At 35.4% G+C, this 60948-nt stretch overlaps 2 protein-coding genes across 2 annotated transcripts in view; both read right to left on the reverse strand.

The window, feature by feature from the left end:
- The window catches only part of LOC129255665 (uncharacterized), an 11682-nt gene extending 5398 nt beyond the window's left edge, over window positions 1-6284 (reverse strand). Inside the window, exons 1-3 of the mRNA XM_054894005.2 lie at window positions 5907-6284; window positions 4122-4314; window positions 666-898 (exon numbers count right to left, since the gene is read on the reverse strand). Coding sequence (XP_054749980.1) covers window positions 666-898; window positions 4122-4218 — 330 coding nt within the window. The 5' untranslated portion in view covers window positions 4219-4314; window positions 5907-6284. The remainder of the gene's footprint in view (window positions 1-665; window positions 899-4121; window positions 4315-5906) is intronic.
- A 4330-nt stretch (window positions 6285-10614) lies between these two features.
- LOC129257366 (neurogenic locus notch homolog protein 1-like) lies at window positions 10615-60581 on the reverse strand. The gene is made up of 33 exons (XM_054895671.2): window positions 56614-60581; window positions 54586-54918; window positions 53255-53371; window positions 48027-48146; window positions 47163-47279; window positions 44724-44837; window positions 43345-43464; window positions 42163-42282; window positions 40521-40661; window positions 38065-38208; window positions 37210-37323; window positions 36545-36670; window positions 36194-36310; window positions 34646-34768; window positions 33369-33494; window positions 27936-28049; window positions 27313-27429; window positions 26101-26220; window positions 24929-25048; window positions 24569-24685; window positions 23455-23577; window positions 22560-22679; window positions 22244-22357; window positions 21569-21682; window positions 21046-21162; window positions 20557-20670; window positions 19410-19532; window positions 18251-18367; window positions 17393-17515; window positions 16584-16706; window positions 15178-15285; window positions 13544-13669; window positions 10615-12739 (listed from the first exon to the last, which is right to left on the reverse strand). The coding sequence occupies exons 4-33, from the start codon at window positions 48133-48135 to the stop codon at window positions 12648-12650; spliced, it is 3573 nt and encodes a 1190-aa protein (XP_054751646.2). The 5' UTR covers window positions 48136-48146; window positions 53255-53371; window positions 54586-54918; window positions 56614-60581; the 3' UTR covers window positions 10615-12647.
- Between the last annotated feature and the right edge of the window lie 367 nt (window positions 60582-60948).

Consider the following 60948-nt stretch of genomic DNA (forward strand, 5'->3'; position numbering starts at 1 on the left):
CGCCACTGGTCCTATAGTGTTAAACCCACGGTTGAAGTTGGTCATTCGATTAGTGTGTGGAATTTAGAGTGGAGCAATTGTCGCCGGAGTAAATGTCATGGAACCTAGCTATCTAACAACATGTACATCTTTATAAGTACTGAAGTGAGAATTTACAGGTATATTCTGTACCGAATCTGAAGTTCTAAAGGCGACCGCACACCTTACGACTGGTCTGCGACCCGATTTAGGAACAAATCGCATTTTGCTCATTTTCTGAAGATGTGAATGGAACATATCATTTTATTTGAGGTTGAAATTAATTGAAATAATAATATTATAACAATTTTGAAAGATTGCAAGCCCTTATTTTGGAGTAAAGTCCAAATTAGGTTCAAATCGTAGCCAATCGTAAGACTGCTATGACGTCATTACGACTAGATATTAAATTCGCTTTTATTCTAAGAAGGATGATAGCATAGTCACAAATTTGATCATAGGTATTCGTACGATGATTTCGAACATTACACAGTAAGATATTCCAAGTCTCAATATTAGCATCAAATTCTATTACATTTTATTCTGAAATTGGGTCGCAGACCAGTCGTAAGGTGTGCGGTGGCCTCAACTCATTTTAAACTCTCTTCATGCCATCACCCTGTACAGAACATCATTAATCATCTTACCTTTACATAATCACCAAGCATTGATCCACACTGCACAGAATTATCCAAAGTCATGAGGAAGAAATCAGTAAAGTTCAGTTTAACATGTCCATGTCTGCTTCGATGGACCAGGTGATACTCATATGTGGTGGGTAAGGAGAAATGGGTGTTGGGAAAACCAGGTGAGCTGAAGGTTCCATCTCGTGTCTCTCTTGCATTGTGGCTCCCATTAATCCAAATATGAAAACGATCATCTGAAATTAACAAGTAGTTGAAATTTCATCATGCAGTGCACACATGAGGAATATGGTCAACTTCCTACAAAATACTGTAATGTATATTGTACGAATTTCAAAGAAAAACAAAAAATCATCTCAACTTCTGGTAATTATCCAAATTGAGTTCTGATTCTATAATATCAATTGAATACAAATAAAATTTAATAAAAGAAAATTAGTCTTGTTTGATTGTACCTGTATTCATTGTAATCTTTTTAACCAAGATCTGAAGAAATCATAGCAAAATTTAAGAGTTGCAATTATGGTCAATGCTTTACGTGTTATGAGAACAAATATGTAATATCTTCTCTTTTTTTGGGGGGGGGTGGTTCAATACATTCACTTCTTGGCAAGTTTACAATGTGCTATTGATTTAGGGATGATTGTCTTTTTTATTGAATGTGTTTTCATATACTAAATATAAAGGAAAATTAAATATCACATTGATTAAATTTAATTGTGAATAAACACTGAATACATAATTGTCACTTTATTCTTTGGGATCAACAAAGTTGAGTGCATTAAAGAGAATGCAATAAAACCCTGTACAAAATGCATACAAAATGCAGTCATCTATTAGCGTAAGAATACAAACTAACATACAATATACTACATGTACTTGCCCTAATGCTCAAGGATTCTTATCAGATATTCTGATAAAAGGGTAAAGCAATTTTAACATTCCCACATTAATAATAAACAATATCTTTCTGCGGAGTTTACTCTGTGATCCAGTACACATGCAGGTATTCAGGACGTGTATACTTCACGTTAAATTTTATAAGGAAAGGATTTTTAATAGTTATATCTTAACCTTCATTTAAAGACCTAATTTAATTTGATTTGTTTCCTTGATCCTTGCAGTGGTTGCTGATCAAACTCGAGCAAGACAACTATAAGAATGATGTTTGTTGTTACACTTACAAGAGCAGAATTATATGTTGCAATTAAACATAAATGATGCCAGCTATGGTAATGACCTTAAGTTGAATTCAAACAGAATCCAATAAAATGTTCAAATAGACAATATTTTGGATTCTGGTACAAAATGCACAATTACATGATTTTGGTATGAAATCTGCTTGCTTTTCAGCTTAGATTTTATGAATTCACATTGGAATGATTATGTACATGTAAGCTTTATAATGATATAATAACAACTGACCTTGATATTAAAGACCTTTTCAGGGGCTGCGGAACCAAGAGGGGTGGGGGACTGAAGATCCCCCTTCTCTAATTAGTACAAAATTGATTTGCAACAGAATGTGTTTTCCGTATATTCAGCCCCCCCCCCCCACCTTTCAAAACTGTTCTGGGTCCACTTTCTCAAGAAAGCATTTTTGATGTGACTAATTGTGTTTAGCTTTAAATGCATGGTGATCCCAATTATTTGCGGGACTTGCAGAATTAACTTTAGGGCTGTTTTTTATTGGGTACTCAAATATTGATTCAAAAGGTAAAAAATACAGGTCTATACAAGACAGATAACAAAAAAAATTGAAAGTGCTACGTTATCATATCATGTTTATCCACAGTAAGCAATGGGTTAATGATCTGCCCCTGAAAAATGAGCTGTCTAATGTAGATGTGAACTTATCATTTAAGAACAATGGAAGTACATAGGGAGGGTGATTTTGTTGCAGCCCCTCCTATGATATTTGATTATCATTGGCATGTCCCATGGTCCATTTTCATGTAGTGATCTGTTGTTCAACAAACCATTCAATAATGATGATAACGAGGGTGATGATAAAAATGATGATAATAATGATTATATTTATGATTACCGTATGAAAATGACAATGTTAATAAACACAACATTAACAATAATGAAAAGGATAGCTTTAATAATAATGATAATTTTCATAATAATGATTACTCATATTTATGATAATGGTATCAACAATAACAATTATTTACAGTAATAGTGATACTTGCTAAGTTTTTTTTCTTCTCACAAAAATTAGTAAGGCATTACATGCATGTCAAAATAATGCAATTCTGATCCAATAATTGTATTGGATGAAAACTGTATAATTTTGACTGCATGATATGATAGTATGTTAACTTCAGAATTCAATTAATTACCCTTTCCAAACTGCTTATTTATATTAATAGGTTCTTCATGCAAGAGTGAGAATGAAGTGACATTGGATGTTTATTAAAATTATTACATAAACCTGTTCATTGAACAAAGTCAAGTTTATAATCTAATATCCTTGAACAGTGAAAATATACTCCAAATTGCCTTCAGACCTGTCAATGTAAATCCTCACTGTATTAATGTTATGATATTATGGCTTGATGTTTAATCATTGCTGCATGCACTCAAAGCACCATGAACAACTTTAAAACGGAGTACTATTTAAAAATTAAGCCCCCTTCATACTTTGCAATTGACACAACTGGATGTTTGATAAAAATTGTGATAAGTCCAGATAATGGTGCTTCAAATTGTAAATTGTTTCTGACCCAGATCCAGAATGGTCATCTGAATGTAAATATTATTGAAATTGCTTTTGATCTTTAGTATTCAAGCTAGCAAGTCAAAGGCCAGCTGCTATCAGTTTGACATCTCTGTTTCTCAGCATTTGTCAATTGTCTACAGCTACACTGTCTAGCACCAGACAGGCAATAGCAATCTCAAATCATAACATTCCTATACAGCACTTCAGGATATAAATTTGAAAGAATTTTCCACATAAATGTTAAATTTAAAACATCCAGTCTTAGCCAATCCCAGGGTGTGAGGCAAGCTTTTATAAATGATGTACAGCTGTTGAAAGATAAATTAAGTTTCCACCCAGATGTCCAATATGTTAGAATAAAAGCAGAAAAACAATTACACACCATGAATATTTATCAAGGTTGAAAGAGTAGGTTTTTAAGTTTTGTAATTGTACTTTAAAAAATATTCCATCAATGTTTTGTATAAATTCCATCAACTGCCATATTTGATAGAACATGATGGATGATTTTATTTTTAATCAAAAATTGTTAATTATGTCTGAAACTATTTGAAACATTTGCAAGAAATTTTGCAGTTTCCGGGATAAATGGCAGTTTATGGAATAAATTAAATATAGAAGTTCATTTTTTGAAGAATATTCAAATTTCAAGACACTGATGTGTTTCATTCATTTTCTGCTTTCAGTTAAAAAACTAGGCTGATATCTGGATGGAGTTCTCCATTAGTTACCTGTTGGTTGAGGTTGCTGGCTAGCCCACACCAGAATAGTGAGACTCCAAGACAAGACTTCTGTCATAAAGAGGGTATGGTGGACTGGTCGCAGCATTTTCTATGTTTGGTTTGGCCTCTTGGAAAACGTTCATCAGTCTAAACTGACCATTGTGTTTGATGAGAATCCTTTCACAACAAAAGCTTATGCAATCTAGGAAAACAAAGTGATTATTGATTGAATTTTGGGAGAGAAAACAAAATAGCTGCAGTGTCTAATTCTAATCAAACTTCAAATAATTCTAATAGATTTGTTCTTAATCTAAATATATGTAAACGTGTATTGGGAGTTTAATGCTATGTCATATTTCATTTATTCCCATTTTAACTGAACCAAGTTCTATAGATTTGTATGAAAAAAAAATGTCATCAATCATGAATCATATATTTTTTTGCCTTGAAAATAAATGAACATTTATCTGGTTTCTTGTCTAATGGCAATTTGAATTAATTAGTCATGATTAATTTTCACTATATGACAAGAGTTCAATATTACTCAAAGAAATGGAGTGAAGTGGCCTAGTTTTTACAGCACAATTAAATCTACTGAAGCATCCATCAGGGGCCGCGGAACGGTTTTCAAAGTGGGGGGGCTGAGCCAAAAGTGGGGGGGGGGGCTGACCATGCTAAAAATCACAATCATATGGTCATTTTTACGTTTTTGTACACGGTTTTGGAAAAAAGTGGGGGGCTGAAGCCCCCCCAGCCCCCCCGGTTCCGCGGCCCCTGTCCATGGCTATGCAAACACTGACCTGGGTGTGAAAAGGGGTGGGGAGGGGGATCTTTCCAGAAACTGTGGAATTCATACTGTAACCAAAACAAAGGGGGAAGGTTACTTTGTCCCCCACCACCAGAAGCTAGGACGGCTCTGTGTGGATGACAGGTGGGGCCATTAGAGCTGTACCCAATGGTAGTAGTGGAAGGGTGCAGTTGCTCTCCCCCAAAATGTATTGGGGAAAACATACACCTTTATGCTGAAAATATCAAATTCAATAAAACTGGACACCAGGTTCTCTCTTTTTGCTTATGTAGCCTATGATATATGAAATACAAAAGTGCCCTTGTGGAAAGCTCAGTTGCTTTGCCTCTTGCTTTATAACTAGTCTCCCCCTGGCCAACCTTGGCTGGTATGATATGGTAGATTGTGTACCTTTTCATTTGTCGGACTATTTCTTATTCATCTGCATCCATTCCTGGTTCCAGGCACATGATATGTTACGCATGCATTTAGTTCAACCTTACCCTACCCCAACGAGAAGAGAGCAGGCCAAAAATTAACTTTTTCATTTTCAGGGCTCCTTTACACAACCTACTGCATAAATTTGCAAAACTGGAAAAGCTTTTACCCATCCAGCGAATGGGGACTTCCAGGGCATCTTTTAGCATTTCACCTTTTCAGGGAAAATTTGCCCTAGATCTAGTCCCTCATGGATTTTTTTAAGTGGAGGACATAAATCAACACTTTTTCATCAATACCAATCTTACCAGGCCTAATAACAAAATGGTTAACAAAGAAAAGAAATTTATTAGGTCTAGAACTTTTGTAACAAGTTACTTACAAAGGATAATAATAAAACAGGATGTTTCAGTCGTACGTAGTGACACAACAATATTTTGTTTATTATCTTTGAAAAAGACTGAATCAACTCTAACTTTACTGACAGATTTAAGAAATTACTAATAAGCACCAATCAGTGAATCACTTAAACTAAGCCAGCGGATAACCACCAACTTGACCCGGCTTACCGTAGGGAAAAAAAACTTGAGCCGTCCCTTGGTCTTTACCGGCAATGCATCCAATGTTCGTTGATAAGAGGCAAGAAATTCTTGTCTGGCTGATGATGAGCTTCCTATTCAAATATGATGAGAAGAAATGGGATGCACAGCTACACACGCCACTGAATTCCACTTATTGGCAGCGAAGCATCGACTTGAAAAGCAAACTGATAATAATCCGACGACAGCAAGAAGGAATCGACATCGATAAGCAGCACAGCGAGTCGCTCGCTCAATGTCCGTGTACAGCGTATACTTGGTAGACGTTCGAATTTGTCGCTCTTCAAATTTAGCGCGATGTACCAGCAGGTGGATCGCATAAAAATGCGCCATTCTCTGGGCACTCTCTCCCTTCAATCAGGGATATGCAACATATCCCTGCTTCAATATTTCGCTTCATGCGCGATCCGAGGGGGTCGAAATACCCCTTTCTTTAAACCTTTCTCCCCAAAATCATATGACCTTTACTGGTGTACAGATGGAGGGAGGGGGGCTTAAAGGTGATGGGGACCAAAAGTTTTACGACCGAGAAAAAGAAGAAGAAAATAAATTAGAGGAGAAAATGGAAATGAAAATGAAAATGAAAAGCTAAGACATGAAATGGTTTCTAACTAGCCTAAAATTGGGAGGGGGCAGAGATAGGTATCGGGCAAATTTTGTAAAAAGCTGTAAGTGAGCAAAACTTGTAACCATTTGAATACAAGAATCTAATTCTATGATGTATTTTGACATAATATTTAGAAAATAATATGATATTTCACACTCTATCATTCCTTTTTCCTGTTTCCCTTGTTCGTTAAAACTATGGGGTCCATAGCCCCCGAGCCTCCCATCTGTAAGCCAGTGAATTTTATATATAGGTTTCTATTTAACAATAACAGGCCTCTTCGCTCTTTGGCCACTATTTAGAAATCTTCTCCACTTATGTGCCTTCTTCATTTTTACCCATTATGCTGACCTTACGATTTACATTTATCATGGAAAACGATAATAAGCCTACCACCAGAAGGAAATACCATTTCAACATTCAACAATGTGTTTGTCATATTTTTCAAGGGGATGTGCGTTGAACTAATGTGACCCCAAAGGAAGGCCCTAAGCATTAACAAATTGTCATATTTACTCTCCACACAATATTACTTTGACAAGAACAAGAAATAAATAATAGAAATAGGTTATCATTCCGTAAATGGTCATATAATGTCATTTTTAATCTGTCAGAAAAGAAACAACAACTATAAGGGCTCCGGTTTAATGGGATTGTTGTCATCGCTTTAATTTTGCTTAGACGCCAGACGCCAGAGTAAAAGAGACCGGGATTATAGTGGAATTGTATTCCTGCTGAGTAAATGAACTCAGGAGAATAATGAGCTTTTATCATGTTAGCTTTTCTCTCTGTCGGTATACCCCTGCTAATGAAAGAACATTACTACAGCTCTTTGTCAAAATTATAATTATTATCATAAACCATTTGATCACTGATTCCTAATAATTCGAGGTGGCACTACAAGTAGTTGAGTGCTCCTTTTCTCATCTTTCTCAAGTAGCGGGTGGGGGATGAGAAAAGGCCTATATGCCTAAATAGAATAAGAGGAGTGGTAGAAGTGATACTAAAAGAAGAGACTCCGGTTATAGTGTGCAACTCTTATAGCCCTGTAATTCAATGATACAGAATATGACGTCCTTCGTGTTTCCTTGCCATCCCTAACAAAAATATCCTGGCCCCGCCTAATTTTTGATATTATAAGGCGAAGACCTATTACAGGGGCCGCGGAACCGGGGGGCTAGGGGGGCTTCAGCTTCAGCCCCCCCCCACTTTTTTCCAAAACCGTGTACAAAAACGTAAAAATGACCATATGATTGTGATTTTTAGCATGGTCAGTCCCCCCACTTTTGGCTCAGCCCCCCCCCCCCACTTTGAAAACCGTTCCGCGGCCCCTGTATTATGCTGTCACATACATCGGGCGCATACATGTGCATTTCTGTTTAAAAGCACATCACAGTGCAAACATCAATACCAATATACATGATATGCGCAATGTAATAGATATAAAAAAATTACTACCTAATTACAAAACAAAACTTACATTATCTTGAAATTTTCGGCAATCAAAATGATGCAAGCGCGAAGCACGAGCTGAACTTTTTGATATTCCGACCTGAAAACTTGACATTTATAGCACTTTTTGCAACCATGAAGATGACAGTTTAAGCGCATTTTTTAGAACAGGATTTATCTCAATACAAATTTTTGAGATTTTTACCTAGAAAACGGGACGTTCTATTTACTTTTGAAACCATGAAAAGGACGAGTATATTCCTGAATATGTGATGCGAGCGAAGAAGCGCGAGCTGGTGCTGTTTGATAAGCCCATGTAAAACTTGACATAACACGTTCAATTACTATAGTAAACCCACTTGCTTGTCTACAAGAAAGCGGAGCTCTACAGCGAGAAATTTGTTATTTTTAATTTATTCACTTCGCATTGTAAAGCAGTTCTAAACCAACATGTACAACGCACACTTATTTATAGTCAGATAAATCAAGTCATTAGCCATAAGAAATGAGCTAACAGTGACCAGATGAGAAAATTTCAAATTTTGAAGAGTGTAAAATGTTGTTTTGGACAGTGGTGTAACAAGCGGGGGGGGGGGGGGGAGGGGCAGGGGGCAAGCTGCCTCCATGGCGGATTTCATCGGATTTCACGGGAAAAAGAGAAAAGGGAGAAAGAAAGGGAAAGTAAAGTAGTGGAAGGAAAAAGAGGAAAGGGAAAAGAAAAAACTAAGAAAAACATATAAAGGGAAAACGGAATAAAAACGAGAAAAGGAAGGAAAGAAGCAGGGACAGCGGAAGGGGGGTGCTGTTGGGGCTTTAGCGCCCCGCAATTTAAAAAAAAAATCTGGCACAGAAACCGTAAAACATTTTATTATGATTTTTGCATGGTCAGCCCCCCCCCCTCACTTTCAAAACCGTTCCGCAGCCCCCGAGAAGAACATGTGAGAAAGAAAAAAAAATCACCTCGAAATATACATTAGCATGAATAGTATATATAAGATGACAAAAAATGCAAACAAAAGCGGGAAATAAATGTAGAATGGAATGAGCCAAAAGCTAAATTAGAATTTAATTTCTAAAGCCCATTTTTCTTTCTGGCGGCTTTTTAATTTTTTTCCACATTTGTTATGGTGTACCCCCTAAAATTATTTGTATTACGCAATAGCGTTGAATTAATGTGGTGTGTGAAAGCTATTTGATTAAAAATAGCGGTAATCTGTAGGGATTAAAATTGCTATAACATCAAGAGGATCCAGGGGCTCCGCCCCCGGACCTCACCCGCATAGCACTGTTGTATGGAAGGACTTGGACCATGGCCCCCACAATTCTACAACCAAACAAAAAAGAAAAAAGGGAGGAAAGAAAGAAAAGCAAAGGAAAAGTAAAATAATTTTTTTAAATATCACGTCAAAATCTATCTCAAAGTTAGATTCTCATGAAAAGGTGATTTTTTTTTCGTCGCTTCGCTGGCTTGGGACTTATATTAAGCAACTTTTTTTCCACACGCGTCATGCTGCGCCCCCTTTCTTTTTCAGGGTAAAGCATAGAGCTTTACCCTAATACTCGTGCACAATAAAAAAAAATCGTGTTTACAGTAGCGTACAGACAAAAAAAAAGGAATATTTTCTTTTGAATATATCACAAAATTTGATTTTTGAAATAAAAATGTAGAAATTTTTGCTCGCTTGCAATTTAAAAGAAAATAATACAGCCCGAGTAGGATGATTATATTGCAACAGTTGTCAAAACTTCGGGGCGGGGGGGGGGGTGAAATGCCACCCCCTTAGCACCACCACTGCACCTACTGGCTATCCATCCCTACCTTAATAAGATTCACGAATATAATATGGTTAGATAAGGAATAGAGTGACGAACGCGCCAGGGTATTTTAATGTGGGGTCGGCAAGAACGGCCCAAGGCGACGTCATTTATTGTTCCTCTAATGAATATAAGGACTCACGATAAAGTGTCACACCACCCGGACCTCAGTTTTTGATACTCTTTTTTGTATCACTACTTGAAAAATCATTTGTAGCTCATCTGTATTGTCAACATCGTTATAATTATCAAGAGCACCTTTCTTGGCAGCCCTATCAACAAAGTGAAGACACATCCATTGTAAAGAAATTTATCGTTCAACATAAGAGCGCGAATTTTAAATTAAATGTTATTTACAGTAGCAAAGTTTGACCTTGTTATCTGAAGTGCCGACAAGGATTCGCTGAAATAACAATTCCAGTAACAAAACGTGAAAATATCTAGCTAATCAAACCACTGAATAAGTGATGGCGCTGTTCGGTGAGTAGCAGTAGTAGCAGTAGAGCACATACCGTCACACCAGCCTGTGAATCTCTCCCCGTGGATACGTACGTGTGTTAGATAACAGTAAACACAAATTCAAATGAAATGAAATGACGATTACATCAGGGAGTCCCATGTTTACTTCCTGTAGGACAGGAAGTTTAGTTAATATGTATTTGATAAATGGCCCTTCCTAGATCCTCGTCCCATGACAAACAATTTATGAAGCTATATAGTATGGATCATTTCTTAATTCCAGGTTAGGTAGAGAAACTAGAGTAAAGTTAGAAATATAAACAAATGACACTAAATTCTGTGATATCTGATTTATAAATCATTCTGCATTTATTTCAGAATACGTGAGTATTTTTTCTTGGTTTACATGGTTGACATTGTGTGCCTTATATTATTTATATGTTCTGTAGTACTGACATGAGAGACCCTGCTTTTTTAACAATAAATAAGCAACAACTTTTGATGTAACTGTATAATTTCACAAATGCGAAACAAATAAACCAGCAAATTTCAGATCAAGATTGAATCTTATGAAAAATGACTTACATGTAAGTAAACTGATAAGTTATGCTGCGAAATAAACATTCTCTCTTAACCTTAGCTATGTAGGATATACAATTTACAGTACTGTTTGTTACATTGAAAAAAAAACATCGAAAGGCACTTCACTCTGTTTACTGATAAATTAGATACTAAAATGTATTAGCAAAGCAGTAGAATATACAGGGCTTTAATAGAAGTCTATAATAAAGAAAAGCCTATAGTTGCTGCATTACACAAGTGGACACAATCATTCTAATAGGGTTCCATTCAAATAATTATTTAGTGTATTTGAAACATCTGAGTAGATCCCTTTCATTTTTGTTAGACTTCATCAAATTCAAAACAGAATAAGGTAATTAGATATATAGTATAACATTTTTAAGAACTTGAATGAAAAGTTGCATTTCAGACTGACAGGATAAACTTTGCGCGACAATCATTACAAAAAATTAAAAACATGTATGTATACTCAACAAATTGTAATATAGTGCAATTTTGCGCAAAAGATGTATTTGATTCATCACAATCTTCTATTTATAATTTCATTATAAATAGAAGAATCCGCCACCACAAAGATTAGTAATACAACTTAAGAACATCATAAATAGTATAATAATTATGTTTTCCTTAAAATCACATACAACTGATAGTAAAATATTTTCAGAGATTTAATAGTGAAATAATTTCCATGTATGATGACAGCAATCATTCATTAGACACGAACTGCAGTGCTCCCAATAATCAATTGATTTCACATTACATGTTAAGAGGTTGTCTATCGTCACTTTTTATGGGGAATTGACAACTTTGAGGTCCAGTGTACGTTCTCCATCAACTTGAGTGGAATGGAGTTGTAATTGGGCTTCTTTTCTTCCTCTTAGTAGCAGAGTAAATATTATCTATCCACTCCCTGCCCTGATCTTTACCGGATCAAACGAAAGAAGGTTTGTCCTCAATTTCAATGGTTTATTGGATCAAGGATCTACTACAGATGGAAATATTTTGCCTAAAACTAGGAATAATGGCACTGAGTATATTTTATTAAGTACGCCATCTTGTACAAATTATTATTCCTTTTATAGATTATGCCGCAGAATAGGAATAAAAAAAAAACACTTAGGTAACATAGTTGAAGTGAAGGAGGAAAAAAGAAAAAATGTTACAAAAGGAAGAGAAATATAGAGCATAGAAGGTAGATAAATTGATAATTTAAGAGAGAGATGGAGAGAAAAAATGGGGTGAATAATACTGAGGTAGAAAATATCAAATATATCTATCTAATTCTACATGGTATAAATATTATAAAGCGGAAAAGAATATAACAGTGCCTGAGAAAATGAAGGATAGACACATACGTCTCAACAAATTGCATCATCATTGTTGACAAGAATGAAGTAAAGAAGTGGAAGATGTACATGAAATAAATATCAAATTTTTTCATACTGAAAGACATAAGTATATGCTTCTAAACTGATAATATAAAGAGTAAAATGAAGATGACAAAATATGAGGCACTGACCTGTTCATCCAGTGGCTACTTAACAGTAATATCATTAAGACTTGCAGAATTAAAACAACTTTTATTTTATTATATTTCATATATTTCAACTGGTCTTACATTGAAATAAATTTAATTTACAATTTAAAATTTAAAAAGCAAATTGATCTATATCCTATATTCCAAATGTGCATTTGCAAGTTTTTGTTTTGTCAGAAGAGTCCTTTTAAATTAACGATTGATCCCAAATGGGGTTATGGGGGTAATGTGTTATGGGGGCTATATTTGTGTTGATGTATCACTGGTATAAACCCATCAGCAGTGAGATGATACAAAACAGGAAAACCAAACTTGATGATTTTATATTGGTCGCATGTCCACCTGCTGGAACTATACAAAAGAAAGAAAGGAAAAAAAGGGTGAACTTACTAAAATTAAGAAAGGTGAAGATAGGATTAAATATAGTCCAAGGACTGTGGATGTTAATTGTCATCTATCTTTGGCCTACAGTGAACGTAAGACAGCAAGCTTTGGAAATTAGCTTGAGAGAGTCCACTTGAGTGAACGAAAGCTTGCCCCCTAAAACTACAGGTTGAAATAGTCAATAACATTTTTATTTGATAGTCTCCAAACGATGCCAGTTTTCTGCATCATTCGCTGAGTTGTAAAGACAAAAAGCACTTTATGTAGACTTGTGGAATAAAGTTGTAAAGACCAAATACTTGATTTAGATAATACAAATGAATAACAACTATGAATGTGCATAGTGCCTTAATATGGATGCAACCATCACACAGTATTTATGACTTTTGAATATACATTTTTATAATGAAATTAAATTTCAACATATATTCATGTATACTGAAATGAATTTTGATTTTCATATTTGTGTATTATATACCTCATTAAGTAAAGTAAATGGAATTCAATTTTTGTTTCCAACCACTGCATGTAATCCATTCATTTGCAATGTGTCAATATGGTGAGTCACAAATGTCCTTTTTTAAGCGCTGTGTTGCTTTTTTATTAAATCAATTTAAAAAGAGGGAGAGTTGAAGGACATATCTGTCCAGGGAACAAGGATATGGATAGCAACATGAGAGCATACAATACAATCAATGTTGATAAATGGGGAAGTTATGGAAAAAAATTACTCTGATTTAAGAGTACTACCTCAATATTTTGATCACTTACCGAATTCACAAACATCCCCAGTGTATCCGAAAGGACAGGTGCATGTTGGTGTAAGTTGATTGGAAGAGATTGAACATCTTCCGCCATTTTTACATGGGTTCGGTGAGCAACTGGTAGAAGTCGGTACTAATCAGGAAAAAGAAACATATAAAATCTGATAGGAATGTTGTGGATGTGAATGTTGGAGCGTTGTGGCCCAGTGGATTAGTCTTCTGACTTTGAAACGGAAGGTTGTGGGTTCGAATCCCAGCCATGGCGTAATTTCCTTCAGCAAGAAATGTATCCACACTGTGCTGCACTCAACCCAGGTGAGGTGAATGGGTACCCGGCAGGATGAATTCCTTGAATGCACTGAGCGTTGAAATGCAGCTCAAGCTAAAGCCGGGGTAATAATAATAATAAACAATGCGCCTCGGAATATATTTTTTCTAGATAGATGGCGCTATATAAATGCCTATTATTATTATCATTAATAATGTCATGCATTGAATGACTATAATCACCATCAACCTGATGAGTGTGTGCCTCGTTTTTAATGATGGACATTGGCCACTGACAAGATCTTCACACATCGGAACAAGTAGTTGAAACAGAATGTTATATATATATATTTTAAAATATAGGCTCAATGTTTTCATTTTAAACAAACTATTTATGATATTGCTTTCATTAACCATAATATTGTTGATGTTTGTATTTGCATTATACTGAGCAATAACTACTTTTAACCCGAACAAGGCTGGACTATTTTATTCTTCGTCATTCAAAAAACAAAGTTTGAAGTCTATCCGTCAACGCGAGGACGAAAGAGGGATGGATGGACGACCCGAAAACAAATTCATCTGGCAACCAAAGGGGGGGGGGGGCCGGAATAAAATTGTCAGATATCTATCAATTACAATTGGATTTATCATATGAAAATATGGAGCAGTGTGTTTTAAGCGGCATGGGATGATGAGTTTTGAAATAGGGACTGAGATTTGTTGGGGAGTGAGAAGACCTTCTTCCATTGGTTGCTGCATGAAATAAAAGATTCCAGAAAGGGGGAGGGGTATGGATTTTATTTTTTCTACTGCACTTTCACAATAAATCGGTACACTCTGGACTGTTCTTTTGTTAGTCAGCAATAATAATGTTTACAAGCCCAAACGTTTTCTGTTCTATTCACGATTCAATCAGTGCAATTCTCATGTCTGTTTTTGATCACAATCAGAGAGACATTTTACAAAAAAATTGTAATTTATCCAATCAATTTTAACAATGGAAAATCCGTGGAAATATAATTTAGAAAATATTCTGATTATCATTATTGTTGTGTGGGGTCCCCTGTGCCTGGGAGGCGAAGAGCAAACTGAATCAATATGACCCGCATGTCTCTCTTCCAATTAGATAACTGATTGGGGGAGTGCAGGTGGACCACGTCTACACCGGGGTTTCCCCTACTCTTACACGAATAGATAACACATGTATGCGTCACTGTTGTAACAATTCACAATCTTCTTTTACTTTTAGTATACAAATAAATTGTGCCTTCTTGCTGGAGAGTTATGGCATCTATGGCTTTCCATAGTTGGGTTTGATCAGATCAATGACATTTCTTTGCAAAGACCAACTCCTAATTGGTTCTCACTTACCGTCACAATTTGTTCCTGTGAAGCCATTGAAACAGTTACATCTGTATCCATTTATTGTCGCTGAGCATAAACCACTTCGGCAAGGGTTTGGAATGCATTGACGTGTATCTGTAAATGAAAGTCAAGATGGCTATCATTTCTTAATTCACTCCACAATAAAATGCAAACAAAACTGACTCAATTAAAAAAGAAAGCGCAAATTCTTTTACAAAGAATAGTTACAGAATAGATAAAACAGTGGATATGCAATAAGTGGACAATGAAACAGAGCGTATAAAGACAATATTATAACAAAATAGATGTAACAGTGACAGGACATATGTTTCATTTACAACTGAATTTACGAATCATTTGAAGACTGCTGAATTCGTATTAACCACAGTCCCATAACAACCAATAGGTTAAACACGGGACTAAGAATGCAGATCATGTGTTTTTTCTGTAACCAAATGACTTCGACAAATATATTGACATTTCACATATTTTCATTTCAGTTCTTAAAAAATTACAAGTGTTGATAGTTTCTTTACTTTTAAATGGGTTAGTCTCATTCTTTTGCCTCTCGTACTCTCATTGTCAACCAAGGAAAGTTATCAGATCTAATAACTTGTCAGGTGACAAATTTTGATGAAACACTCTCCAAGTAATCATCTCACCTACTTAGACCAAGTTTGGTGTCTGGTGTATCTTCATTTTACACTTATCTTGTCAGTCTATTTACACAGCAAAACTTTTAACTGGTGTAAAATATGAAGCCACCAGTCATTTTACTCTGGTGTTAAATTAACAGCGTTAGTCTAACATCTATTTGTTTTATTACACCTTTGGTTCTTACTTTTTACATTCTTTGGTGTTCAAAGGTTACCAATATTCAAGCTCTAGGGTGCAATTCTAACACCTCAGGGTGGTTTCCTCTCAGTGCGCCAAATCCACAATTTATTGCCCGTAATGGAATCTGAAATAGCAATAATTCGAAAATTCTTTCTGCCCAATAATGATCAATCATGATCGTGGGCCCGGCAGCTACAGTGCAGCGCCAGATCGACGTAGCTCTATCACTTGAATCTTTGGTGTCTGTTTTACAGGTTTTAACACCCCAGTTCTTCAGTGAATACAGTGCGGGAGACTCGATCGTGATCACTTTTTTTATAAGACAGCGTCAACAGCCGCGATTTCAATTAGTAGCACAATCAATCGAAAGATTAAGATTTAAAATGAAAATCTAACTTTTTGATAGATTTTGACATATTTCGAAAATGAAATCTTTACTTTCACTGTCTTTCCTTTTTTCTTTTTTTTCTTAATTTTTCTTGGTTTTTGAAAATTTTTGGGGTCCATGGCCCCCATTCAATTGCTACTGTCCTCCCTGTTGTAGCTTAGTTTACATTCTTTGAACCAATACTTACCATTTTCGCATCGATCTCCCGTAAAACCAGAGACACAAGTACAAATGAATTCACCAGTGATTGTGCTTTGAAAGCACGACCCGCCATTCAAACACACAAAACCACTGCACTGGGACGATGAAACTGGAAAGAATAAGTTAATTATGATAATTTTATGAAAAAAAAAGATTTTATGGAGCAACATGCTTCTTACCTATGTTTCAGAAAATCTTGTTGGAAAGCGTTTCGCAAAGAAACTCAATGGATAGTAGGGTGTTTTGTCAGATATAAAGCTCATTTTCGACTATTTGATAGAGGAACATTAATTTCATCATACTTTTCAATAGCAAAATCTGGTTCTTGGACAACTCCCCAAATATGGCCACTTCCTAGATGACTGTCTTACAATGTTTTTTTTTTTTCATTTCGGTTGAGGTTTCCTACGGGAAGCTATCCACAAAGGGGGAACAGCGCTCCAAGGAATTTTCAAATCCTACATTGTATCTCAGATTTTCAAAAAATTTGACAAATTTTGTGTATCAAATTGTATTCTTATATAATTCCGAACACCACGGATATTTTGCCACCTAGGAAAAAAGATTCAGCGTACAGTCACGTTTTGAATCACTTGTATATAATTCATTTTTATTTGCCATTTGCTATAAAAAAAAATCATAAACAATACATCAAAATAATCTTAATAAAGACGGAAAAAACATGTAAACATTTAAATCGAAACATTATCAGTTTCTCAACGATATGTGGGGGAAAAGAATGTTGCCAATTCTAGGAGTGAAATCGGATGAAAAGTTGTTAATTTTGATGCTTACCCGTTGTTTGGCAGAATTGTCCTGTATATCCCTCGTTGCATACGCATCTAACAGCATTGCCAGAATCATCACACGTTCCTCTGCCGAAACATGTATTCACAGCACAAATCTGTGTATTACCATCTGTATTATAGAAAAAGTTGAGTCATTCAGTGAACTATGCTCACGAATGTCACTCGTTTTTATCTGAAAAATGGGATATCTTCCAGAACAGTATTCACACTCAAAATTATTTTTTAATAATGTTAATAATCATTGTTTGTTTGTTTTATTTACGAAGTCATAAAAACAATATAACATACACAATAACTCACAAAACAACAATAATAATACTATGATATTGTTGGATAGCCCAATTCAGAGCTATTGAGCATAACAGCTCTGTTTTTCGATGGAGTGTCATACCATTTATTTAGGTTTGACAGATCACAATGATCTCACAAAAATATAGAACATACAAGCAAAGGGAACCATAAATATCGTTACTATTATGAAACAAAATGATGCGTGATGTGTAGTAAAATACTGAAGAAATGAATTCATAATGAATTCATTTTTATTTCTGTAATCAATATTCTCTATTTTCTCTCAAGCTCATTGTTATTCTACTTGATCGGTTCTAGTTTCCTTCTATCATGCTATATTTTTTATTAAAAAAATATTTTTGTATGCAACTGAATTGATTTATTAATATTAGCTCAACGATGTCATGTTATGTCTTTATGTTACTTTAAAACAAAACATAAAAGGTTCATAAATATAAACCTAAATCTGCCCGTCTTCAAATCTTACATAACACCTTTAGTCCTATGCAAGAACACTGGATAACTAAAGTTAACTTGATGACTCCTTACGAACCTCCTATTTCACACAATGTTCCTCTGAATCCAACAGCACACGAGCAAATGAACCCGTTATTGCCTCTTAAGAAACAGCTGCCTCCGTTTAAGCACTCTACTCTATCGCAAACTGACACTGAAATATATAAACAGTCAAGTTCAAATTTGATTAGACATAAGGAACTTAATTAAACATCATGCAGTTATCATTTTGTATAAACTGTATTGATGACAGGTCAACGCTTATGAACTAAAAATAACACATACCTATTATAGCCCAGGCTAAACCTTCATGCACAATTACTTTGATATTTCAAAAATCACTTTCTTGTAAAAATCTGTATATTTAGCCAATTAACCATGCCAATTGCTTTCTTTTTTTGTCTACGATACCTGTCAATAAACATAGTCACAATACGAATGACTAAGAACGCTTAAAGACTATTTCCGGGTCATAAAAATTCAGGATTGATTTTTCATAAATCCCCATAAATCATATTTAATTTGCTCCTTACGAATCAAATTCTTAAAAAGTAGGAACAAACGCATCGTTTGTGTGAACATTTGCGACTGTGTATTTCCCTCTTTACCCCGCTTACTTTCCCTTGTATCTGCTATCTACAATTTAATTAAGAGTAATCATAGGTATACGTCTCCTTCACTTAGGGATGACACTTAGAATTGAAGAAAAAACCCATTTAGAATGACCCCTTTCTACAATGGAAAAGATGTTTTCTATGGCCAAAGATAAGTTGAAAAGGTCTGAAATGAGACTTTGGTCTGAAAATTGGAATCCCTGTTATAGGATTATTATTCTGAATTCGTTTTCTTCTTTTTCAAACGACAATTTCAAAGTTGGAGAAGGTGAAGCTTGACAGGGAAGAACCTATGATGAGAACCCTGCAAACAACTGAATCATGTATCAAATTTTGGAAACAAATGACAATTAGGTTGAAAAGTAAACCAGTTACTAATCATGATTTGGCGGTGACCAAAATTTTATCCAGAATTGCTACAGACTTTGTGTGAGAGGGTAAGGGAGGAAAAATTTTAGGGTTGGCACAGGATTTTTAATTTGGAGTAATTTGAGGACAAGAACCACTGTTAATGATGGGTAAATGAGCAATTCTCGTCGGAGAAAATATAATGGAACCATATAGGTAGCTGGGTATACTCACCTGCAGTCTCACACCGTGGTCCAGTAAATCCAGCAAAACACAGACATCTTAAAAAGTTACCATCAGCATCTGGAATACAGGCACCATTACCGCTACATTCATTGTTGCAACTCACCACAGACACTTCATGGAGAAAAAATGTATTAATTTAAGTCAAACATAGATAATTCAAGTGTCCTTAATAGTTATACATTTGATAAGAGCCATAATCCACCATTAAGATAGTTAAAAAAAATACTGAAAACTAGAAAAGTAACTCTGGTGGAGAAATCTAGAAAAAAAAATAACCAAACACTTTCTTAGTTGATCATCACCCATCTAAATCCAGATAAAATGACATTCAACTGATTGCATGCATTTTTAGTAGTGAGTCAGGGGCGCCGTCGGGGTATTTTGAAGGGGGAGGGGCGTTCGGAGACGACCCTTTTTTCAGTATTTGATTGAATTATAGGGGTAATATACCTTTCTTTTTATATTCTCTTTTTTGTTCTTTTCCTTTTATTCCCATTTTATTGTTATTTTCACTATTTGAAAAATAATAGGGCCCATACCCTGAATCTATGCAGCGCCGCCCTTTTGTGGGTATAACCTAGATTTAAAAGAATTTATGCCGATTTAATCACTGTATTTTTAGTAGCAAGAATGTGAACTTTTGTGTACTGTGAGAAGGGAAAAGCACAATCATTATATTAATGTGGTAGCCCATTTCAAATTATTTGTATTACATTTATTTTAAAATCGTAAAAATGGTAACGATCCGTCATACTATATCAAGATCTGCAAAAATTCTTATAACTCTACCATACATCTCTATACGGTATAAAAGGCAATTAGAAAGTTTCTTGCTTGTAACCTAAATGGGGAGTTACATTATGGGTTGATATCAAGATCGGTTTGGCCGTTTTGTGTAGGGTCAAAATTTTACATCAGCGAAACAGAAAAATTAAAGTGAGGTTCGTCCTGAGATAAATCTCTCTCGGTTTTGAATAAAAAATGATATGTTTTTTTGATCAGTTTGGAATTTCAGATAGAGTGCTGAAGCTAAGGGAAGCACTTTGAATTGGTTTTCCAATACCAACGCAAGTTCCGACTAAGGACTTGAAATCACCCATGATATTGATAAACTTTAGGACAACAATTATCATACCTGGCGTTTCGCAAATTCCACCCGTGAAATCACTCTGACATTGACATGTGAAGGTATTTCCATTCGGTCGGCATATTCCATCATTGAGGCAAGGATTCATAGCACACTCATCAGCTGAATCATGGTCCCAATTAATAAGTAGATACAGAGAAAGAGAGAGAGAAAATATAACAGTATTATTTCGTGGAGATACTATCTAGGTGAAGTCTGGGCAAGTCTCAAACAATAATTCTCCTTTTAGAAGAGGGGGAAGGGGAATCAGGCATAACGTACATTTTGTTTCACTTGAATAGTAAATGCATCTTGGAGAGTTAGACATTTCTTACAGACAATGCATAATTTGGGCATATTTGCTCAACATCTAAGCCTGACAGCAGAAAGTGGATATAGAGAAAAGGGATGGTGATGACATTTGTTAAAGAAAAGGGGCTTCTGAATAAAAATATAAATAAAAAGATAAGGGGCATTCAACAAATCAGTTCAACTTACAATCTTGACAGAGGGGTCCTGAGAACAGCATTGGACAGTCACATATAATCTCCGTCCCCGCATCATTTACACTGCATTGTCCATTGTTGAAACACGGACGACTCTGGCATAGTTTGGCTGAAAAAGGAATAGTGTAATATATAGTATATATAGTGTATATATATATATATATATATATATATATATATATATATATATATATATATATATATATATATATATAAGGTGAATCTTTGAGAGAACATCACTAGAAACAGGGCTCCTCTCCAAAGAAGAGTCATACTGCGGGGAAATACTCACACACGTTGATTGGATAACATTTTAACAGGCCACAAAATTGTATCTTGCTGTGAAAGACTGAAGACAGTTATATCTACATTGGTTTGGCCGTCTTTCACCAAGAAGCTGCCGATTGTGGCTATGATCAAGAATTATACATCTTTAAAAAATATAAAATGTAACAAAATATCATTAAATTACAAAGCCTCAATTCAACTTCTAAACAAATCATTTTCATACTGACCATCTTCACATCTTGTACCAGTGAAGCCATCTCTACATGAGCATGAAAACGTTCCTTGATTTGTGGGCTCGCATGTCCCTCCATATTGACAAGGATTTGGAATACATGGATTATCTGTACACATGAATATAACAAAGAGATAAGTTCTCCTTAAGCGAATGACGTTACGAAAATGCTTTGGGTAAAATGTTTCTATGTATACTGTCTTATTTTTATGCAAGACGAAATTGATCAATCGGGCTATGCATGTGCGACTATACACACGTTAAAAAAGATTGAAGTGAAATATGGACACTTTTTCTATTGCATGCACGCATAATAGTGATGTTTAGGAATGATGTATAGAATTGACAGATGGGCACGAAGCCTAGGCTGGCCGTCATTTTTTAAACGGCAAAGCTGATAAGTCTCTTCTTGTCCTTTGTTCTTTTTAGCTTCTGCCTCGCTTTGTTTTACATGTATATCGCATTTTTTGGTGGTCTGACAGTATGAATTTTGCTTCTTAATCTTGTCTCTTTAACGACATTAGGTAATCAATTATTTTTCATGTTTTCAAAGCAGATCACACTTTTAGTGGACCCCCTTATTTTCATATGCTATATTTTATACTGCTTTCTTTAGAATTTCAATTTGGATCTGATTCATATCGAATTGAATTGAAATACCATTCCTCACCAATATTGCAGTGGCGCCCGACCCATTCTGTAGTACAAATACAAGAGTAAACACTGTCGCCCATCGGATTGCAAGTTGCTCCATTCTGACAGGGATCGGTAGAACAGGGTCTCACTTTAATATAAAAAAAAAGATATTGGAAAAGGTTAATAAAGATTTACACAAAGGACGAGGGTAATATAATGATTTCATACTAGATCAAATCAGCATGATTAGTAAATACCTTTTGCAAGTAATGATGCACAATATGATAAATCCATATTACTGTGACACAGTAGATAATATGCAAGGCATCATAAATATGAACCGTGCTTACCTATTTGACAATTAGCACCGGTATATGATGACGTGCAATCACAGCGAATGTGTTCTCCGGTAGTGAAATCATACACGCAAGTACCCAAATTCAGACAAACTGTTCCTTGACATCCGCCGGCTTAAATATAACAATAAGAACAAAGACATTAATTATTAGGTACCCTCAACTATCAACACGGGTCGTGTGGTCCAGTGGTCAGAGCAATGGACCCATAATCGGAAGGCTGTTAGTTCAAATCCCACTTTGCCATTGTCTCCACCTTGATAAAAAGACCCATGAGTAATATCTGTCGTCTATAACGTCGGTCACTACGACTGATTAACCTAGACGTAAAATGTTCCCTAGGTAATGGGTTATACCAGCTTGGCGTTTACTAGCAATAAAGCTGTCCTGCCAAGTTCTAAGGGGAGTTACCATAAACAGAAACTGTCTCATTGTCACACCTAGGTATACGGATAGATCGGAAAAAACGGAATGTATTAACAGCTTTGGCAATTATTTTTTCGTGGAATAAATGAGAATAGAGAAAATGGCAGGAGTAGCTTACATCACGGTTCCCCTGAGATAATCTCCCTTTTCGAATATAAGAGGCCGAAAAATTTCTCTACCGGGAATCGAACCCGGGTTCCCCAGCTTAGAACGCTAGTGCCTGGACCACTAGACCACAGAGCCAGGTCAGTTGTTTAGGCGAACCCAATCAAATGGACGGAAAGATATATAAATATTTGAAGATATTTGACAATTAGTTTGTCAAATTGTTTATTGTTCATCTTGCTACCCATTGTTCAAATTTATTCAACTTTATACGTCCAGCTACAAACAAACATTCCTTCATTATACAGTTATATATATATATAATATATATTTTATATATAAAATCTTTTAGGCTCACCTTCTTGGCAGTTACCCCCTACCCATACATACGGGCACGAACACTGGTATACAGGTGGTTCAATCCCAAGTGTAACTTCACATTCACCTCCGTTCTGACATGGGTCAGAATTGCAAGGGTTTACTGCATAAAAAGGAATAAGATGATAGATACACTCTACCAGATATCTGACTCATAGATCTATCTCCCTTCCCTCTAACTACCAACCGATTCCATGCCTGAAATTCGAAGAAAGGGTACACCAAACGAGCACATATAAGAAATTTTATTTTATTGTGCAATTTTTAATGTTATAATATTTTTGCTTCTGTTGCATTTTTTTTTAATTGACATCATTATTTTTAAAATTTTTCAATTCTTTCCAAGTTTGAAGAACTGTGTATAGTTCCTCAGATCTGCAAGTTTATGTATTGTAGTTCTCCAATTTAGACATATAACACAAACTAATCAACTCCAACCCTGTATGAAACACATTTTCATTTATTTTATTTTATTTTATTTCATTTCATTTGTAAATTTATTTATACTGGGTAGCCATGTCAGTTTCAGAACTGCTTCCACAACGGCTCTGTTCGCATGACAAGCAATTTGTTATAATTGATATAATTGAATCAGTAATATTTACATAATCAAATGCACAATTACATATTCACATATATACGTATATATCGAACCAAAAGAAAAAAACATAACAAAACATATCTCTTAAAATCTAAACTTGGTTTAAAAATAAACGAATCACCCAAACCACAAAAACTTATTTTGAAAAAAAATCATAAACTTTTCGAACGGAAATATATTATTTTTTTTAATCTGATGGGCATGCTTACTTAATAATGGAATCAAACAGAATATGAACTATGTAGTAATAAAGGTGGTCGGGTTTGACAGGTCAACGATATTTCCGACTCCCTGCATCAACTACATTTTCGAGTGTATTTTATAAATCTTTTGTCATTTTTTTTTTTTTTGGGGGGGGTTCATGATAAGTTTGTATATTCTATATTATTTCATATTCTATATGCATATATATGTTTTAAATGAATGTTAAATGAATGAAATGATTCTTCCATAATAAGGTGCGAGCTGTATATTTTAATTATGATAAACTTACCAAATTCACAATTGTCACCGAGACGTGAAAGAGGACAGTCACACCTCGTTAATTCTCCTGTTAAAGTGTTGTGTATACATGTTTCTCCATTACAAGGATTGGGATTACATCCGCTAGCTGAAATATATAAGTTACAATTAAAATCATATAAAATCTTATATTGGAAGATTTATGTCGGGTTTTCATGACATAAAAGTTTGGCATTTTCCCTACAATCTTCTGTTTCGTCTGTATAGTTCTGTGCACTCAAAAGTGACCTGCCACGTGCGGTAAGTGTTATATCTATCAATACATTTGTGATTCTAATACTGTTGACGGTAAATTAAATATCAACTTTTAAACTGCTTATGGTCAACTTACGTATTTCGCAAGAGCTACCGGTCCATGAAAAAGCACAAGTACACACATGTTGAGCTACGTTAGTGGAAGCGATATTACACTGACCGCCATTTCGACAAGGGTTGATGAAACACGGATCAACTGTGAAAAGGCACAATTTTTAAGATGAATTATTGCATAGGACAAGATTATAGATTATAATATACTTCACAAAAAATAATGAAATGATGCACCTCTCGGCAACGGATTCAGGGAGGCCCCACGTATACAGAAACTAATAAGTTTCATTGTATATGGTTTTCAAGGCCTGGTAATTATCTAGAAATTTAAAAAATAAGAGATCTCCATCCTCAAATTATACGTTTAATTACAAAAATATCAAGAAAGACATGTACATTATTAAATATTCAATGAAAATCTAATAAGGAAATATATGTGAATCTACATACATATATATATATATATATATATATATATATATATATATATATATATATATATATGTATATATATATATATATATATATATATATGTGTATATATAAATGTGTGAAGTTATACATGTACAACAGCTTTAACAACTCTTTTATTTAAATATTGTAAAGAAATGGATGAAGAGAACAATGGTAGGCGTAGCTTAAATCAAGGTTCCCAGAGCTATCTACCCTTTGGAAAAATTGGTGATGCCGAAAAAATGTCTCTGCCGGGAATCGAACATATATATGTATATATATATATATATATATATATATAAATATGACATACATTGACAACTTTGGATGTCTTCCCTTTAAAGTCTATTATTATGCTTGTATAAAAGGTCGAATAGCACTGGAAATAAACTAATCCGGTTTCTTAAACTGGTATCAAGACAATCTGTCAAATATGAAAGGAATTGAGGTATAGGTTTGTATTTTTTTGAATACATTAGAAGAAGAACATATGGCAAAGTGAGTGATTGAGTCGAATCGAACAATGTTGTGTTCCGATGATGGCAGTTCTTATATTACTAAGGTCAGTATTGGATTCTATGATGCACCAGTAGGAAAAAAGGGGAGCAGGCAGCTTCATCCTCGATATGTAAAGTAATGACAAATAAAAGAATAGAAAAGGGTGAAAATGAATTCCCCATTGATAGACGCCAACACAGTTACGGCCTAGAAGGAGATCGTATATAATGAATGTGATCTTACTGGTTTGGCAGACTGAGCCTATAAATCCAGGATCGCAATCACATCGAACAAAACTTCCGGTAGAGCTGTCCGAAACACATTGCCCATTTCTGCACGGGTTATCGGGATTGCATCCACCGTCTGTAAGATTAACATAATATCATACATTACGAGTTGAAAGATTTACATGAAAGAGTGTTATGATGATTTGAATCAATAAGTACTTTAACATCGTCCTCTCCTTCATAAGCAAAAGCGATTATAGGAATTATCATCGTATTCCTTTTGACATAAAGTCAGGTAAAACACTTGGTCTACAACTTAAACTATTGGTACTAGCCAATAAGTCTAACACCATTTAGTCTAAACCCTAATAGGTGTAGACCAAATGGTAAGTGGACCAATTGACAGTAGACCAAATGGTTAGTGGAACAATTGACAGTAGACCAATAGGTGGTAGACCCAATTGGTTGTACACCAATAAGTTGCAGACCAAATTGAAGTATAGACCAACTAATAGTAGACCAACTAAAAGGAGACCAATAGGTAACAAAGCGATTTCGGCGAAAATAAATTGCCTGAATGATATTATTCAGTAAAAATAGCATTTGCACTTGGAAAGGACGAATAGGTGGCCTAAAAAAAACAGGCAAGACTTAAGTTTAGGATTTTTTTCAAGCAGAGTGTAACATGCATGTTGAACTTTGTGACAATTGAGTACAGTGTGAATATTCAGGTAGGATCCAACCTACCGTCTCGAAAAATATTGTGAAAAATTGTAAACTCCATATATCTCATTGTCCATTTACTGTAATTAAGGCTGATTTTCTTTTCAAATATCATATGAATAACATATTTACTACAGTCTCGAACCTCGAACCTCTGCATCAATTTGTAACTTCCCCACATAGCTTGGATTACAGGCGCACGCCACAACGCCCAGTTAGCTTGTATGCTGTACTTTAGCTTGTATGGTTTTTATAATTCAATTTACCCTTTAGCTCCTGTTGAGGTCATGGGAAATGATAGTTAATAAAAAAATATAAAAAGTGATGAATATTTTCTAATTGAGCTATCTTAGAAAGATGCATTACAATTAATTTTACTCATAAGCTTAGCAAACAACGTAGTTTGCAATGGAAATGGACGTGAAGTGCTATGTAAGCCTATTATTTTTAACTATAATAAGTTAATATAAGTTATATACATTAAATGCCTTTCGATAAAACTAACCCAGTGAACAGTCATCTCCAATCCAGGAATCTGTACAAATGCAAGTTCTATTGAGACCGTCATCAAACCGACTACATGTCCCACCGTTTAGACAAGGTGTCACCAAGCATGGGTCATCTGCAGAGACAAAAAAATACAAAGGGCGTTCACAATCACATCTTCATATTTAGTTGGCAAGATAAGGTTTAACACTAAAGTCACACATAGTTTTTGTTTTTATGCCAAGGACACAAGAATATAATTGAACGTCCTCCAAGATGAAATGAGGAAGTAAAACGAATGAGCAGCATACATAAACAAAAGAAAACCTAGCTTTGATATCTTTTTATAAGAAAATATAAAATTGAAGAAATTAAAATCAAACTTGTTGAATTTACATTATTATCAGTATTATCAGTATTGCTATTATTATTATCAATATATTGAAACACAGCAATAACCCATTTTCAAAAAAGTAATGATGATAAAGCAAATGCATAATTTCGATGTCCACGAGCTCAACCACACACAAACACTAACTTAATAACAGAATAGCTGTAACATACGTGTAACCCCCCCAAAAAATATTTTGAATAAGAAATTACATTCTCTGGCAGCACATGCTATCAAAGCTACACTCTTACCGTACTGACATCGCATCCCGGTGTACTCTGGTAGGCAATTACAACTGTGTACAGTGTTTGTCATCTGGTCACATGTCCCTCCGTTTAGACAGGGATCATTGAGACACGATTTTGCTGGCGATAATAAACATATCAATATGTACGTGAAATAACAATAATATTTCGCATTATTGATCAGCATGGCTCTTACACACTCATTTATTTGTTACAATCACATATGATAGTATTTCAGGGCCCCGTCTTACAAAGGCGTGCTATTGATCGATCAATCTCAACTATATGGAAATCCACCAATGTCTTTTTTTTCTACAGGAAATATGCACCATGTTTTGGGGTAAACAAAGAGAGGGACACTATTTTTTTCAAGAATACGATGAATGTATAAAAATACAGCATATCTAGAGAATAAACTAAACACTAATGCTGTTTAGATGCTGAGATTGCTGGTTTTCAAACGCTGTGGTTGATTGGACAAATTGCAGTTATTTTTAAAATGGAGCCCTGGTAAACATCATAGGCAATGAAATCTGTGTAGGTCCACAGTGTTTGTAACGTGGTTATAAATGTATCTCTATTCAAGAAGAAACTTACTAGTAAACACAAACTGTCTGCACAAAAATTGCATGTAGTACCTACAATTACATATAAGGATATTCATGGAAAGATCAAATTATAAGATTTTAACCACGTTCTCTCATTTTACAGAATACACTCAAAGGGGAGTTGATTCCGGCCTGTGAGAATTTGGTCAAAACAAAAGATGAAACGATATAAACCTCCCCTTTTTAAAAGAAAATATTTCGCATTTTTTCAAGGTTTTAATCTCTGGAAAAAGTTAATGAACCCTATTCATTTCGCACAACAAAACATACATTACTCTTGATAAATTAGTGGTACATGCAATGGAGCACACTAATTCACATGCCGCTCAAAATCATATCATAATTTATCATTATCATTGTTATTAAAGTTCTCATTATTATCATTATATTTGTTATTATTATTATAATTATTATTATCATTATCATCATAACTATTATTCTTGTTAGGTGGTCTGTCTATGACAGATCACCTATTGATTTCGCTAGAATTTTCTTTCTTTATTCTTTATTTATTAGGTGGTCTGTCAACGACAGATCACCTATTGATTTCGCCAGAATTTTTATTTCTTCCGTACACTTTTTTGTACACACGTTCACTCGAAATCGACATGGTCAATTTCCCTCAAATTTCTGTCAGTCATCAAGCCTTATGATATCAAGTAAAATCAACTTTTTCAAGGTCATCAGGTCATGATGACGTCATCCAGGCGCCATTTTGTAAAATCACATTGTCGATCATATCTCCATTATCAATAATAAAAAATCAATCAAATTAACATCACATCAACTTCAGGTCTAGGGTCATCAAATCATGTCATCAAAGGTCACCTGGAGGTCACGACGCGCGCGTACGCGCTCGTCAATTTTTTAAAATGCTCAAAATCACTTTTTGACCAAAGTAAAGTACGTTTCAGGTCATTTTAAGCATTTCAAAAATTTGCGCACGCACAGGTATGCGCGCGCGTTTCCGCGCGTAACGCCTTCAACGCAACGCAGAAACGCCGTTTTTGTTATATCATTGCATTGATAATATAATTCTGAGCAATTTGATACCTTGATCAACCTTCTACGACCATTAATAACGAAATTAACACCCGTTAAAGTTTGCAGCACGTGTGCGCGCGAGCTCTTACTATAGGCCATATATGGGCAAAAACATGCCTATTAAAAATTCACTGTAGTTCCTTAAATAGTCCGTTGACCCCCAATTTTTTTTCATATATCGATAGAGTATGAGTTGTAGATTTGATTTCATGTCACCATTGTCCCTCAATTCGATCATGACATCATCAAAATGGCGTCGGAAGTTAAAATATCCATTTTCCTTTTCATGACGTCATAACAATTATGCAAATTAGGCTCTAATTCCGTGAATATTGGTGAATATTCGCCCAATTTTCGATATGTTGTAGTTTAGAATGTACTCATTCTCCTCAGTTAACATGAATTTTCATTTTGAAAAACGCATCATGGCGTAAAATAGCGATCAAAAGAGGCATGTCATTTTTCCTCATTTTGCGTGTAATCTCTAAGGGACATGACTTTTTCTCAAAACTAGATTTCTACATTCCTCTATTTCGTGAGCAATATCTCCACTTTTTCTTGTCAGTTGTCTCTGAGCTTTTAAAATGTTGTAGCTGAGATTCTAAGCTTTCGGAAGTGTGCCCTATATTTTTTGATCAGATGCCGGGATCATGCCCGTTTTTCGCTTGCAAAATTGGATTTGCAATTCTCAAATTTGCTTACGTGTAATCTCTATGGGGAATGTCGTGGCTCAATGGATAACGCACTTGACTTGCGTTCTCGGGGGCGCAGGTTCGAGTCCTGGGGTAAACAAGATCATTTTTTTCTTCTTTTTTTTCTATTTTACCACCTCGTACATGATCCTTTATGATAATTAAAAGGTATAAAAGTTAAAATTTAGCAAGATAAAACAGACTATAATGACTTTTTTCATATCACATGTATTGTCATATATCAAAGAGACCATTTTCACAGTGCTTTATCATCTCCCGTCTTTCACAAGTATTCCCTCCATAATGAACATTCCGTTGCCATCATGAAGATCATATTGATCTGCTGGAAAATGGTAATGGTGATCATGATGGCGAGAATAAGGACAGACCACCTAATTCGTCCGCATGACGAATTAAAATCTAGTTTATTTTTATTTCTTCCGTACACTTTTTTGTACACACGTTCACTCGAAATCGACATGGTCAATTTCCTTCAAATTTCTGTCAGTCATCAAGCCCTATGATTTCAAGTTAAATCAACTTTTTCAAGGTCATTAGGTCATCGTGACGTCATCCAGGCGCCATTTTGTAAAAATCAGGTCATTATCATATCTCGATAACGAGTCATCAAAAATCAACTATATTTGGTATACATCAATTTCAGGTCAACGGTCAACGAAAAATTTCATCAAATTTTGCGCGCGCACCTCGACGCGCACGTACGCGCGCATTAAAATTTTAAAATGCTCAAATTCGTTCCAAATTAATTTTCCATACGTTTCAGGCCATTTTAAGCATTTTGCAAAAAAACGCGCGCACGCACATGCGCGCGCGTTTTCGCGCGTAATTGCATCTTTCAACATAGAATCGCCAATTTTTTTTATATCAATGCACCGATAATATAATTCTGAACAATTTGATACCTTGATCAACCTTCTACGACAAGTAATAACGAAATTATCACCCGTTATACTTTGCAGCACGTGTGCGCGCGAGCTCTCACTACAGGCCATATATGGGCAAAAACATGTCTATTGAAAATTCCCTGTAGCTCTTTAAATAGTCCGTTGACCCCCAATTTTTTTTCATATATCAATAGAGTATGAGTTGTAGATTTAATTTCATGTCACCATTGTCCCTCAATTTGATCATGACGTCATCAAAATTGCGCCTAAATTGAAAATTTCATTTTTTCAAAAATGACGTCATCAAATTTATGCAAATTTGATCATAACTCCGTGAATATTGATCATTTTCCGCCCAGATTTCGATATGTTGTAGTTTAGAATGTACTTTTTCTCGTCAGTTAACATGAATTTTCATTTTGAAAATCGCATCATGGTGTAAAATTGCAATGAAAAGAGGCATGTCATTTTTCCTCATTTTACGTGTAATCTCTATGGGACATGACTTTTTCTCAAAACTAGATTCTACATTCCTCTATTTCGTGAGCTACATCTCCATTTTTTTCTTGTTAGTTATCCCTGAGCTTTTGGTATGATGTAGCTGAGATTCTAAGCTTTCGGAAGTGTGCCCTCCTTTTTTCAAGGTCATTAGGTCATTGTGACTTCATCCAGGCGCCATTTTGTAAAATACAGGTCATTATCATATCTCGATAACGAGTCATTAAAAATCAACTATATTTGGTATACATCAACTTCAGGTCAACGGTCAACTAAAAATTTCATCAAATTCCGCGCGCGCACCTCGACGCGCACGTACGCGCGCATTAAAATTTTAAAATGCTCAAATTCGTTCCAAATTAATTTTCCATACGTTTCAGGCCATTTCAAGCATTTTGCAAAAAAACGCGCGCACGCACATGCGCGCGCGTTTTCGCGCGTAATTGCATCTTCCAACATAGAATCGCCAATTTTTTTATATCAATGCACCGATAATATAATTCTGAACAATTTGATACCTTGATCAACCTTCTACGACAAGTAATAACGAAATTATCACCCGTTAAACCAAAGCGTTAAACTTTGCAGCACGTGTGCGCGCGAGCTCTCACTACAGGCCATATATGGGCAAAAACATGTCTATTGAAAATTCACTGTAGCTCTTTAAATAGTCCGTTGACCCCAATTTTTTTTTTCATATATCGATAGAGTATGAGTTGTAGATTTGATTTCATGTCACCATTGTCCCTCAATTCGATCATGACGTCATCAAAATTGCGCCTAAACTGAAAATTTCATTTTTTCACAAATGACGTCATCAAATTTATGCAAATTTGATCATAACTCCGTGAATATTGATCTTTTTACGCCCAGATTTCGATATGTTGTAGTTTAGAATGTACTCTTTCTCGTCAGTTCACATGAATTTTCATTTTGAAAAACGCATCATGGTGTAAAATTGCGATGAAAAGAGGCATGTCATTTTTCCTCATTTTACGTGTAATCTCTATGGGACATGACTTTTTCTCAAAACTAGGTTCTACATTCCTCTATTTCGTGAGCTATATCTCCATTTTTTCTTGTTAGTTATCCCTGAGCTTTTGGTATGATGTAGCTGAGATTCTAAGCTTTCGGAAGTGTGCCCTCCATTTTTCGATCAGATGCCAGGATCATGCCCGTTTTTCGCTTGCAAAATTGGATTTGTAATTCTCAAATGTGCTTACGTGTAATCTCTATGGGAACGTGTTATCTCTATGGGGAATATCGTGGCTCAATGGATAACGCACTTGACTTGAGTTCTCGGGGGCGCAGGTTCGAGTCCTGGGGGTGAACAAGATGATTTTTTTTTCCTTTTTTTTTTCTTTTTACCACCTCGTACATGATCCTTTATGATAATTAAAAGGTATGAAAGTTAAAATTTAGCAAGATTAAACAGATTATAATTACTTTTTTCATATCACATGTATTTTCATATATCAAAGAGACCCTTTTCACAGTGCTTTATCATCTCCCGTCTTTCACAAGTATTCCATCCATAATGAATATTCCGTTGTCATCATGAAGATCATATTGATCTGCATGAACATGGCAATAGTGATCATGATGGCGAGAATTAGGACAGACCACCTAATTCGTCCGCATGACGAATTAAAATCTAGTTATTATTAGTATTGTTAAGGACGTGAAACTTACACATTTGACACATAGATCCGTAATAGTCTTCGGGACAGTCACAAGAATAGTTAGGTGGCTGATCACCTCTGTCGATCACATTGCAAGTACCACTATTTGTACACGGCTGGGAATTGCATGAGGATTCTAAATTGATAGTTAAAGAAAGCAGGAAATATTGTAAAACATTCCCACGTGGGGTTCACCATTTGGATATATTTCTCCATAAATCTATGAATGACCCATGTGGCACATCGGAGAAACAGTAGCATCTAAATACGAATAAAAAAAATCAAGGGCAAGTCTCTAATACTCGCATTTCATTGTTTGAAAATCAAGTTGCAAATGATTTTTAGAGATGGGTCTGATCGCAACTCTTTGTGCAACAGGTCTTGGGTCTGTTGTATACATGTATGTTATAATTCTTTTACTGTGTAAAATAAAAGGGTGTAGAATTCTTTATTGCTGGACCCGATCTTTCGAGAAAAAAAATTGGAATGTTTTCCAAAATGTAAGCTGAAGTAATTGTTTGAAGTAATTAAGCCCTTAAAATAGCACCAAGGCTACGACAATTTCTCTTCCATCTTTTTTGAAATATTTTGTGCAACCGTGTAGTGCTTTCCCGTAAAATGAAGAGATACTGACAAGAAAAAATAGTCATCAAAGCGCTCGAAACAATCTGTCCCCTCCCAGATAAGATTACACTATATAATAAACAGCGTAAAGATTCTTGGTGTGATCCTTTATGTCTGATGCAATGTGAAGAAGCAATATTGAATATCCAATTTTCATGGCTCAGGGAGATACAGGGATACAGGGGTACTAAAGCACCCCAAGATTTTTCTTGGGTGCTGGGTATGATGTTATAGCATACAAAGCATCCCCTGGAAACAAGGTTGGTATGTAAAATTTCATTTCATCCATTAGTTCTGCAACTTTCCAAATACAAATCCAAAGAAAATACATGGTTCATAAGAAATATTTAACAATAAAAAATAAGAGCAAGGTTGTATTTTTTTATAAAAAATAACAACTTTAAGAAGGTTGCAGGGGTCGCCACTATGAGCTTGACTCTGTGGCAACCCCGTAACACAATTACACATTATTTATCCGACAGAAATCTCCTTCATTTGACAGTTTGAGAGCGATCTTTTTCGCTTGTCAATATTTTTTTTTATATCAAACTAAACTTCATTCCACTTCACCAGCACCCCATTTTCAAAATCGTTTCCAGACCCCTGGCAATTCAGGGTTATTTCTTAATCAAGAAAATAAAAGTGGGAATAAAGGTAAAATACCATATTGGCATAGAGGTCCAAGAAATCCAGTAAAGCACGTGCAGACAAAGTTTTGGTCTTGGTCGGTCGATGTACATGCTGCATTGTTTTGACAAGGATTTCTGGTGTCATAACATGGAATCTCTGTAAAAAATAGTAAAAGCCCATCAATGAAAAAATAACTTGGTAAAAGAGATCGAAGAATTATAATTAGATATCTCAACAACGAATATGATTATGGTAATCCATTAAACGGACTAAAAGAAATAAACTTTTTTTTTAAACCATTCATTATTCCACAGTCATATTTGATGCACCACAAAGCTTGCCAACATTTTTTATTGTAAAAGAAAAACACGTAGAGCTTTTGATTTATCTATAATGCAATTTTTGTGATGCGCTTATTTTGCCAAAAAGTGCTGCTTTGCACATACACGAGGTTCATAGTTAGCAAGCTTTAAATTTCACAACCTTCGCCCACAATGCGGAATATCCTCTCACTAATAAACATTCTGGTTTTTTTTAAATCTCATTCCCTGCGTCGTCCAGGTCATGGATAAGACTTTAAAGCTCTCCACTAACAACGGTTTTGGGCCATTAGACCGACATCTTTGACGTATTTCCTGTATGACTTTAACACATTCTATGAATTTAATAGCTTTTTGTTCAGCATTTTTTTCTCCTTAAAATTGCAACTATCCAAAGTACCTGCTCCTGCTGCCCGCCTTCTTTCTAATAATAATAATAATACCAACATGCTTATATAGCGCATATCACTGCCAAATGCGTCCCTATGCGCTTAATTGGATATTATTACCCTGGCTTTAGCCTCGCAGCCTTTTACAGCGCGTTGGCATTTCAAGGAATAAATTCCTGCCAGGTACCCATTTACCTCACCTGGGTCGAGTGCAGCACAATGTGGATAAATTTCTTGCCGAAGGAAATTACGCCATGGCTGGGATTCGAACCCACGACCCTCTGTTTCAAAGTCCGAAGACTAATCCACTGGGCCACAACGCTCCGCTTTCTACGTAGTGTACACTGCACTCCTATGTCCCTCATCTCTTCTCCCCCTCACCCTCTCTCTAATATTATAAAACTAAATATTTTCTCACACGATCCATCAGTGACGTTTTTGTAAATTGTAAAAAAAAATTATGTATTCGTCTTTTTAAACAAACATTCTATATACTATTACGACCCAATATTTCTTTGTTGTAATTTTGTAATGAAGCTAAGTTAGGGGCTTGCCTTTTGTACAAGCTTTGCTTTTTTCGGCAAGACCTTCCGTTTTACTTTTAAATAAAAATGTCATCTGAGGTAACTTTGTTTATTGAATTGTGTTCCTTAAATCTATGATTATGTTATGTCTTGCAGTATTTTCGACCTTGTTATTTTATGTTTATCATATCATGTACAATTGTGATACGGAAATCAATAAGTCAAATCAAGAGATACACAGAAAATGTGAAATTGCTTGTTCAATACTTTAACTTTTGTACATATACCTATAAACAAAGGCAATGGGGGGGGGGGGTGGAATATATGAACTGGCAAGTAAATGCTTACCAGTCTCGCATTGCGGCCCAGTATACCCTGCCGGACAAAGACATGACTGAAATGTGCCGCTCGACGTTGATTGACAAGTTGCTCCATTCATGCACGGGTTGTCTGGTGAGCAATCACCTGAGAAAAGTGAACAAGTGTATCCATCAAACATTCAGTAGGATATAAGGCGAAGACGATACAATTATTATCATTTTATGATACATCTTTTCTAGCTTCTTCTACACTCACTTCTTCTGGTTTGTTATGAGTTCTTCCCACTTAATGGTTTTTCACTTATTCCGATGCTCTGATGTCTTAATAATTTATAAATGTCTTAAAACTAATACTTTGTCTAGTATTGATAAGACCTACCAATTTCGCATCGTTGGCCTGTCCATGACCCTATACAGTTACACCTGTATTCAGTTGTAGTACCAGAGACCACAGATCCATCACATGCACCGCCGTTCAAACATGGGTTGCTATTGCAAGGATTAACTATTGAATAAGGAATAGAAGGCATCCATAAGAAAATGATAATAAGAATAATAGTAAGAACATCACCATTACAATGATTTACAAGGAATATCTACCCATTTTATCCTACAATGAATCAACATTTATTCAAAATAATTTACAGAGGCGGATGCGGGGGGGGGGTGGCTGACCTGGTAGCCGTTCCTAATATGCAGGCACATGCATTTGGCTTTCAAATAGTAAATGATGGAGGTTCTGAAGAAGGAGACTAGAGCACTGTGGATGCTTTGACATACAATTACAGGGTAAGGAGTCTAGTCTCCATCCTAGACATGGTATTTTATATGTTAAAGTGTCAAATTTGAGTGTCTGCTTGCAGACTAACATGCCTCCTGGAAAACAAAATGTTTATAAAAATCTTTTTTTTTTTCATTAAAAAGGTACCATATTGTGCTCTCTCGCTTCGTTTATTTGCAGTTTTTTCCTCTTTTTTTTTTGTTCGGCTGATTACAATACTGTGTATATAAACAGGTTTGATGTTAATAAAAGTTAGATTTTACCTGCTTGGCATCTTTCTCCAATGTAGGAATTAGTACAATTGCAATCGTAGTTAACAAGTCCAATGTTCATACATGTCCCTCCGGATAAGCATGGGTTAATGGTACAAGGATAAGCTATATAACAAAATACAAAGACACGATTGATGCTAATGATACATGCACATTCAAGGCGACACTGCTAGATTGTGCGAAGGTGAGACCCAGTTGAAAAATGTATGAGGAATAATTTTTACAGTGTATAGGTCCACAAAATAATGTCGTCTTTAGAATAAAGGGCCATGGTTCACAGCAATGATTAGGTCGAAGACTGATCTTCTATTGAAGAAAACAAACAGACAAAATTTTACACCGAGTCTTTCTCATTTTTTCTTCATTTTTCCTTGTTCTCCCCCTTTTGCAATTCCAGATATAGGCACCCAGGAAATATTTCACATTTTGATTCCCGGCGTCAGAATGGGGTTTATTCAACCAAAGACTAAGCATCCTGGATATGCATAAATACCAATCATAATAAATCTGTAAAATATTTTGCAACGATTACAGTAATTCCTCAGCATAGCGGTTACACTTCAAAGACTTTAAAGAGATGACTAAAAGGCAAACTACTAGCAAGTTCGCGCCTATGATGTGTACCACTATTCAACCCTTTATATAAAAAGTGTACGAACGAATCATGACATGTACGTACTTTTACCTAATTATCTAATTCTGTAACAGCTTCTTCATTTAATTATGTTATTGTTTTGTTTATTTTTTTTTACTTTGTATAATGTTCGAATTTGAAATGAAATAAAGAACTGAATTAATATTTTTCACGTTTGTGACTTTATTTAAATGTTTCCTTCAATAACTTACCATTTTCGCAATTGTCTCCATAGTAAAGATCTACGGGACACGAGCAATCAGCAATAGGTGCAGCATCAGGATCAGAGGAAAGAAACATGACAGAGCAAACCCCATTGTTCTGACAAGGATCGTTAACTGCGCTACAAGGATCCTCTGGGGAAATCAGAAGGAAAATAATAGTTGAAGTATACAGATACAATTTTAAAAGAAACATTCTCCCAAATATCATTTGTCACCGCTTTAACAATAGTTTGTACAACCAAATTTGTTGAGTGTATTGGTTTTATATAGCAAATGTATCGAACAATAGATTAATTCTAAGTTAGTAATCATATACAGTGCGTCCCACAAAAAACGAAACCGAGATTTACCGATGATTTATCATAACTTAATCGCAAATGCAATAGACAAATGAAAAAATGAATTACTTAGATTATTTATCATTCACGCATGAGTGAGCAAAAACAATTTGAAAAGGGAATACCAAAAATTCACTTGGCGGGTCGTATCTGGGTTTTAAAGAGAAAACAACATTTTTAAAAAGTTCAATATCTGCTCTTGAATTTGATACCTCAATTACAGAAAATGGTCAAGAAATAACAAAGTTCTGGTTATTTGAAATAAGGCTTGAATTTCAATAATTTCATAAAATGAAGAGGTTTTACAGGCTAGCGTTCAAACTCACTCGACACTCCGTTTTGTTGACGATCAGCCATGCATTTAGTCTTTTGTTACCCTGCGATAGCTTCAGTGGGAAACCGGTGAAAACACGTTTATTTAATGAAAATATGGAAATTCAAGCATTGTTTCGAGGGATCATAACTTTTTTACTACTTGACCATTTTCTGTGATTTAGGTATCAAAGAAAAGAGAAGATATTGAACTGTTTAGTCATGTGATTTTCTTTTTGAAATTCAGATACCCCCCGCCAAATGAGTTTTTGACATCCTTTCTTCGAATTATTTTTGCTCAATCATGCGTGAATGAGGAATAATCTAAGTAATACCAGATGAAAGAGGAGATTCTAAGCTTTACATTGGTAGGTCATTTGTTTATTTTATTTATGATTAAGTTATGATAAATCATCGCTAAATCTCGGTTTCGTTTTTTCTGGGACGCACTGTACATGTATGCGTATTCCATCTACAAACAAACAATTTCAGGGGACCGTTTCATGAAAGTTGTCAGCACTGACAAATTGGCTTTCTCCAACAGTTATAGAAACAGTCAGAACTCAGAGGCCAGAGCTTCTCAGCCATTCAAAATCAGGGTTTTTACTGAAATTGTCAACACTGACATTTTCTATGAAAAGCCCCAGCTTTGAATAATGTACTCCAACTAGAAATAACGTAACGGGGCCCTCATTTTTTAATCAATGTGCAACAATCTGAAAAGAAGTAACATAGTGACTGACTGACATACGATATAAGCACATCACGCATCTGCTTAAAAAAAACAAATATGCCTTCACCAATAGACTGTGAGGCTTAGCAATAACCTTTCTTTTTACGGTACTTCCTGAAGATGGTAATATCCTTTAATTTCACCATCAATATAAAAAAAAAAGGAGAGAGAGGAAAGAAAGTGGCAGGAAAAAAGTTAAATATAATTTTATTAGTAAAATGTTATGTCAATATCTTTCACATAATTAAGTCTCATTTTTAAGAAGCAAACGATGCATACGACACGTTTTACACCCTCTAATAATTCATTCATTTATTTCATTTATTTATTTATTCATTTTTATCATTATTATGATTTTTTTGAGGGGGCACATTATACCACTGAGACTTACAAGGAATCCAAGGACTAAACAAAAATTCTGCACATTAAGAAATAGTGGTTCAAATTTAACCCTAGGGTCCGTATTCTGAAGTCAGGTTTAACTTAGACCACGGTCTAACTATGTACTAAATTTATGGGAGCCAAAAATAAAAAAAATTCTGCTTACATCATAGATTTCATATAATTACTGTTTTGTTTCCATTTGCTTTGATAATGAGGAAAAATACTTAAGTTATCATTCCCAACAGTTATGAATGATTTGAGTGTCACGAGTTAATAAACTGAACGTGACCTAATAAAGATCTGTGAACCAATTGGCTCTCCATAGATAAATCACAACTTTAAACCAGGGTTTAATTCAAACCCGAGTTCAGAATAAGGGACTAGGGGTTAAAGGGGTGCTAGTGAGTTATTATGCTCATCCGCGTTCCTTCAAGGGCGCAGTTATGTAATAAAGGTGCAAATTTGAAACTTCTTTACGTCGAGGAATGCTACCAAACTTAAAAGGAAATGAAAATTGCACCTTTTATGGTGCAAACAAGGAATTCTTGGTGCAAATAATAATAAAAAGGTGTGTTTTGCAATTTTTCCACTTAGGATGCAAGCTTACACCCAAAGGGTGCTACTACAATTTCTAGTGTATAGGGCCTGAAATTGGGTCAATCTTTTATCTAACCTACCATATCTGCATGTGAGTCCTACGTATCCAGGGATGCACGTACATCGATAAGTATAGATTCCACTAGTAACTTCAATATTCTCACAAGTGCCTTGTCCATTGCATACACCACTGCCAGTGCCCTGGTTGGTACATGGGAATGCTGTATTCATATAAATAAATGTTTCCATTCACACACTTTAACCATGTATGTACATTCATGCACAAAAGTATGACGTTACGCTTTTGAAGGGATTTTTGATGACGTGCCTTATCGTATCGTAAATGACTATGTCATCGTCGAATGTAATTTACTTTGAAGATCAGGGGAGCGTTTCATAAAAGGACTTGTCAGATGTTTTATCCGACAGTTACTATCATGGTAACATTTTCTCTCAGCCAATCGTAATCAAGGAAAGGTGTCAGATCTGACAACTTGTCGGACGAAAAATGTTGATGAAACGCTCCGCAGGCGAAGTAAGAAGTTGCAAAGTTACTTGTTTTGAAACCAAAGTATCAATCTCTTTTGAATATGCACTGTGTTTTGAAATTAGCCCAGTTTAAGTAATGATGGCTTGCACTGAAAGCTTAAGAAAATTTTCCATAGGCCCTATAAAAAATAAATGAAACCAACATCTCAATGCCGTCTAACATCTTATTATAAAAAGGACATGGTTCAACATTATTCCAAACACATTCAATTCGTTATCGTGGTTAATATACTTGTTATTGACTTACACGCACTAGCACATCAAATCCATTCAAACCCAGTCTATCCCCGAATTAAATAGTTAAAACAATGAAATTTTAATTATTTTATTTCTGACATTGCTGGAAATTTATAGATTTCACGACCACATTAGCACAACAAATGACAAATCAAAGAAGAATTATAAGACTTTCAATATTACCATTTTGATATAATGACGGAACAATAAGAAATCAATTTCCAGTAAAACTTGGAGTTGCAGAAATCTTTTGAGGTATTAATACTGTAGAGCGTATTTTAAGATACGTATGACAAAGCACATATAGATAAGCAAGTATTCTATCATTATGAAAAATTTTAAGCTCTATTTCATACCGTACTCAACTACGCTAAATTTTATTGCCCCTCGTGCCTGGTGAAACATGGAAAAGTTTTTTTTTCTTCTTTTTATCTTGTATTGCAACTGTATAGCTTGAAATGATGTTAGTTTCGAAAAGACTCTACCTTGACCTTCTTTAAACTTTTTTGTATACAAAACTTGTATCTTTTTTGTAAAGAATAAATGGATATATTCCCTTTTTCATTGCTTAAGAATCAAACTGAGCATTTACGTTAATATTTAGTACTAGTAAATCTAAGAAATTCTTAACTCAATTTTCACAGCCCGCTCCTCCCTTAAACGTCTTATAACATACTTGGTGGAATGTGGTATTAATAAGACTATTCTATTTTGCTGTTTTAAGTACTTCAGTATATAATCTAGTACATGTTAAGCATTTACAAATTTTTTTTTACAGGAAACGGGTAATACATATGCACATATTTCACATGGCCCAGCACGACATCATCGAATGACTAATCAATTTTCTTCTTATGCAAAAAAAAAAAGAAGAAGAAAACTGATGGCGCCATCACTTAGGCACAAAGTGACATGAGATAATTATCTATAACTTACCATTGGAACAGAAAGGCCCATAATACTCAGGAGTGCAGACACAGGAATCAAAATTTCCACTAACAGAATCAATGTTACACGTCCCACCATTTTGACAATCCACGTTGTCACATCCCAATGCTGTTGGTTTGAAAGATTACAAGATATTAGGTCGTTGAAAAGTCAGTTGCATATAAACTGTACTTCGATGAGTGGTTGACATATTTTTTATCAGGACATAGTAGGAGTTTCAAACAAACTTATATCCAGGATGAAAATATTGGATTTAGACATTGTGACCCCACCCCACTGTCGTTACCGTCCTTATCGTTAGGTCAAGCACATTAAGAATACAAGGGAAATAAATCACGTAATTACATTCATCATTCAAAAGAAAATAAAGAATAAAAATACTATTATACTGCATATTGAAGAGTATCACAATTTACAAAAACATGCCACATGTCCATATCTGTACACAATCCAATCTCATTTTCATCACCAAGTTCTTATTGTCTTTTCCCCTTCCCTTTCTCTCCCTACCTTGACTTTGAAATCTTGTTGAACATTTTAAATTTGTTCTACTTATCATTTTTATTTGTAAATACCCTCGATTTAGCCCTCGTGGCTCTCGATGTTCCTCCATTTTCAATGTGTAATGTAGTTTTTTGCATGTACTATAATTTTCTCTCTATATCTGTTATTAATATTTCTTAAATATCTTTATGTGATATATGTTCTTGTTTTTGCTTTGATGATTGTTTGTTTTTAATTTGAATATGAAAATAAATGAAATAAAAAATGAATATTCAACAACTCGATGTTTTCCTCTGTTCAATGAGTGTTTTCGACACAAAATTGAGACAGACACACTATGTAGGCGTTATATCTGAAGTAATAACCTAAATGTCGTGAATAAACTGGTGATAAAATCATGACAATGATATTGATAATGGTAGTGAAGAAGAAGATGATGATAAAGATATAAAAATCAGGATAATGAGGACAATTATAGTGATAAGAAAGATGGAAATAATGATAAGCCCTAAAACACTTACATTAAAAAATAATGATTTCTTAATATTCGCCATGTCATTTTCAAAATTAGTTCCGCGACGCGATAATTACACACGAATAATGAATTATAGAAAATGTTGACATTCAGATGGCAATTTGAGTAATTATGACATCCTAAGTACTCACGGTCAGTACATGTTGAACCTCCCCAGAATAAAATACAAGCACAAGTAAAACTGGATCCGTCCGTTGTAGGGTTGCATGTTCCACTATTTTGACACGGATTTACCGGCTCACATGGGTCATCTGAGGAAAACATAATGCAGTAAAGTTAGCTTCCAAACCTTGTTAAGGCCCCCATTCCACAGAACGGAGACCATTGAAAGACCACTGAAAATTGCTGAGGTCTAACAGCGGTCTTCAAGATCACTGAAATCTGTCATCTCTGTGGAATGGCTCAGAAAGACCCCTCAAAGAACTCTAAAAGACTGATGGATATTTCTTGTCTTACTGGTCTTAGACTAGTCCTATAGAGATTTTTCAATGGTCTTTCAGAGATCTTTTATGCTACAAGTGATCTTTCAAAATTCTTTCCATGAACTTTGCCTGGTCTTTCAATGATCTTTCAATGATCTTTCAATGATCTCTCGTGGGTCTTACAGTGATCTCCGCAAAAATCTTTGAGAGACTGTCGAAAGATCATGGAAAGACTAATAAGAACCTTGAAAGTCCATCGAAAGACCGCTGAAAGACCACTGAAAGACCATTTTCCTGTAAGACCATTGTAAGACTGTTTTGAACCGTTTCAAAAAGTTTTGGAGCCCATGAGGACCACGAAGACCACTGAAAGATTGGTCAGGACTCGTGTAAGACCTCAAACACCATTGTAGGTTCATTGAGAGACCTCTGAAAGATCAATCAGAATTTATGGTATTTTAAAGGTCTTGTTCTTTGTGGAACATGTGGAATGGGGGTTTAAATGATGAGGCAGTTCCCGTTTCATCCTAAAACATACAAGTATGATTTAGAATGAATCTAAGTCATATGCAATTCGTGAACATGGTGAACATGGTAGAGAAACATGAGCTGTAAAAGAAGTTTCCTTGAATTTCAAACGTGATTTTCCAATAAAAAGGGTTTTCAGACAATCCCCAAAGCCAAATAAAAATCCCTTCTAATGATAAACGTTGCTTATGTTACGCAGATCGCAAATAAAAATACGTTTCAATTCTTGGTGTATTTCATGCAAACATTCAAAAAGATGCTACAACTACTTGTATTCAGATATCATTAGGTACCAGAGTACAAATTGAAAGGTACCATCTAAAAGTAATTGTCAATTAGATCAGCGGTGTGATTAACAATGCAAAATAAGAGTCAAATTTTGAAAGATCCTTTGTCATTATTATACGGTCATTAATTCAACACAGAAGAGATTGAAAGAAAGAAACGAGAAAAAATAGCGAGAAATGGATCTAAGTAGAGAACGTGGAAGCAGTAAATTGAATATAATTGATGCTATAACAATGTGGAAAATGAAAAAAGGTTTATGAGTAATATCTCACCATGTTGGCACACATCCCCAACGAATCCCTGAAGACAAGAACATGAAAATGAAGATCCCGATGGATTACAGTTTCCACCATTCTCACAGAGTTGTGGATCATTGCATGGATGGACTGTCGAAAGTAAAGACGTATAAACATTTGGTGTCAATGTTAAACAATGCTTTCATTACAAATTTCCAGTTATATCCCACATACGCAAGCATGCACTCCCACACCCGTACAAACACAATAGACTCAGACACACAACCCATACCTTATCTCGTTGATCCGCTACACACACCCACACACACTCGACAATCTCGCCCACACCGGTACCACCCACACCACTGGCGTAAATCCCGGGGGGGATGGGGGGATATATCCCCCCCACTTTTCGAGGAGGGGGGGATGGCCTGTACAAACATCCCCCCACTTTTTACGAAAGAAATGAAAAAAAAATTCACAAGAGATAATTGTTTTATTGGTGAAAATTCTTCCTAAGATACCGCTTAACAAATTAAACAATATCATTGAATCATAAAATGCAAATAAAGAGCCAGTTCACCATTTCCAAACGAAATACTTATGTCCTTATAACATTAAAGAGAAACCCCCGTTTCTTCCAATTCATCAATGTTTGGGTCTTTGGAAAGGGAATAAGATGGAATGTCAAAAAAATGTGAATGTAATCTCTAATAAAACCATTAAACCATCGTGGGGTAAAAAAAGATAATAATATTGGAGGGGTATTTGCCATATGGACATACAGTGGCGTAATTACGGGGGGCATGGGGGCACATCCCCCCATCGGCTGACAAAAAAAAAACAGGTAAAGGGGGAAAAGGAGAAACGAGGGAGAAAGGAAGAGAAACGTAGTGGGAAAGAAGAAAATATTATTCATTATAATGTTATATTATATTATAATTATGTTATGTTACATTACATAAGAAACATTTTTATCATAACTTTATAAAACATAATTTGCCCAGGGCCTACGTCTTCATTGTTCCTGGTGCTCGCATTGTCTGCTTAACGAGATATATAATCATGTTGTACTAAAACATCCCGTTTTCAATTCAATATAAACCAAATATATTTCCTAGCACTTGAGTTATCATTGTTTTATGTAGTGACATATGCTTCTTTTTCATAACTCAAAAAGTGATTGCCCCATGTTAAGGTCTTCGTATAATATGAAAAATTTCCTGTCCGTGATTACGTTCGCATTAGTGGATTGGTGAGATATGTCTGCTCTTCATGAATTCCTAAAATCAGTCCTTAAAATGTCCCTTCTTCTGATCTGAATATCAAAAATTTTCAGCTCGCGCTTCGCGCTCGCATCATTTCGTTAATGAAATACGTATGGTCCTAGTTAATTCCTACAAAGAAACCTTAGAATGTCCCACTTCAGGTCTGAATTATCTAAATTTTCAGCTCGCGCTTCGCGCTCGCATTGTTTAGCGAGACAGGTACATATCATGATTACACAAATTTGATTATAATGTCCCTTTTTAGGTATGAATATTAAAAAAATTTAGCTCGCGCTTCGCGCTCGCATTATTTGATCAGTGAGATAGATATCCGTTTAATGACATTGTCCTTAAAATGTCTCTATTAGGTCAGTATAACTGGCAACTGAGCACTCTTCGCGCGCTCACTAGCGCACTCACTCAGTGATTAAAAATGTTGCTGGTGCCCCCCCCCCATGCCGTGACCCACGGTACGCCACTGTGGACATATCAATGACAATTCCTTGCATATTTAAAAACATGATTGCAAAAAAAATGCCAAAATATTTCAGTCATCCCCCCCACCCATCAACACGGATTTACGCCAGTGACCCACACCACGGGGAGTTTCATGAAAGTTGTCTTGTCACGACTAACAGGTAAGGTCTGATAATTTCAGTGAAATGCTTGATTTTGATTGGCTGAGAAGCACTGGTCATTGACTACAGTTACGGTAACTGTCAGAAAATTGTCAACTTGTCAGACGTCAGTGCTGACAACCTTCATGAAATATTGTCCTGTATACTCGATACAAACGCACTCACATGTCACCCACCCTCCTAATAGCCGAACAAAAACCGATTACCCACTGAGAAAGAGATACAAGTTAATAATGCATTTTCGTCCAAAATTGTACTCCGGCTGCTGCTTTAAACAATACTACTTTGCTTTCCCCCACCCTACCCCTCCACATTTGTGGCATGTGTTTCCACAGAAGAATTTAGAATCTAATTTTGCCACAGCCAATGTAAATCATGAGATTAGCCGTGAGATACTGATGACCAAAAATATACTCTTGCTATTATTTGATTTTTAGACTATTACTAGACATCTATTCTCCAATAAAATCAACATATTTTCCAACACTGGAAAACTTATTTATCTGGTGGTATAGAAAATAATCTTAAACACTACCATCAACAACTGTAAAAGGAGATGATAATTTTACCGATTTCACAAAGTGAGCCCGTGATAAATGGGTTAGTAGATAAACAGCTGGTTGTAAAAGTAGCGGTGACACTGCAGTCACAGTTATTCAAACAAGGGTTGTTAAAACATGGGTCAGCTAAAAGAGAGAGAGAGAAAAAAAAAAACCTCAATACGTAAATTAATTGAAAATACATGCAAGTTAAAACAATTATAAAAAGAGGTCCTTCCAATTGAAGTGTATACAACTCAAATAAACAGGGCTACTCTGATGAACAGAAAATCAAATGAACTTATTTGACGTTAAATTGTGGAGAGTGACCTTCAATTTCAAACTTGTTACATGTACATTCAGATGTCTTTCACAAAAGAACTGGAACACTATTTGTCTGAAAAAGTAATTTTTAACGCCACATCAGAGACACAAAAAAGGAGACTTTACAGATTTTACAGATTTCAATATGTTACAGAGTACACCAACAACAACTAGATAGCTAGCTTATTTCAAGAAACATATATATATGTACGAAGAAAAGAAAAAAAAAGATTACTTTCACAAGATAACTGAATATGAAGTTTTCACGATACAATTCATTAGATACAATTAATGTTAATTTGGAACGATTGATAATTGATATTTTGAATAGCAGAACTCGATGTCTCACAAAAAAAGTTATACTCATTTTTTTTAAACTTGTGCCTCAATGAAGCCTATACAATAATTGTTTGAGAATCTTTCGAAACATGTCACTACTTAAAAAAAACACTCTAAGAAAAAAGACCACACCAGAGACAAATGAATTGTGGACCTTTAATAAGTGCTCCTATATTTAATAGAGAGGGAGACCGAAGAGAGGAAGCAACTTGTTTTTCATAAAATTCTTACCAATGTTGCAGGTCTGCCCAAGAAAACCAGGATAACAATCACATTGAAAATCATTAGTGACATTGCGACAATCACCGTTGCCATTGCACGGGTTACTTGCACAGGGCATGGGCACGATACCTGTGAAACAAACGAAAGCAGAATCCCAGAATAAACATGAAAAATATGACTGGTTATCACACATCATAACTTGTCATTAAAAGCAAGGCATATTCCTTGATATAAAACCCAATTGCCGGAGTGGGACTCTCAAGATCCGAATTAAAAGTTTAGAACATTAACTTAATCTTCTCATTCATTTGCTTTGAAGTCAGGATTTGTATGGACGTAATGATTCCTTTTGGTTGCGATGGGCTACACCTCGTAAAATCTCTAAAAGATCTGACCGAAAATATCACTCATTTTACTCTGGGACATATCCACGAATAGGACTGAGCTGTTAAGCCATTGTATTATTTAAAATGACAACCTATCGATCTGGAAGGGTTTCGTTATATCACTAATTCGACAATTCAATTATAAGTGTAGTCCAATCGTATCTTCAATATTTGAATGGAATAAGCTTGATAATTCAATTAGAACAGCTCCTTCTGTCATTTCATTTAAGAGAATGTTTAAAAGAACTTGTAATTTATGAATAACTTGCGGAACATCCACTGTTGTGCTTATTTTGTGTTAGCATGACCTTGATGATTTGGTGTATATTATCAGTATTTTCAAGATGTCCTTCTTAATTAATTTGATTTATTGATATTTTATTATACGTCAAACGAGTGCCCGTCTGCGTTTTGTTTGCTGCTAAGTTTGTTAATGTTTCGTTTTACATTCAAATCCTAATGTGAATCTTAATGCTGTAACATTCTGTACATACGTTATGCATTTTGTAAATATGTTTATTGTTATTCAGGGCCCCATGGAAGACCACTACTTATTGGTGAATGGGCTACCCTGTCAAATATCAGAAATAAATAAAATAAAAAAAAAAAATTATCAGAGACCTCTCCGAGAAGTCAGGTGATAACCATTCACCTTAGTGAAACTATGACTGTTTCAAGTCATCATTTCAATTGTGGTGCGCTTCTTTATTTGATACTGATATATCGCACCAAATGGATAAGTAATTGCAATGCTTGCTGGAAATATTTTTAAATATCGCAAATCTTCCAGACAATATTAAATGCAAAGCGAGAAAGTCAGCCCGTATTGGACTTTCTTTATAAATAATTATATCCGATATAAGCTCAGGTGTGGCCAAGATACTTTCTTGGTCACATCTTAAAGAAGTACTCCCAGGCTAAAAAAATAATATGGTTTGAACAAATAAAGAAAGATTTAACAAACAAAACACTGAAAATGTGATCAAAATCGGACAAAGAATAACAAAGTTATGACATTTAAAAGATGTACATTATTTCGGTGAAACAGTTCTAAACATGTCTTTATGAATATTCAATGAGAAAATTGATGATGTCATATCCTTACTTGTTTTTTTTCTCCAAAATATTATTAATATTACATGTGTAACAACATAAGAAAAAGAAAAGTGGGGACATGACATCTTTAGCCCACCTGATGAATATTCATTGACGATGTGCATTTAACTTCTTTCACAAAATATTGCAAAACTTTAAAATTTAATAACTTCTTTGTTTGTCATCAGATTTGGATGAAATTTTTAGCATTTTGCTCAGTGAATTTGACTCAATTCATTTGAATATAATACGTTTTAGCCAGGAGTTCCACTCTGACTTATAACGGGTCAATTTTTTTTCCCGCAACGAATTGTCGATCAGTACAACAGTCAATCTGATCCGGAATCTAGTTATTGTAAAACGGCAGGGCCCTGTGAACGATTTTTTTACAGGGGGTGCTGATGTCAATTTGACAAGCAAAAAAAAGGTTTAACTAAAAAAAAAATGAAGGTCATTTTGGTCCCGAGAAATTTGACAAGCAAGTAAAAAAAAGAAAAAAAGAAAGAAAACAACTACAAGGGTTTCTATACATAAAGTAGGTCATTTTGGTTACGTTTCTCCACTCTGTCACACCTACTAGAATTCCAGGGGGTGCTGCATATGGAGAATAATACACGCAGCACCTCCAGGAATATCTTGCAGGTGCTTCAGCGCCCCTGCCCCCCCCCCCCCGCTTCCCAGGGCCATGTAAAACGGAATAGCTTTATTCTATAGGCCTACAGTGCGTCCCAGGAACGAAAAAAAAAACCCTAGAATTTCGAGCATTTATCGTATCTTAATCACCAATATAATCAATATTCAAAGGATGCATGAATATAAAGCGCAGTCTGTCATGATGTTATCCGTATAGTGTCTACTTTAAGTATTTAAAATAATTTGAAGACAGTATCTGAATATCAAAATAAAAGCAATATTTCGAGCAATTTCTATATCGGGCCATTATTATGACACCTCTTTCAGGAGATATTAACTAGAAAGAAGAAAATCTTGGTTCTTTTGAGTACTGTTTGTATATTATTACAATAATTTTATGAAGCGAATTTATTTTCACTGGTTGTTTGTCGACGGACTAGCAGAGTTAACAAAAGACTCGATGATCAATAGTCACTAACCAGTTAGTACAAGTGAGAGAAGCGATTAATACTAACGACAACGACCCAGTGAAAGCGCCTTCGTTCATGAAATTAGTGAACTGCAAGCACGAAACTAAACGTAATTTCTAGTTGATTGTTCCTGATTAAGGTCTTGTACTCAGGAGGGGAGATTCAACTTTTTTAGCATTTGTAATCTTCTCTTTAAAATAGAAATGTATACCAACAGACTTTTTGGTCTCCTTTCTTGAAATCATTTCACTCACATATGTGTGAAGAACACATTTATTGAATATATTTGTGGTTAATTTATCAAATGGCCAAACGCAGCGGGGGAGCAGGGGGCAGTTACCCCCAGACATTTTGAAAACCTACATTATTTTACTGAAATTCTTTTAAAAACGTCACCAAAAGTGTGCACGAAATCCTTGAAATTTCTCTTTCAAAATGCAAAAGTGCCGCCATGAGAGGCTCGGTCGCTCCGGTCCCTCGCTTTCGAGTTTCTCCCAATTTTTTTTACGCGCCTGGCCCTCCATGAAAACAATTCTGCTTACGGCCATGATTTATTATAAAAAAACCCATTTTGTTTTCGTATGTGACGAGCTGTAAAGTTGAACAATACACGTGTATACAATAATGATAAACAATAAAAAAAATATATATATATAAACACGTCACTTATAGGTTCCGTTACTTCATATGTGTTTAACAGACCAAATAATATATTTTCCTGAAAAAGATAATGCATCCTGTTATATTTACGGTGAATACAGAAATGAATCATTGGTTAAATGAAGAATGACACATAATAAAAATGGAGAGGAAAAGAATATATATAGTGTACTGTGAAAATGAATAATATTAATGATGAGATGGAAATGGGATGAGACGTGGGTCACAACTGATGATGAATGGTACCCTGTCATGAAAAGAGAAAAGAAAAAAACAATAACATGATGATGAAGAAGAATATATATGATGACATGAAAATGTGCAAACATTTAACTTTAAAGTGAATTTAAGCAAAATGATGAGATGGCCAAAAAAACATAACAAAACGGGGAAGTAGATTGGTGGATGTTTGAACAGAATCGTATAAAGGATAAGCAATGACTTTAAAAAATATGCAATCTGTATATATATGGGGATCTGACATCTCCTTATAAGCTGAAATAATTTTGACGTAGGTCAGTAAAAAAAAAAGAATATGCTGCAATAAGACAATAACTGAAACTTTAACTTTGTCAAAAGTTCTACTCAGAAGGATATATTTCTTTCATGAAGCCATGAAAAACATCTATATTCCGTTTCCAAAGCTAACCTATATTTATATTCTTTTATGAGAAATGATTCTGTATAATTAATATTTAAAAATATATTTTGTGAAAATGGAAGAAAAAATGTTTATTTGAATGAATATCAAGTGGCCTACCATACTTTCATTAGAAACCCAAGGATCAAAGTAAATTAATAGAAAACAGTAAATTACAAAAGAGATGAAATGGTTGTCAAACTCCTTTTGTCACAATCGACACACGAACCTTTCAAATGAATTCTATTACCATGGTTAGTTTTCCTTCTGATTCCGAGGCAAAACCAAACCAAAGTTTTGAGGCGTTAGATTTTCAAGTAGTCATGATGATGGAGTAAGTTATGCAATCGTATTTTATATAAACATGAGTTTATGTCAATCTAACCCTTTGTTAATGAATGTTTAACCTTCGCGAAATACCATGAATGGTCTACATGACGAAAAACACGTACAAGAATAATAAAATAAAAACAATTATACTGACTCACTATATTTCGAAAGGAATTTACTCAGGGCTCTTGTGGATAACACTTATAATATATTAGCAGGCGCGGTTCTAGGTAGCAGCTTTGGGGACGGAAGCACGATCCCGTGACATGTTATTTTGCAACATTTCTGCATGTCGAGTATTTATCCTCGACATGCAGAAATGCTGCAAAAGAGCATGTCACGGGATCGTACTTCACACGCAAAATTCATGTCATGTCGAGTATTTATCCCATTCGAGACTTTAAATATGCTGTAGGTGTACATTTTTGGAAGTTCATAATAAAGTATTCAAAATGCAAGGTTTCACTTCGAAAATTATCCCCCGGTCACCACATTCCCCCGTTTTAATTTTTAAAACGCTCTTGAAAGAAGGATTTTTGGGTCGTTCACTGGGCTCACTCACGTAGAAATAAACAAAACTTCTGGAGAGAGTAACAAAGCAGGTCCCTTACCTTTTAACCTGGCATATAGCCCTCATTACCGTGAAGTGAAATCACATTATGTGATGGGTGTTATATAATAAGATTATGGAAAGAACATTCTCAAGCATTTTGAAAACGTTATTTTATTCGCTCGATCGCTACGCTCCCCCGCATTGTATTGTAAATATTTTTTCTAAGTTCGGGGATAGCTGCTCGATTAGTAGGCCTTTATAGTCTCCCACGTGCACTACGCTGCCCACGATATGCCCTTTTCATCGTCATGAACATTTCTGAACCGCCTAGTAGCCCCCCCCCACAAAAAAAATTAGTTTAGAACCGCGCCTGCTAGACTAGTCTCATTAGTAAATACATTAGTTTCTTTAAATATAAATGAAACAACCGAATATCAAGTAAGGGGTTGATATAATATCAGCAAACTTACTTATTCGGCATAATATGCCCTCAAACTGATCAGTACAATCACACCTATAGGCGCCTACTCCAACATCAACACACGTAGCACCATTTTCACACAAGTGAGTTGCACAGTCATCAATATCTGTTGCACAAAAATATTTTGCATAATAATAAAGACATACTTATTTTTCATACAAAGAATGGTTATCTCTTTTATGCAATACTGAATCAACGTGAGAACAGGGGAGCGGTTCATTAACATTTTTGTCCGACAAGAAGTCAGATCTGATAACTTTCTTGATTTTGATTTGCCCAGATGGCAGATGCACTCGGATGAAATAAGACTTATTGGCTAAAATAAGTCCTTTCATGAAACACTTCCTTTAAAATCAAAAACATAAAATCAATATACAGTATGATAATTTTTGCATCGTTAAAAAATGGGGTCCATACGAATGTTTCAACAGAATGATATATTACAGAGTTTTCGCATTGAGTACGGAGCCAACTCTCTTCAACGCACCAATTCCTTTGAAATTGCAAGTCAAATCACAATCGAGAGCTAAGAGGCTTTTGTCGAAAGTAGGTGGACCGGGATAGCAGATCATCCGGAGATTTGTACCAGACGAGCAATTGCAAATAATTTATGTCGTCAAGAGACGACAAAAGCCTCTCCAATGTGGTTTGACTTGCATTTGAAAGGAATTAGTGTGTTGCAGAGAGCGGCTCCGTAGTAAATGCGAAAACTCTCTATTACGGACATAGCTGACGTGGGATTGACAGCCCCAGACAGGACAATTTTTTTTATTAGCTCGTTCCCTTTACATACCAACTCGTTCCCTCGACTTACTTACTCTTTCCCCCAACTACTAAGTCGCTCCTTCGACTTATAATTTGCTCCCATGTTTCACTAAGTCGTTGAGTCGACTTCGAAGTCTTGAGAAGATGATAAGTCAAGGAAACGAGTGAGTTCGTCGAGAGAACGAGATAATAAGCATTAGGAACGAGTTTAGAAAACAAGAACACGTCATGTAACCATAGGGGCTCCGTATAGAGCAGAGTTCGCTTACCAATCTGTTTTAATTGACATTATAACATTGGGATGAAGTTGTCAATGTTATTGGTGCAAAGGCAATTTCACATAACGAGCATCAGTTGTTACACTCTGTACACAAATATTCTTATGATTTACATTAATATTTTTTTCCAGTCATGTTGGATTTCAAAGTGTGGCAATTCTTACGAAAATAAAGACAATTGGGCAGAGAGTGACCGACTATCAAAAATGAAATGTACCCTAGATAAAATAATAATATACAAGACTGCATCTTGAAAAATAGCAAGAGAAAGACCGACCTGCTTCATACGTGATGCTGAAACCAACGTAGTTTGTCGATTGGGGGTTGTTTCCGTCTGTCACTAATCGGAACCAGACGAAATCTCCTTGAACATCTTTTATATGGTTTGTGATGCTTCCTGTAAACGTTCCTAGGGGCGTTGCGAGGGAGGCATCGTAACCATATGATAATTCATCTATATTTTCTTGAAGGTCAAGTTCAACAATAGTAAAACTGATAGTTGTAGCGCCATGGACCAGTACAGTGTAGAAGCGGTCAATATCGTTCGGATAACTCCCGGGATAATTGGGGCTCTGGAGCTCATCAAACTTGTTTACGAAGTATTCGATATCTGTAGAGAAATCGATATGAAAACTAAATTGGTCAGGCCTTTGCAAGATCTGTTCACGATTGAAAATACATTCTTAGAGTTTTATATTTACTAAAAATTAACTACTTAAAAAAATCGTATTCTGATAACATGTATTCCATATCAGAAAGACAATTGCACTCTAAAAAAAAGTCTGCCCAATATTGGGTAAAATGGGAACATGCATGTTTGATGGGTAAAAAAGATACCAAATATTTTGTAAATTTTAAGCAATGTTGCGTTGAAATTTGATTTTCAAACATGCATTTTGCCAAATATTGAGGGAAAAAACTACCCAGAAAACATACATGTTCCCTTTCTACCAAATATTGGGTAAACCTTTTTTAGGGTGTATTAAAGTTTGTAGAACTTCTATTATTTACAAATGTCTCGATTGTAAAAAAAAATACTGATTCTATGAAGTAACCCTCTAAAAGGTATCTGCCAACACAAGTAGGCCTACATTATATTATATATATATATTGCACATACTCATGTTTTTTTATTTAACACACTTTCCTAACATTTGCTAGCTGTAAAATACATAACTGCTGCTGTCGTTTCCTTTTTACGGTGGAAACGAGTACAGAAACACTGGAGCGAAGAAGGGAGGCGTCCAACGTAAAAAATAGGGGAATCCCTTTACATTTTTATATGCACGATATGAATTTCTTTCAAGTATAATGACAAATTTTAGTTGTACCTTTACTCAGCTACAAGTATTGTATTCTTGCCAATCCAGTTTACAACCGATTATTATTACCATACATTGCACTGAATAATCATGTTTAAATAATGATCACATGCAATTATATTTCTTTTTGTTTGTTGGTTAAATCATTCAACGAAGAAAGTCTCATTAAGGTCTGTGGATCATTTCCATTCACGACGGTTATTTCCTTCGGCCGATCACCCTTTTTCAATAACTTTTTCTCACATCAAGGAATAACATGTGACACAATCTTCACACAAATCTGTCTACAGTGTTCATTAGTGGATGTATAAATAGTAATATATAATGTGTACGGTATTCTCTAGTCTGCCTGAAAACAAAATCAATAATTTGATGAATTGATGAAAATAAAATGATATTCATGTTAATAGATTAGTTTGTTTCTATTCAGAAATATCATGAAACAAATTGATTTTCTACGGTTTTTTTTTCATTCAGTATCAAATTTCTGGGGCTGTCCTATTCCAGTGCCTATTGTAAAAGAAGGTCTATGGCTGGATAGTGGACATTATTAGGTAAGAATACCATTTTGTGAAAATGGTACATTTGATTATCCATCTTTCAATCAAAATTGATTTAAGGCTATACAAATGCATTCTTTGTCTCTAATGCTTCTGAAAAGGCTACAATGTACCTAACGCAAACTCCATGATAGCTAGCAAATAGTGGTTCATTTACAATGTAGGCAAGTCTAAACTAAACATTTGAAATAAATCCAGATTCAGGAACCATCCCAAATCTGGATTTTATTCATTTCGTAAAGATATTAAATATTCAAAAGATTTGAATGTAAATGATAAAGAAGTTGAGTTGCCTTCCTAGGATATGTCACAAGTTGCGCATGTTTCATGCGTAACCATAGAGATTAGTATACATCTCTATGTGCGTTACTTACAAACTTCCTTATGAACTACAAACCGGAAGCGTTTATTTTCATGTCATACCTTTCTGTCCAAGTTCACAGTAATTTCCATAATATCCATTGGTACATTTACACGAGTAGTAATCGAATGGAGCATCGACGCATTCACCTTCGTTTTGACACAGGTCAGATGAGCATAATCCATTATCAACTGCGAAGAATGTTTGGAGGAAAAAGGGAAAAGCAAGAATGAATATTAATCATTACTTAAAAAATAATAAATTGCATTGCATTTTAAAAACCATTTCGCTGTACAGTGTTGCAAATAAGAGTTTTTTTCTGAAAAATCTATTGGGAAAGTTAAAACTTGTATCCTTGCCTTAATGGTAGACCTCATCCATTTACGTAAAGGGAAATTTAATAGACATGTATACGGAAGGCCCTATCTCGATCGTCTCAGAGACGTACAATCCAGGCGTCTCAAACATATTTTTTTTTTCCCGGCATAACCGAGCAGAGGTCTCTGTGACTTATCCAGACATGATCACAAGTACTTTTCCCGACAGTTGTGGAGATGTTCCTGCAATGTCTCCAAATAGTGGCTGTGACATCTCGGAGACTTTTCTTAGTTGCAGCCAAATCACCTTTTATGGATACGCCGCAGAGACTTTTTTTCGTTTCACTGATGTCTTCGCCCCTGAAGTCTCTGACGCGTCGCAGAGACGTCTCCTTTAGTGAGATAAATCCTTAAAGTAAGTCAAACATCATCAAGTCGACGTCTCGTCTACGTCTCATCAATCTTCCTGTTCTCCTAAAAGCATCTTAGATTTAGCAAAGACATCGCGGGGAAAGTCTAAGCAGTCAGGGATGTAAATAGTCCCTTCGACATCTCTGAAACTAAAGACCCGGCCCTACTGCACTTATGGATGCAAAGAGGGTGTAAAACGTAAAAAAAAACTTGCCATCTGTTGGCAAATGATATGCATCCGTTGTGTACTCATCGCATACGTGTTTCACACGCTTACAGAGGCAAAGGGGATGTAAAACGGGGGAAAAAATCGTGCCATCCGTTAGAAAAAACCCGCTTTGTATCCGTTGTGTACTCACTGCATAGTGCTACACACGCTCTATCCACCGAGCATTCGTCCACTGTGATTTGATCCGCGTAACAATTTTTGAGCTACACAAAACTTTTAGAACGGACACCCCCAAATTTTCCTTGTGGGTGCTGCGTGTGTTATTTTCCATAAGCAGCAACCCCTGGAAATCTAGTAGGTATGATAAATGACAGAAATATGATACTAGCATGGATCCTAGGAAGCCTATTGACTTTGAGTTCAAAAGGTCAAAGGTCAAGGTCACACTGACACGTTTTCATCTTACCCTTTTGAAGTCCTTGTAAACGCGATAACATTAGTTCAACAGGGCTTTAGTTTAGGACGAATTCATAAAAAATATCCCTTTAAATTTATTACATTTGTGGGTAAGGTCTTGTTACATTTGTGGGCGTTATTACATTTGTGGGAGTTATTACATTTGTGGGTGTAACACCCCCCCCCCCAATTAAGAATTTCATACTCAGTGCTTGAAATAGTGCTTAAATTCACCCTTTTTCAGATCGCGGTTCGAGCTCGCATTATTGACTTTCACAATAAAAAAAAATGTATTTAGAATGCCCAGATTCAAGGCCTAAATCTAAACACGCGCATGCATGTTTATTCATATACGTAGCTATTTTTGTTAAACGTGCTCATAAATCATAAAGTTTCAGATCAGGATATCAAAATTTTCTGCTCGCACTTCGCGCTCACATTAATGTAGTAAGATACCAATTTACCCATCCTTTTCCGGATTTACAAAACATGAATAGAGTGTCCCGTTTTAACGTCTGAAATCTCATTTTTTCCGCTCGTGCTTCGCGCTCGCATCAATTATTGTATAGTTATGAACCTATCCTGTTCATGATTACAAAAAGTGTATGAAATGCCCAGTTTTAGGTCTGAATGTCAACAATTTTCAGCTCGCGCTCGCATTATTTGATTGTTGAAATATGTATCGTCTTCATGGGTAACTGCAAACAGTCCTTATAACAGGTCCCTTTTCCATCAGTTCAGAACGTATATTAAAAATTTCTGCTCACGCTGTAATTATTTGTTACATACGCATCTTGTTCAGGATCACAAACATTGCTCAATTTTCAGGACAAAATACATGAAATTTCAAAAAAAAAAATAACTTTGCGCTTCGCGCTCGCACTATGTTCGTTTATAAGAATACAGCTAAGAAATTACTGTCATGTGTGTGTGTATATACAATAACATTGGAAACTTTATTGTGCCCCCCCCCCACCTTTGAGAAGAGATTTCAGCACATGTCAGCATCCCCACTAAAAAAATCGTCCCCAGGGCCCTGATGTATTCCGCAACATATACGAGTAACAAACGTTCCAAGTCCGTTGTCATCCGTTAAACGTACGGGGTATCCTCTCTGCATTCTCTGAACATCCTCGCAACCCACATCCACTCAAGCTGAGCAACGGAAAGAGGGAGAAAGATAAGGTACATGTACATGGAACGTCTGTACATCGTCAGTAGCACGGAAATAGAAAGGATGTAAGCGTATGCATCTCGTATTATAACGTATTCAAAACTCTCGGTAACCCCTTCGGAGCTGTCATCCACTTTCATCTGCTAGCTTTCCGATGAACATTCGTTTACCATCCGCGCTACCAACTACCCACGCCCGTTCTTTTCCGTTATGTTTTCGCAAATTTTGTCTTCTTCTGGAGCGGATGAAAAGGTATGGAGCCACTCCCGAAATTTTGCTCGTCCGCCGTGTCCTTATGAATACGTTTTATGTCCGTCTGTCAGTGGGACCAGGCCTTTAAGGCCCGGTCAAGACGGGGTAGACCAATGAGTAATTTTCCAGTCACAGCAGCGACCTATACGCACGAGACGGACTAAACATGATTAATTTGTGCGTTTTTATTCATTGATTTATTCATCGACACTTTGATAATTCAACGAGACCTTAGTACTCTAGCATGTTGGTGTGGCAATTGTCTTGCCCTACCTTTTTTATATTAATGAAATAGTGTACGTATAAGAAGCATGCTTTTTCTACCATGAAAGTGAGTTGCCAAAGAATTTTACTTCTGGTTGGAGAAATAAGGCCACATAATAGCTTAACATGCTTTATTAGATTTTATTAGACTCCTTTCTCATTTATCACATATAAATAGTACTGCCTCGGTAAGCATTGATAGGTATGTCAAAAGTTTGTTAGCATGTTGACTACTGGATCATGTGATAGACACACAAGCTTTGTACATGGATTAACCGATTTTAGTAAGTAACTGGTTAAGATAGGGCTTGGCAATCAAGTCAATACAAATTGCTAAATGAATTTCATCTACATTCTAAAAGAAAAGCTTAGGTTATTTGAGGTTACAAGAGGATATGCATATATTTTTGTAAAATAAGTTCAAATGCTTGTTTTGTTCAGATTTCGAATTTTGCAAAATACTTTATGGTTGTTTTAACGGTTAACTGACGGTTGGTCTTATATCACTTGGTCTATTCTTCAGATGGGCTAACAACATTCGAGCTAAACCAACTTAGTCCAATTCTCATTTGTTCTAATGACCACTTGTTCTAATAGCCAATTAGTCTAGTGACCACTTGGTCAAATAGCCATTTCGTCTAATGCCCAGTTGGGCTAATCGTCGCTTGATTTAATTGCCATATCGTCTAATGTAATTTATAGTAGAGCGGATTAGCCGAACAATTGTGCAAATTTTGACTAAAGCATGAAACTTTCACAAGTATAAGTATATGCCCTAAGATTTATTTTAAAGATGGGAGGTAAATTTTAAAATGCCATTTTCGGCCGTTGCCATGGCAACGGATTAATTTATCAAAAATGACATACATTCCCATGTAAATGCTAAATAAACATGATATAGATGACCAAAATGATAATTTTTAAGCTCCCAAATGAATATATATAAAATTTAGAAACATTCAAAATTAACAAGATAGTTCCAATTGGTCCGTTGCCATGGCAACGACTTGTTTTTCCCCAGAAAAATAAAAAAACTGATTAAAAAAACGTTGTAGAATAGGATTTATCTTTAATTTTCCCGAATTTTACAGTGTTGAACAATGATATTTTGGTTGCTCAATGTATAAACTACATCTCAAGCCGTTGCCATGGCAACCAAATAACATCAATTTACAAAAATTAAATGGTTAACAAGACAATGGACAGGTGGAAAATACAACTGGAAATGACTTAATCTGTATGCTTAAGTTTTGACCCCCTCATTTGAACAAAAAATACAGAAAGTGTTCTGCAGGAGTTCTTTATAAAGATAAAACATTATGTTGCCTTGGTAATGCTTGAATTAAATTTAAAA

Source organism: Lytechinus pictus, chromosome 3 (assembly GCF_037042905.1).
Source record: "Lytechinus pictus isolate F3 Inbred chromosome 3, Lp3.0, whole genome shotgun sequence".
Taxonomy (NCBI): Eukaryota; Metazoa; Echinodermata; class Echinoidea; order Temnopleuroida; family Toxopneustidae; genus Lytechinus; species Lytechinus pictus.

What these genes read in the sequence shown, in the direction of transcription:
- LOC129257366 (XM_054895671.2), bottom strand. Translation starts at nt 48,135, where the DNA reads ATGCCCTGTGCAAGTAACCCGTGCAATGGCAACGGTGATTGTCGCAAT. An exon ending in AGGACTCACATGCAGATATG is followed by an intron (nt 38,209 to 40,520) that starts GTAGGTTAGATA and finishes TGATTTCCCCAG; the next exon opens with AGGATCCTTGTAGCGCAGTT. An exon ending in TGGTACAAGATGTGAAGATG is followed by an intron (nt 21,163 to 21,568) that starts GTCAGTATGAAA and finishes TTCCTTTTTCAG; the next exon opens with CCAAACTATGCCAGAGTCGT.